General features: G+C 45.9%; 1 protein-coding gene across 1 annotated transcript; it reads left to right on the top strand.

Moving 5' to 3' along the window:
• The first annotated feature begins 14,069 nt into the window (after positions 1 to 14,069).
• Positions 14,070 to 46,292, top strand: GPR19 (G protein-coupled receptor 19). The gene is made up of 2 exons (XM_032803004.2): positions 14,070 to 14,373; positions 45,011 to 46,292. Exon 2 carries the CDS (start codon positions 45,033 to 45,035, stop codon positions 46,278 to 46,280), a length of 1,248 nt encoding a protein of 415 aa, XP_032658895.1. The 5' UTR covers positions 14,070 to 14,373; positions 45,011 to 45,032; the 3' UTR covers positions 46,281 to 46,292.
• The last annotated feature ends 25,797 nt before the right edge of the window (positions 46,293 to 72,089 follow it).

Here is a 72,089-nt window from a genome sequence, read left to right as displayed (position 1 = left end):
CAAATGCACTTTTTCCAAAATATGTCATTTAAATAATTTAGTTATATCTGGGTTGCTTCACAAAAAAATAGGGAGAATGAAAATATTCAGGGCTTGATTTATCCCTGCCCTATCCTAGTTTGAAACTGCTCCAACTCCATTTAAATCAATGAAGTTAGACAAGACTACAACTAGATGAACTGATCCTTAAGTGATTAGTTAAAGTATAAGGCAGAGTATCAGAAATGAGGGCAGTATAAGAAAATTACTCTGTATGTATTTACTATGGTAGTGTTTCAAGCTACACATCATACACATATAATGATAAGAGCTGCCCCAAAGAGTTTACAATCTAGTGTTGGGGAACAATTATTAAGGCCCTGAAATATCCACCCCTCAAAATGCAACATTTTCAAAATGCAAAATTGGTAATGAAGACTTTCTTGTGAGAGTCACAAACATAAGGGTGCACTTTGAGTGAAAAAGTCATTGAAAAGCTATGTTTAAAGGACAAAAGTATTGACGTTTTGAGGCTGTGACACTTTGGGCCCTCCAAGTAGATTAAGGGGAAGGATGATCTATATATACTTACCTATATTATTGAAATATACAAATGAAGAATTGCTAAATGGTAAAGTTCAGAGCTTTGTTAGTTACATTTTAATAATTTATAATTATGGATAGCAAATGAGTTTAGATGATGTAATACTGAGACCAAGGCCTTGCTGACCTAAGTGTGGTTTTGTCAATTCTTCTCTTATGTAGACCTGCTGATCAGTTTAAAATGATGTCATTGCTGAGAAGACAAGCTAACATGTTATGCTGGAAGATTTTAGGTAAAAGGCACACAATCTTGTAACAAACAACAACAACAAAAAGTCTCCTTTTTACTGAGAAAGCCCAGGAGCAGGTTCCATGTCATAGAACAGAATGGCATAGAAAGTGTCTAAACAGCAAAAAACATGGAAGTTTCCATATGTGTGATGTCTGGGTTACACGAGAAAATGCTTAATGTGTTTAAAGCTGATTGGAGAAAGGTTAAGAAATGTGTACTGAGGAAATGTATAAAAAGACTTATGTGAACAAGGCCCAATCAGCGAAACACTGGACTAGAAACTGAAGGAGTGGGATTGAAGGACCAGATCAGAGGTGGCAATGACCATCATGATGTACAGGAGAACTTCCTGGTTCCCTAGTATGCAGTAATTTGGGACCCCTAACTATTCAGTCTTATCTGTTTATTGTCTGACATAAATGGGTGTTTGGACACCATAGGTGATCATAATTCTGTCTGAAATGTTACGTGACAAAGTTCCCCCTCTACCTTGGTGTGTCCTGTGCTTATTGGCAGATTTGCTTGCCTCAAAGATTCACCATGTGGGTCAGGAAACAGCCCAGAGACCTTCCCCTCCGGTAGAACCCACAGTCCAGGTCAATTCCTCCTGTGTCTGAACAGGAGTAGGGAGGTTTGGGGGGGAAACCGGGCCCACCCTCTACTTCAGGTTCCAGCCCAGGGCCCTATGGACTGCAGCTATCTAGAGTGCCTCCTGGAACAGCTATGTGACAGCTACAACTCCCTGGGCTACTTCCCCATGGCCTCCTCCCAACACCTTCTTTATCCTCACCACAGGACCTTTCTCCTTGTGTCTGATAACGCTTATACTCCTCAGTCATCCAGCAATATGTGTTCTCACTCTCAGCTCCTAATGTCTCCTGCACCCAGCCCCTCACATACACACTACAAACTGACATGAGCTCCTTTTTAAACTCAGGTGCCCTGATTAGCCAGCCTGTCCTAACTGATTCTAGCAGTTTCTTCTTAATTGGCTCCAGGTGTCCTAATTAGCCTGCCTGCCTTAGTTGGTTCCAGTAAGTTCCGCTTGTTCTAGAACTGACCCTGTTACCTTACTCAGGGAACAAGGGACCTGTTTGTTCTGAAGCCTGAGATACCTACCTTTTGCTCTTTTGAGACTGTCCTCTGGCTGGTTGTCCCCCTGGCTGCTGCTGCTGGGAGGACCCTGCTGGTGTGACCTTCAAAGGAGAGTGTGAGGTCCTACTTTCTCCATCATTTTGCGGGTCTCCCTTGGTTGGGTTGCTGCTGCTTTTGCCACTGCTGGGGAGCTGTTACTGCTCCTGGAGCTGAGGAGGGAGTAGAGGAGGCCTTGTTTTGTGGAGAGGGTTTGTAACATCTTTGCTTCTGTGGTGGTAGGTGCCTTTGCTGTGGGGACCTGGGGGAGTGGCATAGAGCCCTCCCTCTAGTCCATCCGCTTCCCTACTGCCACTGCCCCCTCCATTCTTCCACTTGCCTTCTGGCTCTGTTCTCTGCTTCCAGGCCCAGCAGTTTGCTCTGCCCATCTAACCATCCAGAGAAAGTAGCGGCAGCGAGCAGGCATTTGCTTTTCAGACACTCATGGGTGCTCGTTTCCTTTCCCTTCCCTTCCCTTCCCTTGGCTTTGTCCTCCCTCCCCTGCTGCATTCAGCCAGTGGGCCCCCTTCTCCTCTGCCTCATCCACTGTCCAGTTCTTGCAGTTGCTTGCCCCTTTCTCTTTGTTGCCTGCCCCGCCCATCCCCCTTCTAGCTGCCCTGTTTGCTGTGGTTTGCCCTGTTTTGTTTTTTGGTCCCTGATTGGTTTGTTTGTCCCGCCCTTGTCCCATGGTGCAGGCATAATTGCCAGCCCCATTTCCCTCTCCTTGGTTTGGGTGTTTTTGAACCCACCCTGTTCTCTGTTCCATGCCTGAAGCACACCTGATTTGGCCTCCCCTGCATTCTGCCCCCTTGCTCCTTGCCCTCCCTCCCGGTCTGCCCTCATTGCCTGTATGCCCACGTTCCGCTGTTGGTGTTTAAGATTCCACCCCTTGCTTTTTTTTCATTGACTCCTTCACTGATGCACACTCCCTCGTGATGTCTTAGTTTTCCCTTCCTTTCCTTAATGCAGCTAGGGGAGCCGATTTTCTTCATCTTGTGCTGGGAGTTGTGTCCCTTGTCTTTCTCTGTCCTTTTCTGTGGGCGCCCCTCCATCCTGCTTTCAGCCTAGAGGGTGGGGTGTGGTAGCCGTTTTCCCCCCTCCCTTCCCTTTCTTTCCCTTCCCTTCTCCTTACCCTTTCTTTCCCTCTGTCTCCCTTTCCCCACCCTAGTGGCTGTCCCACTCCTTCCTTTCCTGTGGTGGGTGGTTTGGGGGGTGGAAGTTCCCTGGCCACCCCTATAGGTCCCTTTCAGTTTCTCTCCCTCTCACCCCCATGCCCTCCCTTGCGATGGCAGCCTTGAATGCTGCCGCCGGGTTATCAGTCAGCGCTGTTACTGAGGCACTGGCGACGGTGGGCATGGATAGGGACTCCTGAGACTGTTGCTGCTGCCGCAGCCTCTGCCGCCTCCACTTCTAAGATCACTCCCTCGGCCAGTGGGAAGGGACGGGGGATGAAAAAGGGCAAGGGCCCCACCCAGAAGACGAAACCTCCCATGGCGATGGATCTCACTCCTGCTGCGGCCCTGTCAACGGCTGCAGCCTCCCCTTCTCCCTTACCCATTGTTCCCTCCACCAGCCCTGGGGGTGCCGCTGCCTCAGACCTCAGAACATACACCCCTGTGGCTGCTGCACCTCTGCTCTCTGCCTCGCCGTCTGCTCCAGCCACCTCCTGGAATACCATTCGTGGCAGCCAGGGCCTCTTTCCCACTCTAACCAGGGAGCATGGGGTGCATTGTCTCCTGGTGTCGGCCTTGCCGCACGGAGAAACCTACGTGCGGGCGTTGGTGTGGGTGGTGGGGCCCACGGCCATGGTGATGGCCTCTAAGAAGTTTGGGAAGGTGGTGTTCTTCCTGGCATTGGAAGCCACTGCCCAAGAGGCGGTGGAGAGGGGCTTGGCTGTGGGGAGGGTTCACATCCCCCTTGAGCCTTTGGGGGACCTGGGCATAAGGGTGGTGTTCTCCTCTGTTCTTCCATTCCCCCCCAATGCCGCCCTTTTGCCGTTCCTCTCCACCCTGGGGAAGCCCCTGTCTGTCCTCAGCCCCCTTCCATTGGGCTGTAAGGACCCCGCCCTCTGCCACGTTTTGTTGTTCCACCAGCGGATGCAGGTTCAAGTGCCGCTGCTGGCACATGACAGTGTGGCTCTGGAGGGGTCCTTTCTGGTGTCCCATTGAGGGGCCCAGTACTGGGTTTACTCTTCGGGGAGCTGGGAGCTCATGCAAGGGAGGCACTGAGAGTGGGGAGTGCGGGCCCAGCATCCCCACCTTGTTGGCTATGGGGAAGGGACCCCCTGTAAAACTATGAAGAGGGCTGCTGGTGCTGGGCTTTCTGTTGACTCCCCTGCTCATGTTCATCGTTTGGAGTCAGCCGAGGTCACTGCAGTCACAGGGTACGTCTACACTAGAGGATTATTCCGATTGTACATAAACAGGTTTTGTAAAACAGATTGTATAAAGTCGAGTGCACGCGGCCACACAAAGCACAATAATTCGGTGGCGTGCGTCCATGTGCCGAGGCTAGCGTCAATTTCTGGAGCGTTGCACTGTGGGTAGCTATCCCATAGTTCCTGCAGTCTCCCCCGCCCATTGGAATTCTGGGTTGAGATCCCAGTGCATGATGGTGCAAAAACAGTGTTGCGGGCGATTCTGGGTAAATGTCGTCACTCATTCCTTCCTCCATGAAAGCAATGGCAGACAACCATTTCTCACCCTTTTTTCCTGGATTGCCCTGGCAGACGCCATAGCATGGCAGCCATGGAGCCCATTTTGCCTTTTGTCACTGTCACTATATGTGTACTGGATGCCGCTGACAGAGGCGGTACTGCAGTGCTACACAGCAGCATTCATTTGCCTTTGCAAGGTAGCAGAGATGGTTACCAGTCATTCTGTACTATTTGCTGCTGTCAAGGATGCTCCTGGCTGGCCTTCACTGAGGTTGGCTGGGGATGCAAAGACAAAAATGAGAATGACTCCCACTTGCTGGTGGATTCTCTGCAGCTTGAGGTCTTCAAACCACAATTTTGAGGACTTCAATATCTCAGTCATGGGTTAGGGGTTGTTATAAAAGTGGATGGGTAGGGTTCTGTGGCCTGCTTTGTGCAGGAGGTCAGACTAGATGATATGATTGGTCCACCTTCTGACCTACGGGTCCTATGAGTCAATCCCTCCTTTGGTTTATCTAAAATAGAGTCAGTACTCCTAGATATGGGTAAGTTATTAGGAACCATGTATCAGAGAACCAGAGAGCACAGCCCGCTCTGTCAGTCCCCAGAATGATGAGCTGCATGCCATTCTAGGGGATGTCCCTGCAACAACCCGTTTGCTTCCCTTCTCCCCAATCCTCCTGGCTACTGTGGCAGTGTCCCCCATTTGTTTGAGAAGTAATAAAGAATGCAGGAATAAAAACACTGACTTTTTAGTGAGATAAAATGAGGGAGCAGACTCAGCTGCATGAATATCCAGGCAGACATTAAATGGTGTGGGGAGAGGAGCCCGCATCCCTGTATGTCTAGTCCAGGCAGTACAGAATCTTTCTTTACAACATGAAAGAGGGAGCTGATGGAGGTATGCCCCCAGTGCTATGATGAGGACGGTTACCTAGTTTCTGTACCATCTGCCAGGAATGACCAGATCATTCCTAATTTTTCCGCAGGCCCAAGCTGACCTCACCTGAGCTGGCCAGCCAGGCAGCACTCACGATGAACAGGACAGTATCAGTCTATTTGTACTGCCACCATCTGCCACCAGGGAGGGGAAAGGAGTGTTGTTCAGTGCCGCAGCACAGCTTACAAGCACATGCAGTGAACATAGGTGACATTGAAAAAGTCAAGAAACGATTTTTTTCCTTTTCTTCCACGGTGGAGGAGGGGGTAAATTGACGAGATATACCCTGAACCACCTCAGACAATGTTTTGACCCTACAGGCATTGGGAGCTAAGCCAAGAGCAAATACTTTTGGAGACTGAGCATTATGGATAGCTGGATCCTCAGTCCCCTCTCCTCCCCATAGATGTCCATTTGTTCTTTGGCTTTCCGTTACACTTGTCAGACACACCTGCTGTGGACTCTGTATCAGCCTGGAGATTTTTTTTCAAATGCTTTGGCATTTCGTTTCTATAACAGAGCTCAATCACGATTTGTCTCCCACATGGCGATCAGATCTAGTATCTCATACGGTCCATGCTGGAGCTCTTTTTGGATTTGGGACTGCATCGCCACCCGTGCTGATCAGAGCTCCACGCTGGGCAAATAGGAAATGCAATTCAAAAGTTCGCGGGGCGTTTCCTGTCTACCTGGCCAGTGCATCCGAGTTCAGATTGCTTTCCAGAGTGGTCACAATGGTCCACTGTGGGATACCGCCCAGAGGCCAATACTGTCGATTTGCAGCCACACTAACCTTAATCCAACATGGCAATACTGATTTCAGTGCTACTCCTCTCGTCAGGGAGGAGTACAGAAACCAGTTTAAAGAGCCCTTTATAGCGATATTAAGGGCCTCGTTGTATGGACGGATGCAGGGTTAAATCGGTTTAATGCTGCTAAATTCGGTTTAAACGAGTAGTGTAGACCAGGCCATAGACATGGGTAATATCATCTCTCCTATGGAGTCCCTCCCTGAGGGGATTACGGAAAGTGTCCCTCCTGCCGCTTTGCCATCTCTGTCCCCGTAGGAGTCAAAGTGGCTACTGCCCCGCTGCTGTTGAGGGGGAACTCGTAGAGGCGGGTGGAGATTTTACCTCTATTTTTGATGAGCTCGAGGCCCTAGGTTTGACTTCAACCACTGAGCGGGTGGATGCCCCCCTGTTAGAGGGCTTTGGTAAGGGCAATTGCTATCTTCCCCCCCTTCCCCTTCTCTCACCGCCTTGGGTGGATGCCTCTGTTTTGGCCACTGCACCTCCTCAACCGCGATTGATAATCTGGCCAACACCACCATGCCCAGTGAGGTAACGGCTGACACCGGGCAGCCGGGCTCTGAGCCTACAGGTGCTCTACCCTATGAGTAGAGGCCGCAGCCCTTGCTCCCCACCCCACCCCCCAGTGCTGTAATCGTGGGAGCCTCGTTCAGTGGGGCACCTGAGCCTGGCGCTGTGGGGGCGCCTTGATCCCTTGCTGCCCCTTGGCCCACCGTGTTGGGTCAAGAGGCACTGTGTCCCAGTGGCTCTGCTGCTTGGGCCCCTGATTTTGTCCTTCTTCCCTCCCCTGACCCTGTTCCTGTCCTAGATTTGTGTCCTGTCCCTGTCCCTGACCCCTTTCCAGTCTCTGTTCCTGTCCCTAACCTTTATTCCTTCCCTCTTCCTGTTGCTGCCGCCCCCGGGGTTGCCTCATTTTCTTTTTATGAGGGCCCCTGGGAAGCAATTTTTGTTTTCCACTCTCCTGGCCCATTTGGGGCTGCAGTTCTCTCTCCATCACTGTCCCTAGGGCTAAGTACTGAATCGGGCGGTGCGGCGCTGGAGGGACAGGTGCCATGGCGGGGATCTGATCCCTGCTTGCCCATCTCGATAGGCCACAGGGCTGGCACGGGGGTCCAATCAGGGGATGTCCGGGGGTCTGTGACCCCGATCCCTGCCGCGCTGCGGAATGAGATTTGCTGTTTCTTGGAAGACACTCTTGGCTCCACGAACAGAGTGCGTCTCGCTCTTCAGTGCTGGGGCAATTTCCATCTTGTTCTCCAGACCATGAGGACCATTTTGGGGGAGGGCAAAGGGACTGGGAAGTGGGACACTGTGGCTTACCAGCAGACCCACAGCTTCCGTGAAGCCCTGATGGCTTTTGGGGTTAGTCACCGTTTGCTGCAGGGTCCAATGGGAATTGCTAGCACCCCTGTCCGCGAGGATCATCCCCAGCCCTCCTTATGTCGCTGTCCATCTTTGCCACTTTAAACACCCGGGGCTGTAGGCTGGGTCTCCGCAGGTGCTGGGTGCTCTCCTTCCTTCAGGAGGGGGGGTACTCGGTTATTTTCCTGCCGGAGACCCACATGGACCCAGCCACCGAAGTGAGCTGGCGGTTGGAGTGTGGGGGACAGGGTCTATTTTAACTACCTTTCGGCCCGTCAGGTCAGGGTGGTGACCCTGTTCGCCCTGCACCTAAAGTCCGAAGTGCTGGGGATTACCGAGGTCATGCCAGGTCGCCTGCTGCACCTCCAGGCTCGAGTGGAAAGGCTGAGACTTCATCTTGTCAACATCTGTGTGTCCACCTTCCTCGGTTCTTCAGTTCATCGCGAGTGCCTGGTCCTGGGTGGAGATTTCAACTGCACCCTCGAGGAGCGGGACCGCACAGGGACTGAATCAAGCCCGGCTGCCGCAGACGTTCTCAGGGAGATCGTAGTTCATCACTCCCTGGTGGACGTCTGGCACGACCACCACCCGAATGATGACTCTACGTTCACTTTTATCCAGGTAGAGGAACAATGATCAAGCCACTCCCAGTTGGATCACATTCAGTTTTCTTGCTGTCATCTTTCACAGGCCCACTCCTCCAGCGTTCGGCCGGCCCCATTCTCGGACCACCACTTGGTGGCCATGACAGCCTCTCTTTCTTCGGACAGGCTGGGTCCAGCCTATTGGCATTTCAATAACAGTCTGCTGGAGGATGAGGGCTTTGTGGCATCCTTCCAGGAGTTCTGGCTGGCTTGGCAGGAACAGAGGTGTGCCTTTCCCTCAGCGCAGCGGTGGTGGGATGTGGGGAAGGTGCGTGCCCAGTTCTTCTGCTGTAGCCAAACCCAGGGCGCCACCCAGCAGAGGAATGTGGTGATAGAGCAGTTGGAGCAGGAGGTCTTAGAGCTGTAGAGGCATCTGGCTGCCAGCCCCAAGGATCCATCCCTCTGTGAAGCGTACCGGGAGAAGCGAGAGGAGCTCCAGGCCCTTGATGATCTTCGGGCTTGGGGCACATTTGTTCAATCAATCATCCATCTCCTGCAGGAGATGGATTGCGGCTCCCGCTTCTTCTACACCCTGGAGAAGAAGAGCGGTGCAAAAAAGCACATCCTCCGCCTTTTGGCGGAGGACGGTGCCCCGCCTCACGGATCCAGTAGAGATGCACGAGAGGGCCAGGGCCTTCTACTCTGGCCTTTTCTCCCCAGATCCAACTGATGTCGATGCCTCCAGAGTGGTTTGGGATGGACTCCCAATGGTCGGCACGGGCGACCAAGACTGGCTGGAGCTGCCTCTCACTCTGGCTGAGTTCTCGGAAGCCCTCCATCTCATGCCCAGCAATAAATCTGCGGGCATGGACGGGCTGACCATGGAGTTCTACTGCGTTTTTCTGGGAAGTCCTTGGCCCAGACCTTGCCATCATCTGGGCCAAGTCTTTGAAGAGCGGGGTCCTCCCTCTGTCATGCAGGCGAGAAGTGCTCACCTTGCTGCCGAAGAAGGGAGACCACCACAATCTCTGGAATTGGCGTCCAGTCTCGCTCCTCAGCATGGACTATAATGTCATGGCGAAGGCCATCTCACTGCGGCTGCCATCTGTGCTGGTGGACATGGCCCATCCAGACCAGATCTACACCTTCCTGGGCCATACCATCTTAAATAATCTTTATCTGGTCCGGGATCTCTTGGAGCTTGGGTGTAGGGATGGTCTGTAGTTTGCCCTCCTGTCCCTGGATCAGGAGAAGGCATTCGACCGGATGGACCACAGGTATCTCCTGGGCACTCCGCGGGCATTTGGCTTTGGGCCCCGGTTTGTGGGGTTTCTCCAGGTGCTGTCTACCTCCACAGAGATTTTGGTCAGGCTCAACTAGACCCTGACCACACCTGTCAGCTTCGGGCGAGGGGTGCATCAAGGCTGCCCGCTGTTGGGTCAGTTGTACACTCTGGCCATTGAGCCCTTCCTTTGTCTCCTTTGCAAGAGGTTGATGGGTTTGGTGCTGCGTGAGCTGGAGATGAGGCTGGTCCTGGCAGCATACACCAACGACATGCTCCTCATGGTCCAGAGCCTGGACGACCTGGTGCGGGTGGAGGCTTGTCAAGCTGATTATTCCACGGCCTTCTCCGCCCGCATCAACTGGGTCAGGAGCTCTGGCCTGGTGGTCGGGGCCAGATGGCAAGTGAGCTCCCTCCCATCTGCGTTTCAGGCCATCCAGTGGAGCACAGGTCCGCTGCTCTATAATGGCGTTTACTTCTCTGCCACGCATCTGTTTCCACTGGAGAACTGGCATGGTTTAGTGGGCAGGGTGACTGGGCGGTTGCTAGGCTGGACAGAACTGCTTCTCCCTCCAGAGAAGAGTGCTGGTGCTTAACCAACTGGTCCTGTCCATGCTCTGGCACCGACTCAACACCCTGTGCTTGCCCCCGGTGTTCCTGGCCAATCTCCAGAGGCTGGTTCTGGAGTTTTTTTGGCCGGGACTGCACTGGGTCTCTGTAGGGGTTCTCCATTTCCCCTTGGATGAAGGAGGACAGGGCCTGATGTGTATGCGCATCCTCCAGGCCCTGCAGAGACTCCTTTATAGTGCAGGTGGCTCAGCATGGAGCATATTGGCACACGCCTTCCTCCACCACCTGCAAGGGCTCCAACATGACCGGCAGTTCTTTTTTCTCCATCTGAAAGGTCTTCCGCAACACCTCTGAGCTGCCAGTCTTCTACCAGGACCTCTTCTGGACCTGGAGGCTGGTTTCAGTGACCAGGTTCTTTGAGGCCACCAAGGGGGTAGATCTCCTCGCGGAGCCCCTGCTACACAATCTCCATCTTCATGTGCAGGTGGCGGAGTCCCCCTTGGTGTGCCGGAGATTGGTCCTGGCAGGAGTCAACAAGATTGGAGACCTCTTGGACTACAAACTGGGAGGTTGGGTGGATCCCCAGGCACTGGGTTAGTGCAGGGGGCTCTCCAACCTTATGACCCCTGGCGCATACTCCAGGAAGTGGAAGCAGCCCTTCATCCCGCAGCTTAGCTTTTTCTTGAGCAGGTCCTGTGAGAGAGTATGCCCCGCCCGCCTCTTACTCCAGGCCCTCTGGATCTTTCCATCAGCCCCCTGCCCTGTGAGCCTTCCCAGCCTCCCCCTCCTTGCACCTTGAGCCGGCTGCGTGCTATGCAGCCGATTCGCTTCCAAACCGCACCAAGGGACCATCTCTAACAGCTTGTGCTGCACATGCTTCATTACCCTACCTTCGTGTCCCACCCTGATACTAAGTGGAGGGTGGGGACCTTTTACCAGCAGTGGAGGGTGGGGAACCCCAGTGGGCCAGTTTATATTCCATCTTAGTTCCGCGGCCTGCAAGGGATATCAGCAGGTGGCTCCTCCACAGAGCCGTGAGCACGGGCGTGTACTTGGAGCGGTTTACCTCTGTCCCTGAAGCCTGTCCCTTTTGTGGCATAAGAGAGACCCTGGCGCACATGTACCTTCAGTGTGCCAGGCTGCAGCCCCTTTTCCGGCTCTTCCAGAACCTCTTATTGAGGTTCTGGTTTCACTTCTCCCCGCACTTGTTTATTTATGCACACCCAATTCGAGGCCCCACTAAGTCGCAGGACCACCTCATCAACCTCCTCCTAGCCATGGCCAAGGTGGCCATTCATAACACAGGGGAGGGGAGGTTGGCGGGGTATGGGGAGGCCTGCAACTGTGGGGCTGTTTTTCATTCTTTTGTCCATTCATGTATCTGGGCAGAGTGCCTCTGGGCAGCGTCCGCCAGCTCTCTCGATGCTTTCGAGGAGCAGTGGGTGCTGTCCGGGGCTCTCTGTTCGATGTCCCCTTCTGATTCCCTAGTTTTGGCCCTTTGACCCCCACACCTGTTCCTATTATTGCCTCTGTTGTCCCCCAAACTCAGTTGGGTTCTGGGTTTAGTAGCTCCTCCCTAGGCTGGGGGACAGGCTTTTTAGCACATCCCATTTCTCAATAAGAACATTCTCCTGTAACCATCTGGCATGACTCTGTCACAGTTAATAAAGGTAAAAATTGGTAAAGCCTAAATTAGATGGACTTGTGACTCAGTTCCCCACCTTACAGTCCCAACCCTAAATAGAAAATACACCAAAATGATATCAAGTAACAAGTCAAAGAAATAAGGAAAATATGAAGGGTTTTGTGTCTTTTTCTTTATATTTACTATGGTAGTCTGCTTAAAGTAGAGAGTGAAAAGGACATAACTTGCGGAACCATCAACAAGGCATATTGGGCAGCATGCACACCCCTGCTCTATTTGCCTGTAGGCATTACAAAATTTCAAACATGTGCCCTAATCCATTGTTTTGTGGCTGCTCTACCCACATTGGTTATAAGACATTTATTCTTGAAAATATTCCATTAGCCAATTATCTAAAGAGGATGGTGGAAAAAAGGAAACAGCCACAGGCTCCAGCAAATTATATTATTTCTGCAAATCACTCACAATTTAAACCACAAATGATTGCATTCATTAATACAGGCAATGCTGAAGATGCAGGTTAGATGGATTGGTCAGGTCCATGGACTGGAGGTGATGACTAGTCAAAACAATTATGCTATTGGGAATGAGAAATAGCCCCAAGAGACTGAATCCTGGGACCCTAATTGATGCTGTTAGTCTTTATTCAAAAGAAGTAATTGGGACTATTCATGAGTGAAATTCAGCTCTGGGCCAACACACTGCTTAAATCCTATTTTTGATATCTTAAGCAGGACTAAAGTTGTATATATGCCCTTACGCTGAGACTACAGGAATTACACAACATAAGAAAGGGCTACAGGAACCTCTAACTTGGGTGAAGGAAACTTCCAAACAGAATATACAGCTATTACAAAGCAGAGCAATGGGAAAGGACAGCTGAGCCAATTGATGATTATTTAGTGCTGAGGAGCTCCAGTCCGGGACCAGGATCCCAATGTGCTAGGCTCTGTACAAACACCAAGTAAAAAGACTGATGAGTAATAATAAATGAAGGAGTGAGGCTGAATGGGCAGAGCCAGTCACTGACTTGTCACTATTTAAAGGAATTTTATCATAATTAGTCATAGGGTTGTCCCAGTGCACTAGTGCAATCAGACCATTAGTCAATGCTCAAAGTAACAAAGATCCCCACACTGCACTTTCCTTTAGGGAGGAAAAGTTCCAGACCGGTCCCAAACTATGTTTTCATTCCTTGGAGTTACAGGTAGCACACGTCACACTGCCAGCACAACTGCTCATGGGGGCAACTCTTTGTGGCCATCTCCACATGGGGACTTAGGATGGGGGGCACCATTCGCCTTTGTCTTTCTAGGCATTCTAGGGGTCAGCGCAGTTACCCCTACGGAAGAAATGGAATCATACAGTGGGGGGACCAGGCTATGGGCTGCATCACGATTTCTCTCGTCTTTTATTGGGGCTGTAAGTAGCAATAGATAGGGCAATAAAAGGATCAGCTGGGGAAACTGTGCTCCGAGGAACCCAGCTGAACCTCGCCCCCCTTCCCGTCACTCATTCAGCCTCTGTGTCTTTCCCCTTTCAGTCGCCAGGATCCCATGGTGACCATCGCTGAAGAAAACCATCCTCTCCAACAACCCCCCAAGTACCATAGCAACCGGCGCGTCAGCGCTGCTAGTGAGCCCCAGTAGGAACACCGGCAGGTTTCCGTCCTGCGCTGCCCCCGGGCTGGCGGTGCTGGGGGCGGGCAGGGCAAGCGTCTTGCACAAGGAAAATCCGGGAGCACAAACCAAGGGGCAGGGGCTGGGTCCCTCAATCCCGGGAGAGCCGGGTTTGTTAGCGGCTTCTGCAGGGAAGCCCCCCAAGGCGACAGCGTTGCATGTGCACCTAGAGGCCCCTTTGCCTGAGGCCCGAGAGACACGGAGGCTAGTGACAAGCTAGTCACCCGCCTGACAGTTGAATAGAGGCAGGGAAATGGGGCAGGCACCAAGACTGAGCCAGGCGCGGCGCTGCTGTCCAAGGTACTGAAAGAGCCCGATTCCTGGGGTCGGGGCTAGATTTTTCCTCCCCGGAGCTAAGGGCAGGGTCTGGGGAAATGGGCGTCTGTGGCTGCAGGACTGGGGGGGAGCCGGTTACTGATTTCTCGGACTCGAGCTCCTGGTGATCTTGGAAAGCAGAGGTGGGGAGTAAAAAACCTTTGCCGGGGCAGGGGCATTCCCATTGCTTTGCAGAGCGGGGGCTAAGACAAAAAAAGGCAGCATCTGTTCTGCTGCTGCCTGTTAGCTTAAGGGAAGGGAGGGAGGGGAATCGAGGTTGTTAGATCCTGGAGGGGGAAAAAACCTCACATGATCCATTTCCCACGTGACGTATTCCGGGGCTTGGAGAGAAGTGGGTGCCAGCAGCCAGCCCTGCAAACGTCATCCGTTTCTCCATCAAAGGAAAGAAGCACACACAAATATCGTCCTCTCACCCAGATACGTTTATATGTCCGGGCAACAGAGCAGCTAGCAATATGCAGTGTGGCTTCCACTATGACTGGGGCCTTCCCAGAGGTGCTTTCCAGTGGGATTCCTAAGAGAAAAGGGAACAGACGCTTGCCTCTGGGATTGTGACTGGGAACAGGTATGTGCATTGGCGGATAGTGGGTGTTGAACGATGTCATGATTCAAGGGGGGTAGTTCCCTTCCTTCGGGATAGAAATGAGGTTATTCTTTCCCATTGCTTTGTGCCTGACAGTTTTGCCAACCCTTCTTTCAAACCTCCCGTGGTTGTTAAGAAGTGGATTGATTCCCCGGGCAGGAGCTAAACCGATTCTCCTGAAAGCAATCTACAGTTCCCTAGAATAAGGAGGAGGGTTTAAAAAAAAAATCATCAGAAGCTATGTGGGGCTCAGCACTTTTGAAAATCAGACCACTTATTTGTGTGCTTAAAGATGGCAGTTCTGCCTCTGCTTAAAATTCTGGTTAACGTCCTGCCTCCCGTTAAAATGCAGCCCAACAGCTGCTTTCCTTCTTTTGTTCCTGTTTTAAAACGTGCTTTTGTATTTCCGTGTTACTGTTCCGGTAGTCTCCTCTGCCTGAAAGGAACACATTGTTAGCTCTTTGCCTGTGATGGGACACTGGAGCTACTTGGGAACGCCTTGCAGAGCACGGAACCGCCTTTGCATATCTGCAGACAGTAGAGTCAGCAAGTTTTGTTGCCTGCAATTCAATAAATCAGAAACATGTTCCCTAAAAAGTAATGGCAGTATTTGGAATTCAGCCAGCTGGATTTCAGCACTGTGAAAAGGAGTGAGGGTTCCACAGTGCTGTGCAGGGGGAAATTGTGCTGGTGTGTGAAGCAAGGTTGGAACAGTACCACTTCTTTCTGGCCAAGATTTTTTTTAAATGAGTGCCCAAATTCATGCTCTTAAGGTCTAAATAAGTGTCCTGATTTTCAAAAGAGCTGAGCACTACACAGCTCCTACTGAGATGAATGAGACCTGCTGAGTGCATAACATTTTAAAAAATCATTTATTTAGGTGCCTAAACATGGATTTAAGAGCCCAGCTGTTGGTCCCCATTTTAAACATCTTGGCCTTTAAGACCTTGAGCAAGACTTATGTGCCTCAATTTCTCCACTTGAAAACAAGCACCCTACAGTGCCCATTCACCATCGTAAAGTAGGAATAGCTATTCCACAGAGGTGTGGAAGGGATGTAATAATTATTTGTAAAGTATTTTTAAGTTCTCTGATGCAAGGCCCCATAGAACTGCAAAAACTATTTTAATTTCTCAACTGTTAGAAAAGTAACTTCTAGTAAGAATTTATCAATCATTTCTAAAGTACATACAAGTTTGTAATTTTAAAAAAGCCATGGAATAACAATAGGAAAATCACCAGTCAACATTTTGGTAACAACGATGCAAAAATGTATGTTAAAGTTAAAGGGCAAAATTTGCTGCCAGTGTAAATGGTCAGAGCTCTATTGACCTCAAGGAATTTCATCCATTTACACCCTATAAGAAAATATCAGTATTTCACTCTTTCCAAGTGTACAGAATTAAATCATACAGGATGCATTTTAGAATGTGTAAATATTTGAGCTAGCCGCTGCCACAGAGCATCAGATCAGTGGGCTATCCAGTTCAGTTTCATGTCTCTAACCATGAACAGTACCAGATGCTTCAGAGGAAGATGCAAGAAACCTGCTATATGCAGCTACTGAAAATTTTCAAGACAGTTTTCTTTGAATCCCCAAAGAGACTTGGGCTTCAAAACCCTCCTCTAGAGAAAGCCTTCCTCTTTTTCACTAACTAATGCTCTCTTGAAAACAACAGGCCTGATTACAATCTCACTTACACCAATATAACACCATTGCCTTAAGTGAGTTTACTCCTGATTTACACCTGTCCAATTTATTGAATAAGTTAAGACTTGTCCAGTTTTAGATTCAAAGACTGATGGTTCTGTTTAGTAGTTTTAGGACTGCTTCATTGTACTGTAATATTGTTATTAGCCCTACAAGCCAGAAAAATGAAAGCAATTCCTGAAAATTAACTTTAAAAATGCAAATGCAATTCAGGAACCAGTGAAGAGACCAGATGAATAATTGCTTGGCATATTGTCCTTCCTACAAGTATAACACAAACACTTGACAGAATTAATAATATAGAGCCCTGACTCTCCTCCACTGCACAGCACAGAGGGGAGTCAAAAGCCAGGCTTGGAAACAGCCAGTTAATTCCCTAACACCATACCACCACTTCTCTGAAACTACTTATTCTCCAGAATCTCAGCTTTTATTTTAAACATAAATAAGTCCTTAAGTATTATCATTGCAAAGAAAACCCCAAAAATGTGACCCTTGTGTCACTAATGCATAGATGAGTCTATGCAGAGCATGGAATAATAGCCATGAGGGGTGTGAACTGCCCTGTTCATCTCAGAGAGGGGTTAATTCAGAGGTACACTGATGATTATTTAAGTGTCAACATAGTTAACCATTTCATTCTTCCTGTGAGAAAGGGGAATCACAGGTCTGCACAATTTACTGGACTGACATCTCACTTGGGTGCCATAAATGGATGGTGTCTGAGAGAAAGCACCTCTTATTCCCCCTCCTCCCCTAATCAAGAAGGGGTCCTGCCCAGAGAGCCTAACTGAACTAATGGACACGCTGAAGCCCCACCAAGGGGGAACCAAGTGGTATGCCAAATTCTATGTTAAACTAGAGCAGATCAATGGTCAAAACAGTTTGTCAGAAAAAGTGGTTTCAATTAACTATTTTTTTGTAAAATTATAATAACTTCAGTGAAAATCCCTGCAGAGAAAAAAATTCAAAACAAAAAAAATTCATTTTGGAAAGTTAGTGTTGAGAAAAACTTCACAATTTCATTTTGGATGTTATATATAGGCTTTTTTCCCCCATTTTTATTATTTTTACATTACTACATGACATATCAGTAGGCATATTATATAGTACCAATTTTATAATATGACCTAATAAATAGTTGAATATTCTGTTTTTATTTTTAAGTCATTAAGGGCAGTTGCTACTTAATACTGAGTGAAACATCTTATCTTTTTCCTGTATCAAAGTGTCTCCTGTTTGATTTGTAATGAGCGTCTAACACTTTAACATATTATGCACTACTAATGTTACCAACATGTCATGAAATAATGTAAAAAGATAAAAAATAAAATGAAGTAAAACTAAAATAAAATTCTAAATGAAATACTGAAATTTCAAAATTATCTAAACAAGTTTTTTCAAAACTGAATTTTTTTGTAAATTCCATATTGCAGAAAACTTTAAAAGATATTTCTTTTCATTCCAGTCTGGAACAAAGACAAATTTTGTTGACATTTCCCATGAAGAACAAATTCCAAGTTTCTACCAGCTCTATTTTGAACATTTGCACAGTCTACTCTGAGTGGCATCCTATTTTGGCAACTCCCATTGGTAAAATTTATTTTGTGTGTCCCTGGTCAAAAAGCTTGATTCTGTTCTGCTTTATATCACATAAATCTGGAGTAACTCCATTCAAGTCAATGAGTTACACTGATATGAGATTAGAAATGGCCTAGTGAGTTTTAGAAGCAATTTCCCCCTTTCATTTATTTTCCCCCCAGGAGCGGAAAATAGAATCCATAGTTTAACATGTATACATTTATTGGGCAAAAATCCAGCACTCGGCAATCTGCGTAGCTTCACCAGGGGCTGGGCTGATGCACAAGAAGCAGGGCAGAGAAACTGACTGTCTCCAGCAGGGCAGCCGCTCCACATAACCTACTCCTACATAGTGACTGCACTGGGCTCCATAGGAGCTTATGTAGCTCCCCATCCCGTGGAGGCTGGAGGATGAAGATCCTTACAGTACCAGTTCCTGCCCATGCCACAAAAAGGAGACCTCCTCCTCAAAAGAGCTGAGCTCTGTGCTGAGGGTGAGCAATCACACACAGCCCACCAATATCCACCCCCACCCTTGTTGGAGAGAACTGCACCTGTTCCACTGCATTTTGAACTCTCAGAGGTGTGTGTGTATGGGGGGGAGGGTGTATTTTGGTGCTAGGAGGTGTCATTGTTTCTTGGTGTGGTCTTTCTAGGGCTCTCAGCTTCTCCTAACTGACCCTCCTTAGTTTGTTCTCACTCAGATCAGTTACTGAGTCTATCAGCCCTTTAATTTTAGGGCTTGCAGTCTCTGGCTAGTTTTCTCAGAAGCAGCTTGAAGCAGAGCTATTACCCTTATACTGTCTTAGACTTTCTTACTTCTCCTTTCCTTCTCTGTGCTCTCCCCTTTAGAGCAGGTCTTGTTTTCACACTTGGTTGCAGCTGTGGGTGCCTGCCTGCATGCCTGGCAGCTGCATGGGGGTGTGATCAAGCTGCTTGCTCGTAAACAGGAAAGACTTTCCTCTCTCATCTCTCTGTGTTCAGTATGGGGTTTGTAAACCCCATTGCAGAGGCCCGATTTTTCTTTCTACTGAAGCCACTTTATAGCCGTCTGGCAGTGGAAGGGAGTCTGAAAGTGCATGTAAATATGAATTACAGACACTATAAGGCTCCTTTTCACTGGCAGGACAATAAAGCAGCCCCAATGTAAATCAGAATCAGACTCCATTCATGCATCTACAGCATGAAACAACAAATATCGTCAGCCCACAGCAGGATCTTTAACCACCCCCTACTCCCTTAACACAGGAAGTCCCTTCTGACAAGAGCTGGATGAATCATGGATTTTTTGGAGTGGGGGCCAAGCTGAAAAATCTGGGGGGAAAAATTACGGTTCAATTAAAACCAATTTTGAATCAACTGAAACAATTTTGGGGACTCAAAACTTTGTTTTTCATTTCAATGCAACTGTTTTAAGGCAGGGGTCAGCAACCTATGGCACAACTCGCTGGTGGTTTGGGGTTCCAGCTGCCGGCCCCTTAGCAGCCAGGTTTATGGCCACTGGCCCTGCTCAGCCCACTGCCAGCCTGGGATACCGGCCACCAGCCCCCTGCCAGCCTGGATCCTGTCCAGCCACCCTGCTCAGCCCGCTGCTGGCCTGGAGTCCTGGCCACTAGCCCCAGGCTCTTCTCCTGGCCTCTGCTTAGCACTCTGCAGCCATCCCCAGCTGTGGCCCACTAGCCCCAGCCTGGGGCAGTGAGGGGTGCAGATGGGGCAAAAGGGGGCACAGCTCAGCACCCCCACCTTAAAAATTGTTCCAACGCCACTGAGATATTTTTAAGTCCTGATTTGCTACTTATACCATGCCACATGGGACAGGGCACTGGTTTGATGTTGTGTGTGCTGTCTGTCGCAATGTTTTCCCCCACTGTGAGCTGAGCGGTACATTTGAGAAAATATCAGCTCCTAAGAAAGCAAAGTTAGATGTCCATTCATTTCAGACTTTTTGGACAGACACATTTGGATTTTTTCAAAAGAAGGACCGTGCTGTTTGTGCTTTCTGTTTTGAAAGTGTTGTTTGTCGCACATCAAGTGTCCGACGACATTTTGAAATGAAGCACAAGAAAACCTTTTTTGATGAAGCAGACAGGACTGAATCGATCAAAAAGGCAGTAGCAGAATATGAGAAGCAAAGCAGTGTTTTTAAATGCTTAAGTGTAAGTAAAAATCAAGCTACAGATGGAAGTTACAAGACTGCACAGTGCACTGCAAAAAACAGAAAGCCGTTTACAGATGGGGAATATATAAAAGAAGTTTTTCTCAAGAGTTCGGAGGCTTTGTTCAATGATTTGCCAACTAAAGATATGATCATATCTAGAATAAAGAAATGCCTATCTCCGCCAGAACAGTTGAGAGATGCACAAGCAAAGTGGCAGAAAACATTAAGGAAAAGTAGATGACTGCATTAAAAGACACAGCAGTGTTTAGCATTGCAGTTATGAGATCGTGGATGTAAATGACATTCCACGTTTGGCAGCTGTTGCAAAATATTGTGCTTCCAATGAAAACCAAGAGCAACTTTGTTGCCAAAACCCCCTGCATGGCACAATAAAGGGGGAAGATATAGTGGAAAGTTTTGTAAACCATTTTGAAGAACGAGGAGTTGACAAAATATTTTGTGTGACAACAGATAGTGCTCCTGTCATGGTCGGAAAACAAAAGGGATTTGCACAGTTACTTGAAGATCAAATTGTCCACCTGACAGTCAAATGTCACTGTATCATCCATCAAGAAAACCTGTATGCTAAAATTTCTAATTAGAGCTTAATAATGTAATGCGAATTGTGAATTTCCTTGTTGCTCGATCTGCTTTGACTCAGACAGTTTCAAGCATTGCTAGAGGAGATGGACAGTGCTTATAACGACATCCCACTTCACAGTAACATTCGGCGGCTAAGTCATGGCAAGGTTTTGGTGCACTTTGTAAACTGTTTTGATGCAATCAAGGCCTTTGTCAGAAAAAGCACAAAACTAGCCCAAACTGGATGATGACAAATGGCTGTGTAAGTTCATGTTTCTAATTGACATCACCGCTCACCTAAACAAACTCAACCTCTGTCTCCAGGGTGCAGGGCAAACAGTTCTGGATCTTTATGAAGCCTGGAAAGCATTCGTTGTAAAACTAGCAGTTATTTCTTGGACAACTCCGAACTGAAGCACCGAGAGAGATCAGGCCTCTGTCGAACCTCTGGACGTCCCTGCCATGAAATTAACTGTTAAGAAATGTTTTGCAACTTACATTGATCCACAATAACCTTTGAGAAAAAGTGTATTTCACACAAAAATCTGCCTCTTCTTCTCAATCCGAGTTAGGAACGATCGCTCAAAGCCTGGTGCACGAAGTAGCCAAATACAGCCAAACAATGAAAACCAGTCAGGAAAGCAAGCAAAGACACACTAAACGATAAATCTCATTAATTAATTTAAAATAAGCTTCTTAAACATTTTAATAACTATTAACTTACATACAAAATATTATGATAATAAGACCTACAGAAAGAGACCTTCTAAAAACATTAAAATGTATTACTGGCACATGAAACCTTAAATTACAGTGAATAAATGAAGACTCGGCACACCGCTTCTGAAAGGTTGCTGACCCTTGTTTTAAGGTGTTTTCTACCCTCTTTTGTGTGCTTGTTTTTTTTTAAAAAAAATTAGCCACTTTTAAAAACGAATGTCATTTTGAAATAAAAAGCCAAAATGAAACATTTCAACCTTTTCAAAACAATTTTTTCGGGGGGGGGGGGGTTTCTTGGCCAAAAGTATTCATTGAATTTGACTCCAATTTGCAAATAGTTTTGAAGCCTTGAAAAAATGTATTTTTCAGCAAAATTTCTATTTGCCAAAAAAATCCCCCAACTACACTTCTAATGTCAATCTATGATTCTGTTAAACAAAATGTTCAATAAATGTACTGAGATTGGCCACATTAAAAAAGAAGCTATCAGCTTTTTTCACAATTTGTAAATATGGACAACAAAAATCCATGTACTCAGCACATTTGATTAGTTTGAATTTAATTTTGTAAAGCTTTTGTAAAGTAAAGCTTCTTTTGAAAGAAATAAGTCATGTGGAGGTCTCATAAAGCCTGAAAATCATCTTATCATTTCTGGTGTTTGAAAAGCCAATATTTTGAAATTGTCCACTTTGGATATTTGAATATCATAGCACAGCCAGGCAAATACTCTTCACATTCTCAAATGCCAGGGTGTGAAGGGGGAAAAGGAAAAAAAGCCAACTATTCCACTCTCAAAAGATAGAACGCTTGGTGAAACGGGTCTTTGAATAGTACCACGAATGGACTGAAGGAGGAATCTTCATCAGTGACCAATATCAATAAGTAAATAAAATAAATGAGCCATAGACACTACCAAATTCTTGCAATAAGTATAATAATTATTATCACTTATATCGTGCTGTCACATCCAATCACTTTATGGCCAGGATTTTCAAAAGCGACAAGTGATTTTGCCCAAAATAAGGAATCTTAAAGGGGCCCGATTTTCAGAGAGTGGGTGCTCACTTTCTTGATAATCTTGAAAATTTGTACTTATACCTATAAAGCAAACAATGTAGCTGAGTGGAGCACCGCTGACCTGGAATACAGGAGAACTGGATTCTACTCCCACCTCCGTCACTGTCATGCTGGGTGACCTTTGCCCCCTCAAAGCATCTCCCTATGCTAGAGGTTTCTCGATCATGACACTGACCTTCTTTGTAAAGTGATCGATCTAGGAGGTTGGTATCATTGTAAGGTGGTCTGTCTCTTGAATACCTATGCGAGGGAGGTATTATTGTGGGAACACAGACAGAAAGATCCAAAGCTGCAGAGTAGTTAGGCCCAAAACCAGGGTTAGAACACAGGAGTATGAGGCTTTGAGTCCTCTGCTTGTACTACGTTGTCCTAGGGCGTAGCTGGCCTAAGGGACTCAAGTGTAAACATACATATAGTGGGAGTGGGATCCTCCTTTCAGATCCCAGACTAAACAGGAGCACTATTCTGTCTCTCTCTAAGGGCTATGGAGTGAGTGTATATGTCACTTACAGTTTAAGGCCCTTGTACGCTGCCAAAGCAGACACTCAGAGTTTTGCCCATTGATATGCTGGCATTATTTGTTCATTTGTGTTGGTTCACCCTCTTTTATTTTTATAGTCAAGTCTTTTAACAGGCTTCACATGACCTGCTCCACTGCCCAGCCCCATGAAAACACACACATTCACAGAAGGGGCATGTTCTTCTCTGCTGACAGTTGCCTATAAAGAAGAATTCTGTCACCTGGCTAAGACATTGCTCCTAGCGGCAAGATATGGCAGGAAGCAGTGCACCTCTTTGCAATGTGATTGGTTGTTCTCAGCATTTATATCCCATGAGTAATTGGGGTTAAAGAGATGAGACAAGATTAATGACGGAGAGAATCTTTAGCTCACCTTGGCCATTCCCGACTGCTCAGCAGAAAAATCCTGTTTAAGTTTATGCTACAGCTATAGCCCTGTGCAGCAAATATGCATAACGAAATTATTGGACACAAGGTACATGTCCTTCTTTTATTAGACTTAGCCCATATCTTCCACTCAAACTGTGATCGAAGTTTAAGCTGTATTATAATGCTTAGCCAATCGGTGGCATTGTGTGAAGAATACTGTCACGCATCTTCTTGAGCAACAGAGGCAGTCTGCATCTTTTGCCACAATAAAATTGTTATTGCTCGTGTCCATTTTGCCCTTGTCTCTGCGTGACTAACCTGATGTGGTATCAGAAGAAAACCAATAAAAATGGCAGTATTTCATCAAAGTGTTAATGTTTTGGGAGATTCCGCTTTGACAGACCATCAGACTAGCCTGATTGGACAGTGATTTGCATGTTTTTGTATCGCAACTAAACTCCATGAGGAGATGTGAGAGGTGCAGGTTAATTCTCTCTATCATGGGCAGGGAAGCTGAATAGATCTTTAAATCCTTTGCCTTTGGAGAAGGAGCCCCAGGAACAATTACACTGTGGTGCTGGCTAAGTTTGATGAGCATTCTATACCACAGCATAATGTGATTTATGAGTGAGCAATTTCTGCCATGCTCCACGGCTCAAGCACCTGTGCAGATCAGTTGTTTTGCCGTTGTGGGAGGAACTTAGGAGAGGGCAGAGAGCAGCAAGTGGCAGGTGGGCAGGGGTCTCGGGGAGGGAGTGGAGTGGAGGCAGGAAGAGGCGGAGTGAGGGTGGGGCCTCGGGGGAAAGGTCAGAATAGGGATGGGACCTCAGGGCGGAGCAGGTGGAGCACCACTGGGGACAAATAAAAGTCAGTACCTATGGATTTAAGCCTTCACAATGCAGTAGAAATGGCAAGACAAGGTGTTTGCAAACCAAGATAGAAACTAGTGGCCACCAGAAAGAAACCTAGCGGAAATGACTTAGAAAAAGAGTCACATTAGCAAAGAACAACTGTAATAAATCCTCAAGTCATTGTGGAGTTAGCCCTAGGCAAAGATGTGAGAAAGATCACAGTCCAAAAGGTGATTGCCCAACTAAGGAGCCAAATACCATAAATGCACAAAAACAGGACATTTTGCCGCTGTCCGCCACACAAAGGCAATACGGAAAGAGACCCTGAGAGTCAAGAGCCATTTTTTCTGGCATCAATCACATGTAATGACACAGAGCCAGCCTGGAGGATGGAACTGAATATTTGTGGAAAGACTGTTAATCTTAAAATAGATTGGAATGCAAATGTACATTGTAATAGGATTACAGGAATTGTAATCAACTTCAACCCCTCACACAGCTGAAACTAGCAGATACTGTCCTAGATAGCCCTGGAGGTATTTTGAGCTGCATTTCCACAGAAACAACATACAGAAGACAAAAGCTTTAATTTTAATGTGAATGTGTTAGAGGACTGGAGGCTGACAATCTCCTCAGTAGCAGTGTGGTTGCCATGATGGGTGAGAAAGGTGGAAGAAGTTGACGGAATCTTTGGTGATATCGGACATTTAAAAGGAGAAATAATCTTAAGAAAAAATGCTTAGACTTATAGTGTACATGTGCCACACAGAATTCCTATCTTGTTACTTCATAAAGTAGAAACTGAGTTAAAGAGAATGGAAAGGAATGGCATAATTGAGAAAATTTCTGCGCCAACTGCATGGTGGGTACCAATGGTTACTGCAATAAAGAAAAATGGGAAAATATGAATCTGTGCGAATCTTAAAAGACTTACTGAATCAGTACTCAGAGCAAAATATATCTTCTCAATACTAGAAGAACATATTTTCTAAAGTGGCTGGAGCTACTGTATTCTCCATGCTGGATGCCTCAGGTCATTTCTGGCAAATTCCCTTACCCAAAGAGAGTGCTAGATTGACTACATTCATTAAACCAGTTGGGAGAATTTACCTTTAAAGATTACATTTTGGGATTACCAGTGTTCCTGAAATTTTTCAAAGAAAGATGTCCGAGCTGTTAAATAACATAAATAGGATTGTTGCTTATATGGTGACATTTTAGTATAAGGGTAATCAATGGAAGAACATGACAAATTCTCAGTGAAGTTCTGGATTTAATCAGTGAGTCTGAGCTCGAGTTAAATAAAGAAAAGTGTGTTTTCTGCCTATACCAAACTGAATCTTTGGGACAAATAATAAAGAAGGATGGAATTAGTTCCAACCCTGAGAAAGTAAAAGCAATTACAGAACTGAATACTCCAACAAATGTAGCAGAACTAAGATGCATACTGGGGATGGTAAATTACCTTCACCAATACCTTACTACAGTGACTAAACCACTGAATGAACTATTAAGGTCCAATACATCCTGGCCAGGGGGGCCAGATCAGGGGAATGTCTTCAAAAAGGTAAGAGAAATTATCTCAGCTACTCCCATTTTAAAATTCTATGATGGAAACAAACTCACAATGGTCAGTGCTGAAGCCAGTAGCTATGGCCTTGGTGGTATCTTGTTGCAAGTACATGGATCTGAGTGGAAGACAGTTGCTCTCTGCTCTTGTACACTTACAGAAAAAAAAACCTGTGCAGAATGAAAAAGAGTGCCTGGCAAGTATATGGGCATGTGAGAACTTCCACAGATATCTGTGTGGGCTGGGTTCCTTTACACTGATAGCCAACCATAAATCTCTTCTAACTCTTATAGACAGAAAAGATTCTGAGATGCCAATGTCTTTTGATTAAGCTAATGCAGTTTAACTCAGCCATTGAATATATTCCTGGTACAAATCTGGTAATAGCAGACACACTGTCACAGAGCCCAGCATCACACTCAAACACCGATAGGCTAAACGAAGAGGCAAAGGTTTACATTAGGGCTGTCGACTAATCGCAGTTAACTCATGTGATCAACTCAAAAAAATTAATCATGATTAAATGCATGATTAAATATATTTTCAAATATATTAATTTCAGTTACAACACAGAATACAAAGTGTACAGTGCTCACTTTATATTATTTTTGTTACAAATATTTGCACTGTAAAAATGACCAACAAAAGAAATAGTATTTTTCAATTCACCTCATACAAGAACTGTAGTGCAATCTCTTTATCATGAAAGCGTGACTTACAAATGTAGATTTTTTTTGTTACATAACTGCTCTCAAATTCAAAACAATGTAAAACTTTAGAGCCTACAAATCCACTCAGTCCTACTTCTTGTTCAGCCAATCACTAAGAGAAACAAGTTTGTTTACATTCACAGGAGATAATGCTGCCCTCTTCTTATTTACAATGTTACCTGAAAGTGAGAACAGACATTTGCATGGTATTTTGGTATCTGGCATTGCAAGATATTTAAATGCCAGATATGCTAAATAGTCTTATGCTCCTTCATGCTTTGGCAACCATTCCAGAGAACATGCGTCCATGCCGATGACACTCATTAAAAAAAAATGCGCTATTACATTTGTGACTGAACTCCTTAGGGGCAGAATTGTATGTCTCCTGCTCTGTGTTTTACCTGCATTCTGCCATATATTTCATGTTATGGCAATCCCAGATGATGACCCAGCATTTTAAGAACACTTTCAGTGCAGATTTCACAAAACACAAAGAAGGTACCAACGTGGGATTTCTAAAAATAGCTATGGCACTTGACCCACAGTGTAAGAGAGGCACGAGGTGTGGAGCATGCTTTTAGAAGTCTTAAAAGAGCAACATTCCAATGTGGAAACTACAGAACACAAACTACCAAAACAGAAAATCAACCTTTTGTGCTGGTGGCATCTGACTCAGATGACGAAAATGAACATGCGTTGGTCTGCACTGCTTGGGATTGTATCGAGCAGGCCCCATCATCAGCATGGATGCATGTCCTCTGGAATGGTGGTTGAAGCATGAAGGGACAAATGAATCTTTAGCACATCTGGCACATAAATATCTTGGAATGCGGGCTACAACTCTGTCATGTGAATGCCTGTTCCCCCTTTCAGGTGACATTGTAAACAAGAAGAGGGCAGCATTATCTCCTGAAAATGTAAACAGACTTGTTTGTCTGAGTGACTGGCTGAATGAGAAGTAGTACTGAGTGGACTTGGAGGCTGTAAAGTTTTACATTGTTTTATTTTTGAATGCAGTTATTTTTGTACATAATTTTACATTTGTAAGTTCAGCTTTCATGATAAAGAGATTGCACTACAGTACTTGTATTAGGTGAACTGAAAAATACTATTTCTTTTATTTTTACAGTGCAAATATTTGTAATAAAAATAAATATAAAGTGAGAACTGAACATTTTGTATTCTGTGTTATAATTGAAATCAATATATTTGAAAGTGTGGAAGACATCCAAAAATATTTATATAAATGATACTCTATTATTGTTTAACAACACAATCACATGATTAATAGCACAATTTTTTTTAATTGCATGATTAATCACGATTAATTTTTTTAATCGCTTGACAGCCCTAGTTTACATGGATGGCTGTGGACGCTTACAGAGCAGTGTCAGGTAGGAGACTATAAATGCTACAAAAAGCAACCTTGGCATATAAGCAGAAGCTTTTGGTTACATTTAAGCAGGATGTCCCAAGTACCTAATATTCTATGCAGTGTTGTTGTAGCTGTGTCGGCCCCAGGATATTACAGACAAGGCGGGTGAGGTAATATCTTTTATTGGACCAACTTCTGTTGGTGAGAGACAAGTTTCTGAGCTTACACAGAGCTCTTCTTCAGGTCTGGGAAAGGGTCTGATGGTGTCACAGCTAAATACAAGGCTGAACAGCAGGGTTAGCATAAATAGTTAGCACAGATTCTAAGGGACAATTCAAGATGAAGTAGCCTGTTAACACCCTTATAATCGTAGGACTAAAAGGGGGAGTTGTGGGTTACATATTGTTGTAATAAGTCATAAATCACATTAAGACCATGATTTTTAGTGTCTAGCAAAGTTATGAATTTATGCTCCCAGCCTACCCCACTGACTAGGACATACCAACTAAAAGCAGCACCAGACCCCCTGCCAGAACAATGGATGCAAACTCTGCAGACATATCTCCACTGCTACAATGATCAATATCCCCACAACACCTACACATGCCCATCACAACATATAGTGTACCTCATCTAGTGCACTCAATGTCCCTATAACATCTATGTGGGTGAAACTTCACAATCACTACGCTCTCGAATGAACTCACGCAGGAAAATGATAAAAGACAAAAATACCACATCACCTGTGGGTGAACACTTTTTACAAAGTGATCACTCTATATCTGACCTATCAGTCCTCATCCTCAAAGGAAACCTGCACAACACTTTCAAAAGATGAGTCTGGGAGCTTAAATTTGTATTTTGCTAGAAACTAAAAATCACGGACTGAACAGAGACACGGGTTTTAAGGCTCATTACAACAATGTGTAACCCACTAACCCCCCTTTTTGTCTTCCAACTGGTCCCTTAGAACAGAGGCTTTCAGCCTTAACAAACTACTGTGCCCCTTTCAGAAGTTGGATTTTCTTGTGTACCCCCAAGTTCCACTTCGCTTAAAAACTACTTGTTTACAAAATCAGACATAAAAATACACACATGTCACAGCACACTGTTACTGAAAAATTGCAACCTCGCTCTGTTTTACCACATAATTATAAAATAAATCAACTGGAATATAAATATTGTACTTACATTTCAGTGTATAGTGTATAAAGCAATATAAACAGGTCACCGTCTATGAAATTTATTTTGTACTGACTTCACTAGTGCTATTTATCTAGCCTGTTGTAAGACTAGGTAAATATCTAGATGAGTTGATGTACCCCTGGAAGACCTCAGAGTAGCCCCAGGGATTCATATACCCCTGGTAGAGAACCACTGCCTTAGTATATGTGCTAACTACTTAACCCAAACTATCTGTTTGACATTGTATTTAGCTGTGACACTCTGAGTACTTTTCCAAGATCTGAGGAACAGCTCTGTGTAAGCTCAAAAGCAGTGGTTCCCAACACAGTGTCTGTGGGCATCCTGGCACCTGCCAGGGCATTTATGTGCGCCCACCTAGTGCCCAGCAGGGGAGAGAAGCTGCAGCCCAGCGCCTGCCAGGGACAGAGAACTCCGGGGCTGCAGGTGCTGGTGTTCGGTCCCTGGCAGGCACAGGGCTGCAGCTTCTGTGGGGCTGTAGACTGCAAGCACCAGTGTTCTTGGTTCCTGGCAGGCGCAAGGGCCGTGGCTTAAGCTGGAGAGAAGCTGCAGCCCCGTGCCTGCCAGGGACAGAGAACTCGGGTTGCAGGCTGCGGGCTGTGGGTGCCGGTGTTCTCTGTCCCTGGCAGGTGTGGGACCCGCCTAGTGCCCAGCAGGGGAGAGAAGCCGGGGCCCCGTGCTTGCTGGGGACAGAGAACTCTGGGGCTGCAGGTTCCGGGCACGGGTGTTCTTGGTCCCTGGCAGGTGCAGGGCTGCGGCTTAAGCCGGAGAGAAGCCATGACCCCTCGCCTACTGGGGACAGAGAATTCTGGGGCTGCAGGCTGCGGGCGCCAGTGTTCTCTGTCCTCTCGGCTTCTCTCCGCACTGCCCAGAACTGGTGCCAAAAAAAAAAAAAATACTCCGACTTTGGAGAATGGATGGAATGCTGCCCTGTAGCATGCTCTGCCCCAGGCACGTGCTTACTCCACTGGTGCCTGGAGCCAGCCCTGTATGTGAGTAATTGTTGGCGCCCGCCACACTCTTCTGAAAACATGAATGTGCTACTGGTGACAAAAAGGTTGGGGATCACTGCTCAAAAGCTAGTCTCAGTCTCCAGCAGAAGTTAGTCCATTAAATGATATTACTTCACCTGTCTCTCCCAAGTATCTAAAGAATACTATGGTCATGGCAAGAGACTACTTTGCTATATGAGGACAGTTACATGAGTTCAGTGGATTAAAGATTCAAGGTGATTGCACTGTCATCCCCAGCACTTTGAGAGGAGAAATTCTAGACCTAAGCCATGAAGGATATCAAGGACCAACTAAATGCCCTGAACAGGCCAATCAGTCAGTGTGACGGCCTGGAATCAGTAAGAACATGACAAAATAAAGTATCCTTCTGTGAATATTGCAAAGCTAACACACCAGCACAATGCAAAGAGCCTCTAAATGACAACACTTCTACCAGACAGATCCTGGAAGAGGCTAACAGCAGTTTTTTGTGAATTCAGAGGACATGACCTAGTTGCAGTGGATTATTTTTTATATTTTTTTAAATAATATATTTGAAAGATGCAATATGTCTCAGTATTATTGAGCAATTAAAGAACACATTTTGGTATTCCAGGGCAACTAGTAACAGACAATGCACAATTCACCGCAGCTGAATTTAAGTAATTCCAAGCAAATATTATTTTGAACACATCACTAGCTGCCTGTATTACCCACAAGCAAATGGAGAGACTGAGAGATCTGTACAGACAGCCAAGAAAATACTGAAGCAGGAAAATCCATTCCTAGTTCTTATGAGGTATCAACACCATTAATTGCTACCATTTATAGCTCAGCCCAGGAAGGCTACTCAGGACCCATTTCCAACCGTGTAAAAGAGTCCAGCTGCAAAGAGGCCCAGACATCAGAAGAATAGCCAAATAAGATCAAAAGGCAAAAAGAGCTTAAAAACACATTTGTAACTGACGTCTGGAACCTGGTGACCGTGTTTGTGTCAAACTGGATGGAGGAAAAGGCTGGAGCACTACAGCTGCTGTAAAGTAAAAAAAAAAAAAAATTCCTCACCCAGATCATACACTATTGAGACAAACTCGGGAGTTCAACAGTTTGTTTCAGAGACTGTATAATCAACTGAGCAAACTCTGCAAATTGCAGGTGAAGAACAAGGAGAAGAAGATTCACGTCTTCCAAACCTGCCAGACAAAGCCACTGCCAATAAAAGACTTGTCTAGTCACCAAGTGGCAGTATAGTTAAAAAACAACAGTGACATTTAAAGATGAATAATAGATGGAGGCATGTTGAGATTAAATGTTAATTTGAAGAAAAAGTTTTATAGTTTTAAAATTGTAAAAATGCAGAAAAGAAAATTAAAAAGGGGGGAGATGCAATGGACAGTTTAAACTGCAGTATAATGTTTAGTCACTGGTGGTGCTGAGTGAAGAAGACTGCAGCGCATCTTTACCCAGTGCTGAAGACCGTCTGCTTAGTTTATATATGGTTTCCCCTGCAGTCTAGGCCAAGGGTAGTCAATTATTTTTTGTCGAGGTCCAAATTTCTTGGTCAAGGTATAGTCAAGGTCTAGACTCTGGACAAAATAATTAAAAAACAACAACAATCATGATAATAATAAGTAAAAAACAGATTTTGGGGTCCGTTCAAAAGTCTCTGGTGGTCTGGATTTGGCCCGTGGTCCACCTGTTGACCGCCCCTGGTCTAGGCTGATGGCTCAAATGCAGGTGTAAAATGCACCCATTTGTATAATCTCTAGTGTTTTCTTCCAGCCCATCTCAGGAGTACATGGAAGTTGTTATCAGCTGCTGGCTGAGTATTTTCCTGTGTGAAATGGACTGGTAGTTACAATCCGTTTCCTGGTGAAAAAGTGTTCCCATCACAAACCATCTCTGCATTCAGTATTAACCCAGCTGCTTTTGTGGGCAGTCTCTGCAGAAGGGCTTAGGACATACGGACTCATATTGAGAGAGATTCCTTCAGGTGCAAAGTTGAGGCATATCAGCAGGGCAGTATGTGGAAGCTTCCTATGCTGCTGCCTTTGCTGTATCCGTACTGGGAATAGAGACATTATTTCTGTATCCACAGCTGCTCATCCAGTTCCTTTCATCACCACTAAATCCGCTATAAAAGAAAATGGCTATGTGCCTGGCGAGATCATACTAGGAACTTTTACCACTGCTAGCATGGTACATCGTGCATGGACAATAGACAGAGCAGACCTGCTGCTGGCATCAGTCAATCTTCATTGCATTGTTAGCTAAATTTGGTGCATATCTCAGCCAGCTTGGATGTGTCAGGGTTGGAAGCAATGGCACAGAGGCTGCTGCAAGTTTGATCCCTATGTTATTTGATTTGTTCTTTTAATTTGTAAGTGAAGTGTGTGGGGGGTTAATTTTCCACTTCCACTATAAAACATAGGGAGTGCCATGGGGTAGGTGCACTCCGTCCGATGTTCCGGGTCATGTATGATGAGAAGAAGGGGAAAAACTGTATAGCAGCCAGTTAAGTCCTGTGTTCATGACCCTGTCTATAAAACGTGGCAGTACAGCCTAATGGCTAGAGTCAGTAAGGGCGGCCCTTCATCTCAGGGCATCAGAGCCTAATGGCCAGAATCAATAAAGCAGCTCTTCCACTCAGGGCAGTGTGGTCTAATGGCCAGAGTCAATAAAGTGACCCTTTCTGTCAAGGTAGCGTTTCCTAATGCCCAGAGTCAAAAAATTTGCCACACTCTGTGGAATTGTGTGGCCTCTTGGCCCATTGGGTAGAGATGCACCACTCAGGGGTGTGTGGTGCCCAGAGTAGGGGGACTCGGGCCTTCCCTGCTCCTCTGAGACCCAGCCCAAGGCCCTGGCAGTGGTGGGGTGCTTACCACTGAGTCAGCAGGGATCCTCCCGAATATGCTGACTAGTTCCCTGATTCACTCACTGGAGAAAAGTCTAAGTCTCCTAGGCTGCTTTCTACCCCTTCTCCCTCAGTGAGGCTCCACGGTAACCCCATGTTTCTGCGACCTTCAAGTGGCATAGCTCCTGCTGGTGTGGTCCCTTCTCTGGGCTCATCAGGCAACCTGGAGTCTGTCTGGAGCTCTGTGTGCCATGACTCTGTAACCCAGGCCTGTAGCAACTCCCTGGAAAGAGCCTGCAGTCTGCATCCTCCTTCTTCAGCAACCTGCTCAGAGTGAGTTGGGCTGCTTCCTTTTATACTCTGCCACCAGGCTGAGCATGCACAACAGAGTCAAAGGGGCGGGGTTTCCTCAGCCTGCCAAGCACAGTTAACCCTTTTGGGACTGGTGTGGGGTAGGTATACCTTGTCACAGGGAGACAGACAGCATCTCACTTCAAAATTGGAGCTCTTCAGAGCTTTCTTGCATATCTGGGGAGATGTCAGGTGCAGGCTAGCCTTACTAGCAGTAGCAGAGCTGGACACTATGCATGCTCATTGGTACTGTACTAGCAGCAGGGACAGAAACCAGCATGATATTACGAAAGCAAGGATATTTTGAATTCCTGTGCCACACAGGATAGTCTGGGTTCCCTGGGTAACTTTTTGCCATGCAAAAAAAAGCTAAATAGAAATGTAGCATCAGCATGTGTCAAGTGACATTTGTATGCCCAGTAACTTGTACTGATTAATTGGCTATTCAGTATTACATAAAATTATTGTTACTCTGCTAAATGAACATCCAGTGCATTCTTTGTAATGGGAAGACAATGCTTTGCAGAATATACTTGCTATTGTACTCTCCTGATAATACTTTGGGGAAGGTAAAATAATACTTCGAATACAAACATCAATGTATTAACAAAACCTCAGTCAGTGCTCTGATTTCATTCAACTATCATATGCTGATCAGTCTCTTAATTGATTTGATTAGCATTTTAATTCTAAAAAAGAAAAAAGGAAAGAAAAATTAGTTATGCCTTTGCATAGGTCATAAAAGGACAATTTATAGCATGAATTAAAATAGGTTTCCTTATTGAATCAATACATGAAATTTTAGCTGCCTCAAATGTCAACAGAACTCAGAAAACCATGTTTCTAATCATGACAGTAAATGCATAATTGCACTGTAACCATGCTAGACATCCTTCTGGTGGAGTGATAACAGATTTCTTGGGGTGTCTCAGGTAGTTACTGGATTTGTAATCACCCCAAACACACCAAGAAATCTGTTATCTACAGCTGGGCACTCACAGACCACAGAATATGCTCCAGGGAGAAAGTCCAGGCTTCACACCTAAACAAACTTAAAACAACTTTCACCAAACAAGGACACCACACCATGGAACAGGCCACCCAAATGCCTTGAGAGAACCTACTTCAATACAGAAGGAAAAAAAAAACCTCTGACCTCACATCTCTAGTTGCCACAATGGAACCCATATGGGGTATCAGTAAACAGTTACAAGTCCTACTTGATGGAGATCACATCCTGAAAGAAATCTTTCCTGAACTCCTCATTTCTGATCTTCAAACAACATCCCAACCTCTCCAAGCTCATCTTCAGAAGTAAGCTCCCCACAGACCAGGACCCACCAACTCAAAGAGGCACCAGACCCTTCCAAAACAACAGATGTAAACCCTACAGACATAGCTCCACTGCTACAATGATCAATACCCCCCACCACACACTTTTCAAGATTCATGTGTCCTATACATGCTGATCACCATGTGTGGTGTACCTCATCCAGTGCACTAAATGTCCCAATAACAATTATGTGGGTGAAACCTGATCATCACTATGCTCGCGAATGAACTCACACAGGAAAATGATAAAACACTATATCACCTGTGGGCAACCACTTTTCATACATCACTCTATATCTGACCTCTGAAGATCTTGTCCTCAAAGGAAACCTGCACAACACCTTCAATAGACAAGCCCGGGGTCTTCAATTCATAATTCTGCTAGACACCAAAAATCATGGACTTAATAAAGACACTGGGTTTATGTCTTTGTGTCCAGCGTCCTGGGGAGCCCAACTGAGGTTACCCAATTAGGGTCAACTGAAAAGAATGGGGCAAACAATCCCCAAGGCTAGTGAATAGTCCAATACTTAGATTTACCAAGCCAGCACAAAACAGCTTCTACATTACCTTACTGGTTACCCAGATGCCAACAACACAGTTCTTTTAAAGCAACCCAACTTCAGGCCTCCACCCAAACACCCAAGTCAAATATGATGAGGAGTACTGAAAATCTTATTCATCATATAAGAAACTTCTGCCAATCCCAAAGGATCAGACACATTACCTCCCAAGTTAAGGAATATCTCAGATCTTACCCAAATACATGATTACAGCCAATTCTTATTAACTAAACTAAAATTTATTAAAAAAGAAAAGAGAGACAGTGTATTGGTTAAAAGATTAATATACATACAGACATTAGTACAGTTCTGAAATCAGATTAATAGTAGAAATGGTGAGCTTCGTAGTTGCGAAGAGTTCTTTCAGAATTAGTCCATAGGTTATAGTCCTATGTTCATATTCAAGGTGATCCAGATAGAACTGGAGATCTCTGTCTTACGACTTAAGCTTCCCCTGCACGAAGCATCAAGCAGATCTGAAATAACAAGGATTAGGACCTAAGACATCATTATATAGTTCCAGGCCTTCTCTTGCCAGCTCAAAGTCCTGAGGCAAACAATACATAATCATGGAGACTTTGAAGTAGCCCTATTTCCTATGCATCACCAGTAATTAGCTACACCAATTAACATAAGGCAATTTATCCATTAGGAGGTTTATCACAAACTTTAAAGAGACATATAGACAGTAACATAATTTCACCCAAGATTCATCTAAATGTTAACATTCCTTTTTGATCTCTGAATCAATAGATACAGTGACAGACAGGAACTGTCTGTTTACATGGCTAACATCTAACAAGATATAAGTACACACATACAATTATTGTTATCTCTAATTCTCTAACAATACAGGCTTTCATTTCAAAGTCCTAGGCTGGGGGTCGGCAACCTTTCAGAAGTGGTCTCCCAAGTCTTCATTTATTCACTCTAATTTAAGGTTTCGCGTGCCAGTAATACATTTTAATGTTTTTAGAAGGTCTCATACTGTAAGTCTATATTATATAACTAAACTATTGTTGTATGTAAAGTAAATAAGGTTTTTAAAATGTTTAAGAAGCTTCATTTAAAAATAAATTAAAATGCAGATCTTATCAGTTTAGTGTGATCCTTGCCCTTGCTTTTCCTTGCTGAGTTTTCCAATGTCTGGCACGTATTTGGATACTTCAAGCTGCACACAGGTTTCTGAGCGATCAGTTCCTAACCGGCTCTGAGAGGGACAGAGGACAGATTTCTTGTGTGAAAATACCTGTTCACACAGGTATGTGGATCCAAATGCTGAAAGCATTGCAAACACAATTTTCTTCAAACAGTTAAATTTCACTGGCAGGGACGTCCAGCAGGTCAGAATAGAGGCCCGATGATCTCCCTCAGTAGCTTCAAGTGTGCTCCGCAGATCCACAAACTTTGATATCCACAGTTCTGAGCTTTTTAACTGAATGAGCTGCATTTAGAAATCTTCAATGCCCATCCACTGAAATACAGACAAATCCAAGTCGCTTTAATTGAACTTTTCAGGTTTAACTAGAAACGAAAGCATTGGGCCAAATCACTGGAAATCTTGAAATCTGTCAGAAAATTCTGATTCCAGTTCTTGCATGTACTTTCCAATCTTATTGACACTGACGGTGCAAAGTGTCAATAGCTCTTTTATGTGTTGGAAGTAGCAGGAAGTCAAAGTTAGAATATCCCACAAAAAAACTGCTAGTTTTACAATGAATGCTTTCCAGGCTTCATAAAGATCCAGAACCGTTTGCCTTGCACCCTGGAGACAGAGATTGAGTTAGTTTAGGTGAGTGGTGATGTCAGTTAGAAACATGAGTTTATACAGCCATTTGTCATCATCCAGTCGGAGTAGTTTTGTGCTTTTTCTGACATAAAGGCCTTGATTGCATCAAACCAGTTTACAAAGTGCAGCAAAACCTTGCCACGACTTAGCCACCAAATGTTGCTGTGAAGTGGTATGTCATTATAAGCACTGTCCATCTCCTCTAGCAGCGCTTGAAACTGTCTGTGAGTCAAAGCAGATCGAGAAACAAGGAAATTCACAATTTGCACCACTGTATTCATCACATTATTAAGGTCTGAATTAGAAAGTTTAGCACACAGGTTTTCTTGATGGATGATACAGTGACATTTGACTGTCGGGCAGCCAATTTGATCTTCAAGTAACTGTACAAATCCCTTCTGTTTTCCAACCATGGCAGGAGCACCATCTGTTGTCACATAAAATATTTTGTCAACTCCTCGTTCTTCAAAATGGTTTACAAAACTTTCCACCATATCTTCCCCCTTTATTGTGCCATGCAGGGGTTTTTGGCAACAAAGTTCCTCTTGGATTTCATTGAAAGCACAATATCTTGCGACAGCTGCCAAACGTGGAATGTCGTTTATATCCACGCTCTCATCAACTGCAATGCTAAACACCGATGTGTCTTTTAATGCAGTCATCTACTTTTCCTTAATGTTTTCTGCCATTTTGCTTATGAATCTCTCAACTGTTCTAGCAGAGACAGGCAGTTCTTTATTCTAGATACAATCGTAATTTTATTTGGCAAATCATTGAACAAAACCTCTGAACTCTTGAGAAAAACTTCTTTTATATATTCCCCATCTGTAAACGGCTTTCAGTTTTTTGCAATGCACTGTGCAGTCTTGTAACTTTCATCTGTAGCTTGATTTTTACTTACACTTAAGCATTTAAAAACACTGCTTTGCTTCTCATATTCTGCTACTGCCTTTTTGATCGATTCAGCCTTGTCTGCTTCATCAAAAAAGGCTTTCTTGTGCTTCATTTCAAAATGTCGTCGAACACTTGATGTGCGACAAACAACACTTTCAAAACAAAAAGCACAAACAGCACGGTCCTTCTTTTGAAAAAATCCAAATGTGTCTGTCCAAAAAGTCTGAAATGAATGGATATCTAACTTTGCTTTCTTAGGAGCTGACATTTTGTCAAATGTACCGCTCAACTCACAGCGAGGGGAAAAATTGTGACAGACAGCACGCACAACGTCAAACCCGGTACAATGTTCCACGTGGCGTTGTAAAGCAGAAAATCAGGACTTAAAAATAGCCCAGTGGGGCTGGAACAATTTTTAAGGTGGGGGTGCTGAGCTGTGTCCCCTCTTGCCCCTGTCTGCACCCCACACTGCCCCAGATAGGGGCCAGTGGGTCACAGCTGGGGGCAGCTGCAGAGCGCCAGGCTGAGGCCAGGAGCAGAGCCCTGGGCTAGCAGCCAGGACCCCAGGCCAGCAGCGGGCTGAGCAGAGCCTCTGGACAGGACCCTGGCTGGCAAGGGGCTGGCAACCAGGACCCCAGGCCAGTAGCGGGCTGAGTGGGGCCTCTGGACAGGACCCTGGCTGGCAAGGGGCTGGCAACCAGGACCCCAGGCCAGTAGCGGGCTGAGTGGGGCCTCTGGACAGGACCCTGGCTGGCAAGGGGCTGGCAACCAGGACCCCAGGCCAGTAGCGGGCTGAGTGGGGCCTCTGGACAGGACCCTGGCTGGCAGGGGGCCCGCAGCCAGTACCCAAGATCAGCACCAGGCTGAGCAGGGCTGGTGGCCTGGACTCCAACTAGCAAGGACCCTGCAGCCAGAACCCCAGACCAGCAATGAACTGAGCGGGGCCAGCACCCGGGACCCCACGCTGGCAGTGGAGCCCCTGGGGATGGCGGCTGGGACCCCAGCTGGCATGGAGCCAGCTGGCAGGGGGCCAGTGGATGGGACCCCAGCTGATAGGGGACCAGGGGACAGAACCCCAAGCTGGCAGCTGAGTGCCACTGAAAATCAGCTCGCATGCCGCCTTTAGCACATGTGCCATAGGTTGCTGACCCCTCTTCTAGCCTATCTAACATGGAATGGCCCTAGTTATCATTCACATACTTTTCTAACATGTCTCTAAAGGTTGATTCTAGGTCATTTAGCCTGTGAGCTGCTTAACCCTTTCTACTGACACCTTCTTGGCACACTTTGTATAAGATTCATTGCTAGTATATAACAGATTTGCATGATCATATTTTAATCAGATAATGTCACAGACTTATTACAAAAATCTGTAATCCGCTAACCCCCTTTTTGTCCTATGTCTGCAAAGGTGTTAACTGGCCACTTCACCCTGAATGGTCTCTTACAATATGTGTTAACTACTTATGCTAAACAATCTGTTCCATCTTGTATTTAGCTGTGACACTCGGAGGACCTTTTCCAGACCTGAAAACGAGCTCTGTGTAGCTCAAAAACTTGTCTTTTCGCTAACAGAAGTCGGTCCAATAAAAGATATTAACTCACTCACCTTGTCTCTTTCATAGATTCATAGGTTGATCTATTCCAAGACCAAAAGGGACCACGGTGATCATCTTGTCTGACCTCCTGTATAACACAAGCCATAAAACTTCCCCAAAATAATTCCTAGAGCATATTTTTTTAGAAAAACATCCAATCTTGATTTGAAAATTGCAAGTAATGGAGAATCTACCAAGACACTTGATAAACTGTTCTAATAGTTAATTACTTTCACTGTTTAAAATGTACATATTATTTCCAATCTCGGTTTGTCTAGCTTCAACTTCCAGCCATCAGATCTTTGCTAGATTGAAGAGCCCATTATTAAGTATTTGTTCCCAATGTAGATACATATAGACTGCAATCCAGTCTCTCCTTAACCTTCTCTTTGTTAAGCAAAAGAGATTGAGCTTCTTGAGTCTATCACTAGAATACATGTTTTCTAATCATTTAATCATTCTCATGGCTCTTCTTTGAATCTTCTTCAATTTATCAACATCCTCCTTGAATTGTGGGCACCAGAACTGGACTGATTACTCCAGCAGTGATCACACCGGTGCCAAATACAGAGATAAATAATCATTCTACTTCTACTCAAGATTCCCCTGCTTATACATCCAGAGATTGTATTAACTCTTTTGGCCACAGTGTTGCACTGGCAGCTCATATTCAGCTGATTATCCACTATGACATCCAAATCTTTTCAGAGTCATAGATTACAGGATAGAGTCCACCGTCATGGAAGTATGGCCTATATTCTTCATTCCTACACATATATATTTACATTTAGCCTTATATAAAATGCATATTGTTTGATTGCACCCAACTTGCCAAGCAACCCAGACCTCACTATATCAGTGACTTCTCTTCTTCATTAATTACCACTCCCCATTTTTTATATCATCTGCAAACTTTATCAGTGATAATTTTATGTTTTCTTCTACATCATTAATAAAAATATTAAATAGCATAGGGCCAAGAATCAATACCTGCAGGATCCCACTAGAAACACCAGTTCAGTGATGATTCCCCATTCACAATTACATTGAGACCTATCTTTTAGCCAGCTTTTAATCCATTAAATGAATGCCAGCTTCTAGAACTGTAAGCTGCTATCCTACAGAGATACTACACTTTGGGGTGGGTGGGTGGGTGTGTCTTTGATTCAGAGAGATTATAATAATAGAGAGTTCTGAGATTAGAGCTAGAATGGATGGCGCAGTAGTTGAAGCATCAATTTTGGAATATCTAGACTCCCTTGAAGGTCAAGTTCACACTCTAACAAGATCAATTATGTTTCTATCTTAGGGTTGCTGTTTTTCAAGGTTCTCATGACCTTAATGCCTAAGCACTATACAAGATTTAAATAGAACATTGAATTAGCCTGTCATCCTGGTGATAAAGCTGGGTACCACGTTATTTACTACATAAGGGACTTTCATATAAGATCTTGACCTCTAATTTCAAGATCTCCACAAATGGATTGCTAGAGTCAGGATACTAAACCATATTTAGGTACCAAGATAAGTGACATGAATTTCAAAAGTGCTGAGCACCCAGCAGCTCTGATTGGCCACAGGTCTTATCTGTCCTCCATGAACTTGAGAGATCCCATTGAACTATTCAGGAGAGTACAGGCTTGTCTGGATATTCAACATTTCCCCCTCTCGCTATTAGTGTGTGCTTTATACCAGCTGCTTGCCATCCATCCCAGAAGTGGCTGCCTTTCACTGGTGATGGCTATAGATAGCTTTTGACATGATTTGGGATCCTTCAGTGTTAAATAAATATAAAATATTATTATTACCATTTCCATTAGAGCCACTTTTGGTTTTCCAATGCTAAAGCAACAGCCACAAATGCGTAGCCAGAAAACAGAGCTGTAAACAGGGGAGTTTGCGTTCTCTTGGAGGGGAAGGGAGGAGGCTATCCCCTGCTCCTTTGGGGGCAGAGTATGAGTTTGTGTGGGTGTTGTGTTTTTTCTGGGGTGGCAGGGGTTGGGGGAGGCATTTTTTTTGTTTGTTTTCCCATTCAATTTGTAGAGACTGGTAGGGGACAATGTGTTGCTAGAGAGGCAGAGCCCTGATTAGGGGATGGGACATCCCTGATTAGGGGTCCTATAAAGGCATCCAAACAGTTAGCCAGCAGCATAAGAGCCAGTAAACAGTTGTAAAATGGGGAGAGGGGGCTGGAGGGGAGTGTGTGTGGTGTTCCAGTTTTGTTTTGGTGTTTTTGGGGAAGGTCGGTTTTAGGTTGGTTTTTTTGCTTGGCCGGAAGATTATGACAGACACAGAGGCAACAGTGGTAGTGATCCAAGCAATGGAGACACAATGAAGATGACTGGATATGGAAGCTGTGTGATGTAAATTATCCTGGAGCATGTACCTGAAAAGAAGCGTTGATGGCATGAAGTGCCACCTGATGGAACTGATGTAAGAGAAGATCTGCAGTTTGGAGATGCAGGTGGAAACTATGGTTGAGTTTCAAAGGAGATTTGAGCAGATGATGGAGGGAAGGCAAAAGGATGCTGAAGGGGAAAAAGTTGAGACTCACGGATGCAAGCTGAACTGAAGAACTCAGAGGGGAGACTGCTGGGTGAGGAAAGTGGCCAGTAGAAGCATGTGACTACAAGAACCAGGCAGAGGAAAAGACCGGCTAGCGAAGGAGAAATAGAGCTCAGGAACAGGTTTGCTGAGTTGGAGAAAGAAGAAGGGGCACAGCAGGCAGTAACTGAAGGTGGGAGGGCAAGGAAGAAGAGAAGAGTGGCCAGTCCTATAAGAAAAGGGGAAGAGCCAATGGAGATACCCAGAGTTCAGAGCCCCGGGAGGATACAGAATGACTCGCAGAAGATTTCAAGGGAGTATAAATGACAAGAGGACTTGCAGGCAGAAAGAACAGGAGGAAGTCCAGAGAATCGCAGCAACACCAGGAAAAGGCCAGTCTACGTGACTGGGGACTCCCTATTAAGAACAGACAGGCCTGTCCCCAGAGCTCTTCCAGAGAACAGAAGGGTGTGCTGTCTGGCGAGAACTAAGATATGGTATGTGGTGTTGAGACTGAAGAAGAACCTAACGGAAGCAGGAAAGACTCCACTGATTCCCCCTCACATGGGAACAAATGACACAGCTAGATTCTCACAGGAATGTATCAAGGGAGACTATGCCAGGCTGGGGAAGTTGCTTAAAAAAATGAATACTCAAGTGATCTTTAGTGGGATTCTAGAGGAGGAGGGTGAAGGCGAGACAAGATTATGATGATCAACAGATGCCTCAGGCAATGGTACTAGAAGGAGTCCCATCTTGCAAGATGCCGAGAGTTCCCAAATTCTGCTAAAGTCAATGCAATTCTAGGGCACTCAACTCCTCACATGATCACTACTCTATTCACTTTCCAATCTTACACTTTCTTTTTTGACTGATGGGTTTGCTAGGGAATTCCAACCAGCCTTCATTAGAGGCATGAAGGCTATGACACAGCTGCATGGAAAGGATTGCTATGAAATTAGAGAAAATGAGGGTCTTTTCAGAGCTCCAGTAGGGAAACGGAGCCATGTGAGCATAGAAAAAGATAATAAGTCTTTGACATTGCTAAACTGAGCCATGCATCTGTCCTCATATTGCAGATTGTTCCAAAACAATCAATTCTGACCATTGGAAACCAGTGTGTCAATTTATAGTGTGGCCTCCAAAACACACAGAAAATAATTTGACATATCTCAAAGCCAGCCAAAACATTTCCACTTATTCCCAGAGCCAGACAAGAGCTTCTCTATGAAAAAGCTGTGGGCTGCCCAAGAAGTCTCAGCTTTTAAGTGGTGAATTGATTGCTGCATTCAACAGTTCACTGTAGCAGTTTATAACCCGGTCATGAACCTACAGGATTTATTTTTATAGTGCATCTAAAGTAGACACAAGTATATTCTCTCACTCATTCTCCCTTAGGCAGAGTCAGAGGACACAACTGAGCATAAATTGCTGGGGTGGACGGTGCTGCAGAACTGTCAGATGCTTGTTTTAATATTCAGAATTCTTATTCCAAGAATGTCAGTGCACATCTTCAGAATTTCACTCTACATCCATGTGTCACTGCACATGTATCCTCCTGTTACAGCCCCCAGCTTGAGAGTCTTACTCCTATAAAGACTCATGCTTTCAATTTGGCAGATCTATAGTGCTGGCCAAGATGTCAGCCCTTGCACGAAGACAGGGGTTGGCAACATGCCCATACACAGACACAAGTGTCTGTGGTAAAAATTTTGAGGTCTGTGGGGACACTTACCTCAGGCAACTTCCCACAAGTGGCTCCCTGTCCCTGCTGTTGCTGGCAGAGGCACGGCCAGGTGGCTCTACATGCTGCCTCCATCCCCTTTCCCTGACAACTGACTCCGTATCTCCCAGCCCATTAGCTGGGAACCATGGCCAATGGGAGCTGCAGGGATGGCACCTGTGGATGTGGCAGGTTGCAGAACTGCCTGACTGCCCCTGTGTGTAGGCGCCAGAGAGGGGGCATGCTGCTGCTTCCGGGAACTGCTTGAGGTAAGCACCGCCTGGAGCGTGCACCCCTGACCCCCTCCTGGGCCCCAACCCCCTGCCCCAGTCCCAGCCCCGATCTCCCTCCCACCCTCCAAACCCCTTGATCCCAGCCTGGAGCACCCTCCTGCACCCCAAACCCCTCATCCCTAGCCCCACCCAAAAGCCTGCATCCCCAACTGGAACCCTCACACACTCCTAATCCCCTGTTCCAGCCTGGAGCCCCCTCCCACACCCTGAACCCCTCATTTCTGGCCCTATCCCAGAACCTGCACTCCCAGCCCAGAGCCTGTACCCCCTCCCACACTCCAATTCCCCTGCCCCAGCCCGGAGCCCCCCCCACCCCCCACCAGTGTCCATCACTAAGTCTGGCAATTTTGTGAAGTGTCCATCGCGCAACATGGTGGTGCTGACCTTTGCACAAAGACCCCTCCAGAGCACACAATCCTCAGAAATTGACTATATTTCCTGTCTAATAAAAAAGCAATAGGCAGCGACAAAGTCAGGATAATCAGAGCATGAGACTAAACCTAACAGCTGGGTCCCCCTCACCTCCCAGCTTTTCACCAATTCTCTATCTTTCATTAGCAGACTTTCTTCTACTGTATTCTTCCCCATCCCTTATTTATAAAGTTATGTAGCTGGTACAAATATTTTTAATTCACATTTATCTTAGCGGTTAATCCTCAAATGAGGTGACTGGGGAAGGAGAAGCAGATAACTGAGGATGGGTGAAGCAGGTGAAGCTGGCAGCATTCTCCAGGGTGGTTTATTCCAGGATATGGTTTTCCAGTTGCTGAAGGAAATGTTGCACAGTGGCACTAGGTCTCACTCTGTCTCTCTGTCACCCCACCATTCAATAACCTCACTGATACTCTCAGTAACCTTCCACACTACCATTTACTCACCCCACTAATCCAACCCCCACCACCACAACTCACTCACCCAGTTACCACTACAACCAGTCACCCACCACACACACAACCCTATTTCCACCACTCACTCCTTTCAGTCACCCACACCCAGCTCCACAAAGTGACTTAGGCATTGCAATGCTCACCATCACACAATATATACACAAAAACACGCACATATACATATACATATATCCATCCAGGTTGTCAGGGAACTGTGGACTAGATTATAAACAGGTGTTTCTTGTATTCAGACATGAGTTGGCTATTTGTTTACTTTTCATGATAACAGCCCAAAGCAAAATTTATTATTTGTTAATCATATATTTTTCTCCCCCTTTTAACAATAATGTTCCTGCTTCTGTCTCCATTCAGAGCTCAAGAGGAAAACGTGACAATGATGTTTGCCTCTGGTATGGATAATAGCAAAGGTTCTTTTGTTATCCCAACGGTACTGCTACTACTCCAGAACGACAGCCACTCTGAAACCTCTATGTCTCTGGCACACCATGAGATGACAGATTTATCCAAGGAACACAAAGCAGAGAGGAACAGTACTGTCTTGCGGTATGAACTGAGACCAGGGGAAATAGTAGTAGCCAGCATGGTTTTTGGAGCATTATGGCTGCTCTCTGTCTTTGGAAATTCCCTCGTTTGCTTAGTGATCCACCGGAGCAGGAGGACTCAGTCTACCACCAACTACTTTGTGGTCTCCATGGCTTGTGCCGATCTCCTCATTAGCATGACGAGTGCTCCATTTGTGCTGCTCCAGTTTATGTCTGGCAGGTGGACACTTGGGAGCATTATGTGCAAGCTAGTGAGATATTTTCAGTATCTCACCCCAGGTGTCCAGATCTATGTGCTGCTGTCTATCTGTGTAGATAGGTTCTACACAATTGTCTATCCTTTGAGTTTCAAAGTGTCCAGAGAAAAAGCCAAGAAAATGATTGCAGCATCTTGGATCTTTGATGCCGCTTTTGTGTCCCCAGCTTTCTTTTTCTATGGCTCCAGTTGGGACAACCATTGCAACTTTTTTCTCCCTTATTCTTGGGATGGAGCTATCTATAGCATCATCCATCTTCTGGTGAGTTTTTTGATTCCATCCATTTTCATCATCCTATTTTACCAAAAGGTCATCAAATACATTTGGAGGATAGGAACCGATGGCAGAACAGTCAGGCGGACCATGAATATAGTCCCAAGGACAAAAGTGAAAACCATCAAGATGTTCCTGATGTTAAATTTAGTATTTCTGCTATCATGGCTCCCTTTTTACGTGGTGCAGCTGTGGCACCCACAGGAGACAGACTACAGAAAGAGTTCTTTGGTTTTCATGGCCATCACAGGGATATCCTTTAGTTCGTCAGCCTCTAAGCCCACCCTGTACTCAGTGTATAATGCGAACTTCAGGAAAGGGATGAAAGAAACATTTTGCATGTCCTCCATGAAATGCTACCGAAGCAATGCATACACCATCACTACCAGTTCAAGGATAGCCAAAAAAAATTATGTTGGAATCTCAGAAATCCCCGCACCAGCCAAAACTGTAACCAAAGACTCAATCTATGATTCATTTGACAGAGAAGCAAAGGAAAAAAAGCTTGCTTGGCCTATTAATTCAAACCCACCAAATACATTTGTCTAATTGATTTGAATAATTATTATGCTTGATCTCTTTTTTGAACAGACATATATTTAAATATTTTTGCATACAATTTAAAGAGATACAAAATATGCTTTATTTTATTAAATGCATTGATTTTCTTGTATACAGTATTTCTTTTAATTTTAATTACGTTCTGCTTTTTGGAACAATTATCCTACAACCATGAACAGTCTTTTCAAAAATCTCATACTATCTACATGTAAATAAAATAAAAACTGCTTTTTTGTAACGCATGTTGACCACTCTGTATAAATGTGTAAAGCCACCCAAGTCCATATAGACTACTTTTTGGTTACTATTCTAATGAGATGTTGTTGGAGTGTGTTTTTTCTCTTTGTGAAAATCTTGTGAGTGAGATCTTCAGAAGTGTTCAGCTTAGATTAAGTTTGCTCCCATGTAAATTAATGATAAAACCCACACTGACTTCAGGAGTAGAGTTAGCCCAGTGCTAAATGCTTTTGAATATCCTCCTGCCTGTATCTAACGGGCTCCTGTTGCTTTTCATGCCTAAGAAAATTTCTCTTTTGTCTTGGGAGCATTGGCTTCTTAATATTTCTATGAGACATTTCCCCCCACCGCACACTCACACACTGGTCTATGAAAGAAAGGCAAACCAAGGTCTGCATCCTTCAAACACTTACACAGGTGAGTAACTTTGCACATGTGACTTGTCTCACTGAGTTCAGTGGAACTGCTCACATGTGTAAAGTTACTCGTGGATCTAGGCTCAAGCACCATGTGGCCAAGGGGAACTACCATGTGGATCAAGGTTTTGAATAAGTAAAACCAAAACTAAAAACAGAAATTCCCTGTATATTAGTGTAATAAATTTGGGGGAGGAGGCGGGCCCTGAGTGTGGGTTTTTACTACATCTTTGTGCAGCACCTTACACAGTGGGGTCCAATCCCTAACTGGAGTCTCTAGGTCCTACCGTAGTGCAAATTATTATTAGAGAGATTAAATTGCCAGAGCCAAGCATCCCTGGTGTTCACTGGAGGTGTTTTAAAATCAAATTCCATCACCCAAATATGTTTTATAAGTGTGTGTTCTCCTAAAAGCTTTGTCCACACTGAGTGGGAAAGGAGTTGTTCTGATGCCTTACAAACCCTTTCCCTCTCTCTGTCAAGCCTTGACTCCCTGCTACCAAAGAAAGAGGAAGAGGGATGAATAACAGGTCAGGGCCAATGAGACTTTGAGGATCAGAGATGTTACTAGAGAATGATGCACCATGCTTCTGCCCATCCTGTTACACACACACACACACACACACACATGCTTTCTGAATAGTTTTCCCAGGATCATGAAGCCCAGGACTGAACTTGACTCCCCTGACATTTTAGTGCACATTTTAAATGGCCCCTGCATATTTGTCACTCACAGTGATGAAAAACAGGTGAGCGTGTTCTGCATCCTTCATCATATATAAGAGTATCAGCTTCCATAGCCATATTATAATAATACACACGTCTACAGTACCTTTCATCCAAGGATGCAAAAATGCTTTGAACAAGAGGCTTACAAACATTATCCGCCTTTTACAAGTCAGGGAAGCTAAGGCACAGAATACATTTGAAGCGAGTAATTGGCAAAACTGGAAATAGAACCCACATTTCTTTGCTCCCCATTCCCTGCTCTAAACACTAGACTTGCTGGCTCCCCAGCAAATATGACATTGTTGAGATACTTGAGCGATATAGGTTGCGTTGTCGACCCTATGTCCACTTCAGGAGTATTATAATGTTTGCAAAGGCATTCAGTGTAGCTTGTAGTACTTCAGGTATAACAACTCTGCATTGCATTTGCCCTCTGATGGACCTGGAGACTGTGGTTCTGGAAACTTTAGTCTGATGTGATTTGAAGGAGGTTAACATAGACTGCTATATTTGTTATCAATCCTTATTGCACCTGCCAACGTATAACAGATTTAAACTGCATTCCCCTCCTGGTCAGGACTACAGCCACTTGCTGATGAACAAGGAGGAAGGGTCATGGCCAGGCTTCCCATCCACTTCCAAGGATATAGTGCTTCAAGCAGCATAAGCACTCCACCATCTTGCACTCAGAGAGTAATGGTGGCTGCTTCCTGGGTGAAAGGACCGAGAAGGGACTACCACACCCACTACCCATGCCAATGCACCCACACAGGGGTTCTACTAACGTACCTAATAGACATCTTGGAAGAGACAAATTCGCATGTAGATGTTTTCACTGTCAATAAACATGGCTTCAGCTCATACCTCTGTACAAGCACAAAACAGAAGACTTTCAGATTTGTGTGACAGGGTGTATTAGCCCAGCACAGGTGCAGTAGGGGTAACCCTTCTTTCTTGGCTGAGGAGGCCATGCTCCCTCTGTTCTGCTGAGCATTCTCCAGCTGAAGACAGTATTATTCATAGATTCTAGGACTGGAAGGGACCTTGAGAGGTCATCGGGTCCAGTCCCTGCCCCCATGGCAGGACCAAATACTGTCTAGACCATCCCGGATAGATATTTATCTAACCTACTCTTAAATGTCTCCAGAGATGGAGATTCCACACCTATCCTGGAGATTCCAGGATATAAAAGGCAGCAGAGCAGCTCAGTCTGGGCTGACTGCTGGTGAGGAAGGAGGTGCACTGCTGATTCCTTGAGGAGGAACACCTGCACTCCAGGACACAGAGGCCAGCCAGATGAAGATGTACCCCAACACACAGGCTCGGGACACAGCAGAAAGCGATGAGACCATGCAGACCCAGAGACAAACTGCAGAGAATCAGGTAGGAACTGACCCAGGGAAACTTTGTGAGGAAGTGGTTGTAGAACCAGAGACAGGATCAGCGTGTTTCAGTAGGGTCCCCATCGAGCTAGTGGTGCACAACCCCGCCACCTACAGGACCCTGGGTTGGGACCTAGTGGAGAGGGCGGGCCTGGGTCCCCCTAACTGGCCACTGCACACCCCAGGGTGGTGGCCCAGCTCACCTACACTATTGACTCTGGCCACTAGGCTGTACCGCCCTGATAGCAAGGGAAAGGCTACTGACTCTGGCCACTAGGCCACATTGTCCTGCACCCAAGGGCCAGGCTACTGACTAAGGACACAGGGCCAAGCAGCCCCAAGTCCGAGAGCAGCCCTACAGACTAAACCACAGGGCTGTAATGCACCTATTTCCCTCCCGCAAAGGGCGAAGGGGTGTATCAGCTCCGTAATAACAAGTGGAGAATGCAGGCAATGATTGGGGCCTGCTAAAAGTCCCAAACCAGACAGATGGAGGCCAAGAAGGTTCTGAAATGGTTACTAGAGGACCAGCCTCAACAGCAGACACAGCTGCTCCAGCAGCTCATCTTCTGGCAACAGCTCCAGATGGAGCAGCAGCAGGAGCAGCAGCACTAGCTCATGCGAGAGTTGGCCACCCAACCACAGGTGCAGCAGGAACGTCTAGTCCAACAGTGGACAGTATGAGAGGGATTCTGGACGGTACATCTGACAAAAATGGGACCGTGATGACCCAGGGAGGTTCCTCATGAACATCAAGCAGGTCTCCATTGCTGCCCGATGGCCACCCAAGCACTGGGCCACGCTTCTGAACCTTACTTACCTGCCCAGCACAGACCACATACAGGAACCTTGACCCTCAGGAGGCACTAGAATACTCTAAGGCCAAGGCAGCTATCCTGGACCAAACAGGTGTCAACCCCAAAACATACTGCCAGTGACTCCACTGTGAACAATACCTGCCAGAGGCCAGACCCAGTGCTGTGGCACAATGAGTCCAGGGTTACTGTTGGCAGTGGCTTGAACCAGAACATCGGACTGGAGTCCAGGTGGCTGAAGCCGTGGCCCTGGAACAATTCATCCAGATCCTGCCTGCTGGGGAGGGAAGGAAAAGTGGGTACAATGGCAACTCCCGGCAACCCTCACCAAAGCGGTCTCCTTGACAGAGGACTAGATGGCCGCTGAAGGATCAAAGTGATCCGGCCATAAACTAGGGAGCCCAGGAAAGCGAGACCAACCAGCAGGCTGGGGGCCCTGCAAGACTGAAGGGGGGAGTCCCCGCCTCTTATCCAGTACGCCAGCACCCATAATGGCTCTCACTACAAGGGATCAAATCATGACTGGTGTTACGAATGTGTACAAGAGGGGCACGTCAGGAGAGAATGACCCTACATGGACTATAACTATGGGTAGGTATGGGTGGCTGGTCACCATGCCCAGAAGAGGGAACTGGGTAAAATCTTGATTCCCATTTGGGTGAACAGGACATCAACAATGGCCCTAGTTCACTCAGGATACAGTCAAACACTCATCCGGGCCAGCCTAGTTGAGATCACGGGTCTGACTGGAACACCCATATATCTGCAGTGCATCCATGGAGACACGAGACTGTACCCGACCACCAGGGTATGACTTGAGGCTGCCCACCAGGAAGGACTATGCTTGGTTGGGATGGCCCTAACACTAGCCTACCCGGTGATCCTGGGGCGTGATTGGCAGGGCTTCACTGATCTCCTTCAGGAGTGGAGTGCACACTCTCCAGGAATTAGGGGACATGCCTCACAAAGAAGGGGTTGCTGGGCCTTCCAAGGCTGGACGACCCCAAAGTCAGACCCTTGGGGAACCACAGGCAGGCCACAACCTGGCTGAAGCCCTGACCAGGGAAGGGCTAGGATGGCTGGACATTGACAGGGACTTCCTAGAAGAAGAAAGGGAAGACCCAACCCTCAGCCAGGCCTGGGAACAGGCAGCAGGCCCTACCCAGAAGGAAGACCAACCTCAGCACTTTCTCCAAGGACCCCAGTTTGAGTTCCGCAATGATCTTCTCTACCAGCTGGTCCAGGACCTGCAGATGAAGGAAGACCTGTGTCAACTGTGGGTACCACGGCAGTTCAGGAGAGGCTTGCTCCACCTGGCCCACTCAGTACCCTGGGCAGGGCACCTGGGGAGGGGTAAAATGCTGCAGAGGGTGACCCAAAGAATTTTTTGGCCCAGTATTCACCAAGAAGTGCAGTACTATTGTGCCTCTTGCCCCAAGTGCCAGAAAGCCAGCCCGAAGGGGAGCCCCCCTTGTGCCCTTATCCCTGGGTGGGATCTTCTTCAAGCACATTGGCCTGGATCTGATAGAGCCCCTGAAGAGGAGCAGCATGGGCCACAAGTGTATTTTCGTCACAGTCAGCTACATGTCACAGTACCCCGAAGCTGTGCCTTTGCGAACTGCCACTGCCTCTGCTATCACTAACGAACTCCTGCAGATCTTCACCAGAGTTGGACTACCACACAAGATACTGACAGACCAGGGAACTAATGTAACATTGAGGTTGATGGTTGAGCTGTGCCCCCTGCTAAATATCCAGGCCCACAAAACCTTGGTTTACCACCCCCAGATTGAAGGATTGATGGAGCAGTTCAATGGGACCCTGAAGTTGATGATGGAGGACAATCCCCGGGACTGGGATAAGTTGCTGCCCACACTACTCTTTGCCATACAATAGGTCCCACAGGCATCCACTGGTTTTTCTATATCCAAACTCTTCTATGAGAGTCAGCCTCAGGGAATCCTGGACCTCCTGAGGGAGACTTGGGAGGAACAGGAAACCCAGGTCAGAAGATCTGTCCAGTACATACTGCGGTTTTGAGAACAGCTCCATGAGCTGGGTACTTGGGCACCGGACAACTTGTTGTGGGCCCAATGCACCCAAGAGAACCAGCACAACAGTGGAACAGAGATGAGGACCTTTGAGCCAGAGACCAGGTCCTGTTGTTATTACCATCCTCGGAGTCCAAGCTGATGGCCAAGTGGCAGAGCCTCTTTGAGGTAACCAGATGGGTAGCGCCTGTCGGCTATGAGATACAGCTACCAGGACACCAGAGAGATACGTGGGTCTACCACACATACCTCCTCAAGGCCTGGAAGAAATGGGAAGACCTGGTGATTGCCCAGTACCCTCCAGAACCTGAGTTGGGGCCACTGGCTGACAAACACTCTGAGCCAAGGCCAGTGGCAATCAGCCAGGAGCTCAATCCCAAACAGCAGGATCAGGTCTGACAGCTAGTATCAGCCTTCCCCACTGTCTTGTCAGCCCGGCCAGGGAGAACGAATGTGACAAGCCATCACATCACCACCATCCCCGGTGAGAAGGTAAGAAATAACCAAGAAGATGTGGAGGGTTGTACAGAAGGAACTAGAAAGGATGCTAGCCCTGGGAGTGATCAAGGAGTCCAGGAGTGAGTGGCGGAGCCCTATAGACCTCATCCCCCACCCCAATGGAGCAGTCAGATTCTACGTTGACTTCAGGAACTTGAATGCCATCTCTCAGTTTACTGCAAGCACCATGCCCCAGGTGGACAAACTGCTCGAGTGGCTGGGTGATGCGGAATTTATCTCTACATTAGACCTGACCAAGGGATATTGGCAGAGCAGATCCCTTTGACACCAGCCTCCAAAGAGAAGACAGCCTTTCCTACACCGTTTGGCCTATATCAGTTCACCATGATGCCTTTTGGGTTGCATGGGGCCGCAGCTACCTTTCAACGGCTCACGAATCAAATACTGAGCCCCCATAATTTGTACGTCACCACGTACATCAATGATATTGTTGTCTATAGTGTGGGCTGGAAGGAACATCTCCAACGCTGCACCAGCATGCTGCGAGCCCTGGGAGATGCAGGCCTCACCACAAACCCAGCCAAATGTCACTTGGGTCAGCAGGACGTGACTTACCTGGGTTACATAGTGGGTAAGGGAAAGCTATGTCCCTTAATAGAAAAGGAGCGGGCCTTATGGGACTACCTCACCCCCACAACAAAGAGACATGTATGGCAATCCTTAGGGCTGGCCAGATATTACCGTTGTTTTGTATTCAACTTCGCCATGCTTGCTGCCCCACTGATGGACTTGACAAAAAACTTCCAACCATGGAAAATCCAGTGGTCAGAGGACTGTGAGGCTGTCTTCCAGGCCCTATGAGAGCAGCTGACTTGGGAGCCGGTGTTGTCTCAGTCTGGCTTCACAAAACCCTTCATTCTCCAAACGGATGCTTCAAAGGTAGGACTGGGAGTGGTGCTGTCTCAAGAACTAGAGGCGGAGGAGCACCCAATCCTGAACTTCAGTCGCAAGTTGTTCCCCCTGCTACTCCACCATAGAACGAGAACTTAACCCCCTTGCTGTTAAGTGGGCAGTCGATACCTTAAGGTATTACCTCTTAGGGAGCGTCTTTCTCTTGGTAACTAACCATGCACCCCTCCTATGGATCCATTGTATGAAGGAAACAAACACACAAATCATGCAGTGGTACCTCTCCAGGCAACCTCATGCCTTCCATGTGCTGTACCAGCCAGGGAAGGCCCATGTGAATGCAGATTTCTTCTTTGGGGCAGAGGAGAAGAAGAGGAAGGAAAACAGCCCCCAGACAGCATCTTAAGGGGGAGTGTGTGTGGCAGGATGTATTAGTCCCATACTGGTGCATCATGGGTTAACCCTTCTCTCTTGGCTGAGGAGGCCACACCCCCTCAGTTCTTCTGGGCATGCTCCAGCTGGAGACAGGATATAAAAAGCAGCAGAGCAGCTCAGTTTGGGCTGACCGCTGGTGAGGAAGGAGGTGCACTTGGGGGACGAATGCCTGCACTCCAGGACATGAAGCCCAGCCAGAAGGAGATGGACCCTGACACGCAGGCTCAGGACACAAAAGAGAGGGGAGAGACCATGGAGACCTGGAGATTGCAAACTGTAGAGAATCAGGTAGGAAGTGACCCAGGGAAACTTTATAAAGAAGTGGTTGTAAAACTGGAGACAGGCTCAGTGTGTTTCAGTAGGTTCCGCGCAGAGTAGGTGCTGGGTAACTCTGCCACAGATAGGGCCCTGGGCTGGGACCCAGTGAAGAGGGCAGGCCCGGGTCCCCCTATCCTGGCCGCCACCCACTCCGGGGTGGTGGCTCAGCTCACCTGCACTGTTGACTCTGATTGCTAAGCCACACTGCCCTGAGAGCAAGGGCCATATTGCTGACTTTGGCTGCCAGGTTGCGTTGCCCTGCATGCAAGGGCCAGACTACTGACTAGGGGCTGTGTGGCTCTGTGGCCTGAGACTGGGGGAAGCCCTATAGACTCAACCTCAGGGCTGTAACACACCTCTCCCCCGCCCCCAAAGGGTGACGGGGTGTATCAGCCCCACAACAGTTTGTCACAAAGGAACCAACCACTAGTTTGAAACAAGAGGGGGAGTGATCACTGACCCAGCCAAGGAAGAGGGAAAGCATTGCTTATCCAGGCTGAGGAGAGGAGCGGGAGCTGCCCTGTGCTTTTAGCAAAAGAAGAGAGCTACGGTTTTCCCATTTCCCCTTTCTTCTAAACCGAGGTTCCAACTAAAGGTCTGTCTATTTTAGTATCTTGTCTATGACAAGCAGGACGCTTCAGAGGAAGTTGTAAACAGCCAATCTCTTAAAATAATGCACATACATATGCATTTCCTGGAGCTGGCTACCTACAGAAACCACAAGAATTATGTCAACACTTTTAGGAATCAAGCCAAGTCAATGCAGCAAAAATATATGTGCAGCTTGGTCAAATCTCCATTGCCAGTTCCCAATCTGTAGTCCCAACTCCACAGTCCTCATTCAGCCAAAATGCCCACTGAAGAGTAGGGGTCTGTGTTGGATTAATACAACTGATACTGTACACACACATGCACAAACATATATATATATGTATACATGCACACACAAACCAGTGTCTCCTGCAGGAGCTCAGTGTTCGATTCTGAAAGCATAAGGACTGCTTATTCTTCTAATACCCAAGCATACAACCACAATTTTAGACATTTCCTTTTTCTGATTATACATAATTAACCACTTGGTGGCACTGTGAACACTGGGCAGATAAGTCCAGCTGTTAATAATGCTCGTCACATCTATGATGTAGGTTAAATGCCAGTGTCATAGCAACAAGGCAATAAGAGATATTTAAAAATCATGAGTATTCAAAGACAGCTGCAGTTGCAAAGGATAACTTGATTAATTTCTCACTGTGGTCAAAATACAGAACAATGTCTAAGTGAAATTCCAAAACAATGCCCATAGCAGCCTGAAGATTATTTCAATTTCTAATCGACAACAAACCAAATTGTAAATCCAGCATGCATGTTCCTTATTTGACAGCTCAGCCCAATCAAACTTTAAATTGACCTTAACAAAAGTATTGGGCAAATGCATCTCAGATCCATTCACTTTATATGGCAGGTTTCAGAGTAGCAGCTGTGTTAGTCTGCATCCACAAAAAGAATGAGGAGTACTTGTAGCACCTTAGAGACTAACAAATTTATTTGAGCATAAGCTTTCGTGGGCTACAGCCCATTTCATCAGATGCAATGAAGTGGGCTATAGCCCACGAAAGCTTATGCTCAAATAAATTTGCTAGTCTCTAAGGTGCCACAAGTACTCCTGTTCTTTTCACTTTATATGGCTTAGGCCTGGTCTACACTACGTGTTTATACTGATTTTAGCAGCGTTAAACCGATTTAACGCCACACCCGTCCAAACTACGAGGCCCTTTAAATCGATATAAAGGGCTCTTTAAATTCGTTTCTGTACTCCTCCTCAACGAGAGGAGTAGCGCTAAAATCGGTATTATTATATAGGATTAGGGTTAGTGTGGCTGCAAATCGATGGTATTGGCCTCCGGGCCATATCCCACAGTGCACCACTAACCGCTCTGGGCAGCTATCTGAACTCGGATGCACTGGCCAGGTAGACAGGAAAAGCCCCGCGAACTTTTGAATTGCATTTCCTGTTTGGCCAGCGTGGAGCTCTGATCAGCACAGGTGACCACGCAGAGCTCATCAGCACAGGTAGCAATGCAGTCTCCTGAGAATAGAAAAAGAGCTCCAGCATGGACCACACGGAGGTACCTGGATCGATCGCTGTATGGGGAGGGACCTGTGCTAACAAACCTTGCCAAAGCTAAATGAAAAAACATTTTAAAATTTCCAAGGCCATGTGGACAAAGTCACAAGCAGGGGACTCGGCAGCAGAGTGACAGTGGAAGGAGCTCAGAACAACCTACCAGAAACACAAAGACGCAAATGAAGTCTGGGCAGGGCCGGAAACACTGTGCGTCTCACGAGCTGCATGCAATTTAGAGTGCCTGTGCCACATACCCCACCCTGTCCTGGTATCCGTGGTGGGGTCGTAATCTCGACATGGGTGGGATTAGCGATGAGGGAGAGAGAGAAGAGGAGCGAGCGCAGAAGAGCACACAGCACCCGTTCAGCTCCAACAGCCAGAGCTTTTTGACCCAGACGGAACGTCAGCCCCAACAGCCAGGATCTTTTTCTGACCCAGACGGAATTACCGTCCCAGCCCTCCCAACCCACTAGCCCAGACAGTGAAGCCATGGAAGCGACCTCTGGTGAGTGTACCTTTGTAAATATAAAACATGGTTTAAAAGCAAGCTTTTTTTAATGATTGATTTGCCCTGAGGGCTTGGGATGCATTCGCGGGCAGTAAAGTCATGTCAGGCAGGCGGGGGCTGACCTTGTCAGTGAAGACTGAGGCCAAAAAAAGCTTGAGTTACTTCAGCTTTTTTCTACAATCCACGGCCACGTTCTCCAGGCTGCCCTCTACCCCCATTTCAGCTTAAGGGTTCACCATACCTTTCCCTGACCCTCTTATCTGTTGCTTAACATACCTGTAGAAACCTTCTTCGTTACCCGCTTCGACCACATAGCCACGATTCCTGGATTGTGCATACTCCAGACTACAGTTATGCTTTGGCCTTCCTGATTCCCCCCTGCAACCCGAGTCAATATCGTTTATACTCCCCTAGTCATCTCTCCAAAGTTTCCACTCTATTGTTGCAACGCACCTATGCTTGTCAGGCATTATTAAACAGCTACACACGGGAAGATCCTGTTAAGCCCAAGCGCGTCCTCTGCCAAATTGTGTTCTATTTGCGTTGGTCTGCAACATCTTTGAGGGATGTTTGTCCGTCTGAGGCGCGAGTCAGCCTAATAACGATGCCAGAGCTTCTTAAAAATACTGCCAGCCTCCCTGGACCAGCTCTTTCGCGCCCTCATGACTCTATTAAAAGCCTGCGCCAGACAGGGATATGCATGCCACTATCTCAATCTCAGATTCCTAAGGGAGTCAAAGTCTGCTTTTTCCTTAAATTGAGGGTCCCATAGTCTACCGCTGCAATCTTTTCTTTCTCTGCCTCTTTGCCTTCAACTTTTGTCAGGAATCCTAAAACTCGACCATCTTCACTGGCACTCGAGCTGGCCGCCCACAGATGCCACCTACCTGTACGTTGAACAGCTACCTGACCACACACTCTACTTCCCTCTAGTCTACGAGGCCAATTTTTTTCTCTGTTTAATGAGCTGCGGTCAAGAGAAGCATGGCTGCCGCCGCGAGTTTGGGTTATCCTTCCCATCTCAACTTGACCACAAGGAAGTTTCCAAACGACAGATTCTCATAAACTTCCTGGATTCGATCGCTGATGCAGTTGGTTATCACTCATGGCAGCTCTCTCCAAGGGGAGGGCTGGTCCCCACGAGATCTAGAACTTATCACCGGTCATAGGTCTCAACCATGACCCCAATCTGTTTTAGAATGTCTGCGCCTCTCCATGGTAATAGAGTCACATCCAGGGGACCCTGCGCACTACGGCGCAATTTTTTACTAGAAACAAAAATACTGCAGTGTGTAGTCGCGTCTCGAAGGTCGACGACGCTATCATGAACCTCCTGGCCAATCGAACCACCGATGGATAAGGTTACGCTTTTAAGACAAACATACCCCTTTCGATATGATCTCCTCCGATCAGTGCTTTAGCAGCGCAGATCCTGTGGACCATCTTGTGAAAAAGTGCCCGCTTGGGTGCTTTAAACAGGTAATTGCCTCGGCCACCATGAAATTCCAGGCCTCCTGTTTGTCCTTCAGCGCGTCTCAGGAAGCGTAACGACACAAGACTCTCATAGCTGTAAAGAGATTCAATAACTAGAGGCTCTGAGACTATCAACCTGGCTCTGCTATCAACCACACTGCAACTCTTCCACCTTTGTCCCCACACCTCGGTCCGTTTCCTGACAGCTTAATACCATCCATGAACAGTGCTCCAGTCCAATCCGTGACGGTCAGGCATGCTCTGGATACTGCCTCCCGCACTAAAGCCAGTCAGAGACTTTGGGGCAGCTCCTCCTTCCGAGCACGCACGCTCTGCAGGGCAAAGAAGCTCACACCGTTCTTCACCATGCGGCGTGAAGTCCCATTGCAGGGTCGCAAGCGTCCATTGGACTCTCACAGCATAGTAGCCCCTTCCGGCTACCGGCTGGGCTCTCTAGAGCGACGTAGCCCAGAGGGAGCCTGGCGAGCGAAAGCCAGGAGCAACCTGTAGCCCCACTTCGCATCAGACGGACCCTGTCTATTGCTGCATAGAGCCAGATACAAGCACAGAGCAGTAGGGTGTTAGATTCGGCCTTTGAATCTGAGGCTGACTATAGCACATCACAGCAGCCCCACCATACAACACAGGAAGCTTGTTAGGAACATGCGCGAGCAACGCTGATCCCTTAACGCCTTATTTGGGGGGCAGTGAGCACAGATCACCCACACTGCACTACCAGTCCTGTCGCCCCAGCCAGCACTAAACTGATAAGCGACTTCCCTCTCTTCCACCCCTCCTGGCTGGCTGTTATAGACTCTTGCGTTGGCGCTAGGACGGGTGCACGCACTCGGTCTGCGCATATGGTCGTCCACAGATGTTTGAGCTGCCACTCACGTCTGGCTTGGCAAGCCACTGACGTAGGCTACAGGCCATTGGTGCTAGGATAGATCTAAGAGGGTCGGTCAATTTAGCCACTTGCGAGTATCTCTAATGAAATCCTATAGGGGAATGATATGACCTGACCGTATTTCAGTGAGGAACATGGAAGATACGTCCTAGCCTTGTGAGGGCTGCTGCTATCTCGTTGCGTCACCAGTCTAAGAGTTTCACCAATATCACAATTCTAATAGTTCTCTTGTGTTTCAGGGCAGGGAAAGCAAGTCACAAAATTTCATGAAAGTGCTCTTACGCATGAGAAAGTTTCGCAGCCACTGGGAATCGTCCCACACTGCAAAACTTATGTGGTCCCACCAGTCTGTGCTTGTTTCCCGGCGCCAAAATCGGCGTTCAATGGCTAGAACCTGCCCATTACCAGCAGGAGCTCCAAAGCGCAGGGGCCCACAATTAGGGAGAATTCAGTGTCCATGTCTCATCACTCTCGTCACCGTGCTGCGTAGCGCCTCCTCCTTGCCTGCCTCTTTGCAGTTCATGGTTCACCATAGACTGCACGAGAATGCGCGAGGTGTTTACAACGTTCACGATCGCGGTGTTGATCTGAGCGGGGTCCATGCTTGCTGTGCTATGGCGTCTGCACAGTTCACCCAGGAAAAAAGGCGCGAAACGGTTGTCTGCTGCTTTCACTTAGGGAGGCGTGAGGCTGTACCCAGAACCACCCGTGACAATGATTTTTGCCCATCAGGCACTGGGCTCTCAACCCAGAATTCCAAGGGACGGGGGAGACTGCGGGAACTATGGGATAGCTACGAGATAGCTACCCACAGTGCAACACTCCAGAAATCGACACTAGCCTCGGACCATGGACGCACACCGCCGAATTAATGTGCCTAGTGTGGCCGCATGCAATCGATTTTGTACTATCTGTTTTATAAAACCGGTTTATGTTCAATCAGAATTATCCCGTAGTGTAGACATACCCTTATTCCTGGGATAAATTTGTCCCATTATATCTGGACTACAGGTACATTTCTTGCATATACTAGAAGGGCTGGGAAATGGCATCTCATATGAACCAGATGACAAGACCTGGTTACAAAAATGTGGAGGATAATGAAGACTCTTATTGTAGATTAAAGGTTGAGTAGAGTATGAGAAGTATTTGATTTTTCCTGATATAGATATCAGCAGTATTACTGAGAGCTTGACAGTGTATATGTGTTGAATAATAATTTTTAGAAAACTTATAATGTTGCTTCAAGGTACTGTATTGACACCTTTGGAGAATGAAGAGAACTATGCAAAGTCACTCATAGAACATGTAGACAGCAGCAACACAAACTCTCCTCCCCATCCCCCATAAGCATGCCTCAACTGTGAATTAAGGGAATTGTCTGGATTCATAAAAGGGTAATTCTGTCCCCATGCTGAATCCATCAGCAGAAGCTTCAGCCGGTGCCCTTTGTGATGCTGCTTGTTGCAATGTAGATGTTTGTCTGCTAGGTGCTGAAGAGAAATCACTAACTCTTTTCACACACCCCACTGATCAACTACTAGACAGCAGTGACTTTCAGTCATTACTGATTTGGTCCGCAATTGAACTGGTAAGAGGGTCAGGTCCTGAAGTCCCTTCTTGGAGGTTACTCAGGTAAAGCTCCATCAGACCTCACTGGAGGTTTTACCTGTGAACTGAGTACCACCTGCAGGAGGTCACCCTTACTTGCTAAGGATTTTGAAAGGGGCAGTGTTTTTCTATTATATAAGTTCCTCAGCAGTAAGTCCACTGAAGTCAATGGACTTTCAGTGATGTAAAACCAGAGTACATGAAATCAGAATCAGGCCCTAAGATTTTAGGCAGATACTGGAGGTTAAATCATGGCCACGCTGAAGTCAGTGGCAAAATTCCCATTGACTTCAGTGGGAACAGCATTCCACCCCAGATGAAGAGAACAAAACAGAACTAAAACGCAAAACACATTAGGGAAGTTATAATGTAATTAATAATGACCTTTGGCAGCAGATACACTAAACCACAGGTGACCCATTACTTGGATTCCATGGAAATGATCATGCCCGGGCTTCCAAATTCTAGACTAAGGCTCAAGGGCAGATGTTAGTCACACCAACTCCTCTGGAGTTTCTGGCCATGCATCACACCAGATTTATGCCAATGTGTCTCCAGAGAAATCAGTGCATCTGTAGCAGTGTAAAACTAGGATAATGGTGTAGAAAATGCTTCCACACCACAGATATAGGGGTCAACAAGTGATGTTTCCTTCCAATGAATTTTTAACTCCAAGATGTGGAAGATGGTGCCTGAGTTAAACCAAGTTAACTGATCGGTTTCTCTCGAAGAGAATGTAGATAGACATTTGTTTTCCTGTAGAAAAATGGGAGAGGTGGAAAGGAGAAGAATGACGAAGTGGGTTATTACAGGTACTGCAACCTAAATGTAAACTCACAGCAGGGATGGTGGCATCTTTGTTTTGTACAACACTACATGCCCCATTAATAGTAATAATTCATATGCTATCAACACAGACATATTATCCTGTAGCAATCATTGCAACAGAGCTTGGTAAAAACTGTTTGAAGCAAAGGCTAGTGGCGCTCCACAAAGACTCTCAGACAGGGTTCGAATATTTATGAACTATAGGTTCTATCAAAGCCCAAAGTAAAAGTGGCCAAAGGATTTCAGACTGGGGACTCACAAAATCATTGCTGATTGAGATTCTGGATTGCAACTGTCTCAGGGGCTGCTTTACAACTCTAGCTCATCGACTCATCTTACTACACCAGGCTACCGGAGACCTTATTTGTGTGCTTGTTGGAAGGCCTATCCTACGCTGCTTCTTGGGCCCTATTTAACTTCTCAGAGGTTTCAGGCTACAAAATGGGCATCCAGTCTCCATATGCAATGCTAGTGATGGCAGAGAAAAACACTACAGGCCTTTTGAAAAACTAGGGTTTGCGAAATATCTTAAGAGACTATTTTAGAGGGTATCATCTGCTTGGCAGACTGGGCAATTTTGGAAGAGCAGCGTTCAGACTAAGATGGCCCTTTTACTGCCAGATTATCTACAAAACCACCAGCATCTGTCTTCACTGCATTCCAGGATTTGGGAATCAGAATTCAGACTTCCCTTTGCCAACCAGCATCACGGCAGTTGTCCAGCAATTCTTCTCTGCACTAGTATGGGGAGCTCAAAGTGTAATGTAGAGAACAATACTGCTCCAACACACACCCCATGGCTTCATTTAGCTAGGAATTTTGGTTAGCTGGATTTTGGTGAATTGGGGATTTTCCAGTGTTATACATTAACCATCAAAAATTCTGTTCAAATAATAATTAAAAAAAAACGTGCCACCCAGGCCTTCCAGTTTCTCACTATGCTGCATTGCAGGGTCACTCAGATCTTAACAGAAGCTAGAGGACAGAACTCAGATCCTCCTACTCCAAAATCTCAGGTCTCTACCATAAGATTTCAAAGGACAATCTCTCTTGGATGCAAGCTCTTTGGGTCAAGGACTGTCTTTTTGTTCTGTGTTTGTAACGCACCCAGAACAATGGGGTCCTGACCCATGATGGGATTCTAGGCAATATTGCAATACAAAGAATAATAATAGCTCTTAGCAAGATAAGGCCGATGACATACATTTGAGAAGTTCTGCTTCCGTCCAGCAGGAAGTGGTGGTACACATGCATACCAGCCACAGATTACAGTATTTAAAGGGATCCCACCATAGCATGGGGAAATGCATCTCTTTGCAAGTATTTCTGCATGGGCACATACTTCGTATATTTCTCTTCCTCTTTCAATTGTTTTTTAATTCTATGAAAACAGAATTGTTTTTCTTAGGAACATTTTACATGTTTCATGCATACCTAGAAATCCATTGACTTCAGTGTTAAACATTTGTATGTGCAAGTGTAACCCATACACCTTCTGGGTGTGGTGTTCTGTCCCATCTAGTGGCACCAAGACCACTTAAAGAGAGAGAGATTAATGAGTCTGCTCTACAGCCTTAGCTAACAGCCAGTTGGCTTTTAGCTCATGCAGTAAAGGCTCATCCACTAAGCTCTAGAGGACCTGGTTCTCAGATGACTGGGGTCTGTCGGCATGACAAGTGGGGGCTCGTCCGGGATTTCAACTAGGAAGACTCTGAAACTCCGTACGCACTTCCTTGGCTTTTAGCTCATACTATAGAGGCTCATGCAGTAAACGCCACACTAAGAGGTCCCCAGTTCAATCCTGCCCACTGATGACCGGGGTCTGTCAGCGTTATACAGGGAAGATTCCTAGGAATTGAGGGTCTGATCCTATTTCCATTGACATCAATGGCAAAACTCACATTGAGTTCAATTGTAGCAGGCCTTCAAAATGAGGGAAGACAAATAAAATATACATATTGGCTCATAAAGAGAAGTTGTTCTAAGTAGGTTGTTTCTCCATGAGACATCAACATTTGTTTGTTTTCGTGTGTCAGACTTAATTACCCCAAAACCTGGAAATTCAGACTTAAGGGTTTCCATGGTGGCTACTCAGGTCTGTTCAATCCCACAGTGTATAGTATTGATTTGCTGGATTAAAATCCCTTGGCTTGTTCTTTCAAACAGTAGCTTGATTGAAGGTGTCAGTCTGAATGGAATCATTATGACTCTTCCATTGAGATCATACCATCTCCATCAATGGAAGGCCATGAGGCAGTATTACTCAACTCTCATTGGGTCTCGCTGCAGTGAAACTGTTAACAGTTCTTCCATTGAGGTCAAATGAATGGAAGTACATGAGACAACTCCATTATCTGCGGCACATTGATGAGACAGACTATAATGGCTGCTCTATCTGTCAACACATACCAAACAAATCTCTAATCTGTGGATCCCCAATGCTGAGACATTCCAGTGTATTGTGCTAATGCACAGAGAGTTGTGGATCTGTGTATGGAGAATAATTCTCAAAGCATTACAAATCTTGAAGGACAATAGTAACTGCACTAACCACAGGCAGGGACTGTTTTTTCCTAACTTGCTCTATTGCTTTGAATGATGTGGAAAATCCACCTCCAAGCACTAAAACCACAGGATGAACTAACAATCTCCTAGATATAATTTTAAAAATCAAAATGTTTTTCAAGCTACAGAAGCTCGCTAATGGGTCTGAAACCACAACATTCTTCATATTTAATTGTTTCTGTTATAAACTAAAATACAGTTGGATGTATTTCCTCCTCGCCCCCCAAATTGTAAAACTAAACTGAAAGGGCAAGGAAAATATCTGTTACCACTATTATTTCACAGTTTGGAATACCACATCACCATTTTGAAACTCAGGACAGGTCTAAACTTAAAACTTCTGCTGCTATAACAATGATGGTTAGGCACTGATTTTTATTTTTTTTTTTTACAGTACCATGCCACTAAAACCCCTAGCATAGCCTCAGTCTATACCAGCATAAAAGTGCTTTGGCTGGTATAGCTTATTTCACTGAAGAAATTGGTATAAGCTATACTTGCAAAAAATACTTTTTGGCTGGTGACACTAGGAAGGTTTGTCTGTATAGATACGCATCTACTGCTATACTGGCAAATCTTTTCTTAAAGGCCTTAAAGCAGGGGTCTCAAACACATGGCCCCTGGGGCTCTTGAGTATGGCCCGCCAAGCTCCCCATGTCCCCACCCCTACCCCTACCCCTAGCCCTACCCCTACCCCTACCCACACCCACGGGATTGCCCCGTGTGGCCTTGCGAGCCCTGCACTGCTCTCTGAAGCAGCTGGCAGCACGTCCCTTCAGGCCAGGGGGCGGGAGGGGGGAGGAGGCAGAGGGCTCCTGCATTACCTCTTTCCAGGCACCACCCCCTACAGCTCCCACTGGCCGGGAACAGGGAACCGCGACCAATGGGAGCTTTGTGGGAGGTACCTAGAGGAGTGGCAAGAGCAGTGCACGCACAGAACCCTGAGCCCGCCCCCTCCCCCAGGGGCTGCAGGGACACGGTTCCAGCTGCTTCCTGGAACGGAGCAGCACGGGGCTGAGGGCCAGGGCAGGCAGGCAGGCAGGGAGCCTGCCCTGGCCCCAGTGCGCACTGCTGCCACCCCGGAGACGCTCTAGGTAAGCAGCGCTGGGCTGGAGCCCACATCCTGCACCCCAGCTCCCTACCCTGAGCCCCCTGCCACATTCCACACCCCAACCCCCTGTCCCACCCCACACCCCTCCTGCACTCCAACTCCCTGCCCTGAGCCCCCTGCCACATCCTGCACCCCTCCTGCACTCTCTGCTCTGAGCCACCTGCCGCACCCCTCACCCTCTTGCATCCCACCCACCAACGCCCTGCCCTGAGCCCCCTGCAGCACGCTGCATATCACCTGCATCTCAACGTCCTGCCCTGAGCCCCCGCCACACCCTGCACCCTTTCTGCACCCCCTGGGGGCAGCATTGTGGTAGGGACTTTGGGGAAGGGGTTGGATTGGCGCAGGGAAGGGGTGGGAAGAGGTGGGGCCTAATGGAAGGGTGGAGTGGGGGCAGAGCCAGAGGCAGCAAGGGGGGAGGTCAATGATGCGGCCCTCTGTTCAATGCACTAGTCCTCATGTGGCCCTCATGGTCATTTAGATTTGAGACTCAAATTCCCAGTTGCTATTCAAACCCAAGTTAATAGTATCTAGTTTGCATATTAATTCAAGTTCAGCAGTTTCTCATTGGAGTCTTTTTTGAAGATTTGCTGTTGCAAAATTGCCACCTTAACGTCTGAGTGACCAGAGAGGTTGAAGTGTTCTCCTACTGGTTTTCGAATGTTATGATTCCTGATATTAGATTTGTGTCCATTTATTCTTTTGCATAGAGACTGTCTGGTTTGGCCAATGTACATGGCAGAGGGGCATTGCTGGCACATGATGGTGTATATCACATTAACTTGGGTTTTAATAGAGACTGGGAGTGGCTGGGTCATTACACATATCGAATCTATTTCCCCATGTTAAGCATCCTCACACCTTCTTGTCAATAATCAAGATGACCCATTTTAGATAATCACTTCAAAAGTTTTTTTTCTCCTGCTGCTAATACTTCATCTTAATTAATTAGCCTCTTACAATTAGTATGGCTACTTCCACCTTTTCATGTGCTCTGTGTGTATATATATTTCTTACTATGTGTTCCATTCTCTGCATCTGATGAAATGGGCTGTAGCCCATGAAAGCTCATGCTCAAATAAATGTGTTAGTGTCTAAGGTGCCCCAAGTACTCTTGTTCTTTTTGCAGATACAGACTAACACGGCTGCTACTCTGAAATCGTATATTTAGAGTTTACCTGAAAAGCTTCTAGTGAAAAGGATAAACTCATAACTAGAGACTGACAAAGGTGACTTCACATTACTGGGCAAGTCAAATTTTTCAGTATTTGTGTTTGTTTGTTCTACTTTTTATTTCAGTTGAACATTTATGAAAGATGATGGCTTGACAGCACCAGAGACTATTTCAACTGCAACTCTCACCCTGCCGCGGCTCAAACGTGGGCTACAAAGTGTGACAAAGACCCAAGAAGAGAGAGACAAACAAATCATTCAGCAGGAAGTGTAAAATGCTGCTGGATTCACTCCATTAATGTAAATAGCTCTTTCTGCAACCCCCATTTTTATGATTCTTTATTTCGATGTAAATAATTTTCAGCAATAAATGAGGGGGCACTAAATTCACTTGGGGTGGAAGGAACTTTGGGACTAAAATGAGCAATGTCCCGCAAAACAGGTAGCTTTGAGAGGTGTGATTTAGAGCATAAATTGGGTCCTACTCAGGTGACAGCAGTAAACACTGCCTCACAAAAATCTCTCAGCTCTGTTGTGAGGGAGCACCTGTAGGGGTGAAAGAACAGTTCAGTCTCTGTGATCCATTCATTCTTTGGTCTTAAATGAAAGGGCAAATTAGGAAGTGCCAATCACAAAGGTGTTTTTCTTTAAGTTGTGGACACCTGTTCACTAGGAACGCCTCCATTACCAATGAATTTCATATATGTCATTAGGCAGCCAACGTATTGGAACAACTTTTTGTCACTATTAGGGGAAATCGAAAATATTCCATCAAAACTGTTTGGGGACAGAAAATTGGGTTTTCAGTTAAACAACATTGCTTTGGGAAAAGTGTCCGCTTGCAACAGAAAATTTAGATTTTTCATAAAAAGAAGAAACACCCAAAACCAGGGAGAGCAGGTGAGCCTGGCCAATACAGAGTGGGAGCCAGAGTTAAGTGAACTCCAACTCCAATGGGCACTGCAGCAGCATTTCCAAACAGAAATATTTTGGTTTTGGTTAATTTTTTTTCATTTTGCAAATTTCTGCTGGGGGAGGCGGGAATACTTTTCAACCAGCTGTAGTCACTAGAAATCCAAAGTGGATTGTAACCAGTAACTGGAGCTAAAGGGTTCCATGTCTTCTGTTAGCAATATCCTGAGCCTTTCAGTCTCCTCTACTTGGCCAACTTAATTTTAGAATAAATTGGCCTTAATTCAGGACCTGATTTTTAGAGGCATTGGGCTCCTGCCATTGACTTCCAGCTGAAGTTGAGAATGATTGACTCTTCTGAATATCTTGCCCTTTATCTCTTAAACAATAAAAACTATATCTGCAGTATATAAAATCCAGGTCTATGTGTTTAATGGGAGGACTATTATCCTGTCAAGTCATTCTGTGAGTTAACGTCTTTATGAATTAGCTTTTTATAACCAACCAAATGCTGTGGAATAGACCATTATAAATTACATCATTGTCATTTAAATTGCCTTGCAGTAAACATAACTCATCACTTTCTGGTGAGTTGTCTAATTAAGAGTCAAGGACAGAGTTTTCACTAGCTTATAGCTATTGCATACCAAGTTTTGTTTTGTTTTCAAGTAACTGCACTCTGAGTCAAATTCAAAGATGATGTAAGCTGTTGTAACTCCATTAGTTTCAATGGTGTGGCAACTGCTTACACCGTCTCTGAATTTGCTCCTGTATTTGCAGCAAAAGAAATTACACCACCAATTAATTTAATTTTCCTTCGTCTTAGACATGGTTGGACACTTGCTTCATTAGTTTGTGAGGCACTGCTGTTCCTGTGGGTTTGCTGCATTGCTTCAACGGAAAGAAGGGGCTCATCAGGATTTCTCTTTTTCAGTCCTATGTATCTATGGGCAGCAATATACAGCATAGGCCAAATTCAGATCTGGCATAAGCAGGTGCAATTACACTAATTTCAAACAAGCTGCACTTGCTTATACCAGGTTTCAATTATGCCCAATATATTTGCTGTCTGCAGTGCTACATGTACGTTGATGAGTCCCCCACCCCACCATGCCCCGTCCCACCCAATCAGTCTGACTAGCATGGGAGGAGAAAGATTAAATGGTACCTGGATTCAGCAAGATTTCAACTTCTCATCTTCTGCCATGACGCTTCCTCCCATGTCACCTCTCTGTGCCTCCATTTCCCCATCTTTAGCATCGGAATGAGGCTATTTACTCTCCTTAGTAATGTGTTTTAAGATCCATGCATAAAAAGTTCTGTATAATACTTAGCCCTAAGTATTACTTTTATTCCAATTCCCCAATATCTTATATTAAAGGTCCATTTATAAATCATTTATAAAGGGTTAATAAATGATTAATTGATGTTTTAATAAATGGTCAGTCAATTTTTACAGAGGCCAACAGATCAATAGATGTTTGTAGCTATCTATAATATATAACTTTTCATGCCTTTAATATGCCTATGATATTCATTAATTATTAATATTTTATAAATGCACCCTCGATACAAAGTGTGAATGACTCAGGATTTCTTACTGACTCACCATAGTATCAGGCATCCCTTAAACATAGGGATTCTGCCTTAATCTGTCCTCTGCCCATCTGCAATAGCTGTTGCCACATTACAGAACTGGCTTTTCACTATCCATGCATGAAGATTTCATAAATTAAACGCTAACAAAAAAAAAATAAAGAGATGGGCTGTTACTGATGGGATACTCCTGGTGTGTGTCTTTTAGGCCTGGATCCACAAAGGTACTTGGGCACCTAAGTCCTGTTTGTAGGCATTATGGTGATTCACCAAACACCTCCTCAGCTGCCACCTAAATTCCTGCAACTGGACAATTTTGCTGTTCTGTAAGACCATCTCACTCCACCAGTGCCTAAGACACATCCTCTTCTGTTTTTGACTTACAGGATTAGGGACTAGCCTCTCCCCCAGTTTAAGACTGCTTCACGTCATTTTCAATGGTGCATTGGCAGGTGGATGGATCTAGACAAGTTTTCCACCTCTAAGTTCTACAATTTCACCTATCTTGTGCTTACTTTATCTCTTACCTATAAAACTTACTTACACCCTCGTTAACCTGGGATGAATCTTTCATCAAGTTCAAATCAAAGCTTAAAACTCATCTTTCTTTGCTCTTATCACTTAGGACATCAGGGCTGTATAGGAGGAGGGTAGAAGATAGTCGTAACAGACACATAAGCCAATTCATTACAGGGTTACCTCTACATTCTTTCAATACCAGTAAGAGATGACGAGTGGGGAGGTGAAGTCTTTTCTATATCTGTGCAATAACTTACTTTTAACTCTGGTATAAGAAAAAAGAGCACACTTTGGTGCAGTTTTAGCCCAATGGGAAGTTGATAACCACAAAAAGGGCTAGAAGTGGATCTATGGAGAGACCCTCCATCCTGCTATTGTAATCAACATCACAACGGTACAGCTGTGAGTTTTGTAGTAAACCACAGCACTCCAAGCACCAGGCTCTTGGGTTCCTGTGAGAAGTGGGTAATTGTAGCCCATTGTGGTGTTACGGGGCCCACTCTGTGCCTGAGCTGCAGTATATAGGATTTTTTACAGACCCTAACTATGGTGCTTTAGCAGCTCATGTTTTAGGCCAGGGGTAGGCAAGCTATGGCATGTATGCCGAAGGCGGCACGCGAGCTGATTTTCAGTGGCACTCACACTGCCTGGATCCTAGCCACTGGTCTGAGATCTCTGCATTTTAATTTAATTTTAAATGAAGTTTCTTAAACATTTTAAAAACTTTATTTACTTTCCGTACAACAGTAGTTTAGTTATATATTATAGACTTATAGAAAGAGACCTTCTAAAAACATTAAAATGTATTACCGGCACGCGAAACCTTAAATTAGAGTGAATAAATGAAGACTTGGCACACCACTTTTGAAAGGTTGCCGACTCCTGTTTTAGGCTCTGGAGATCCCTAGTTCAAACCTCAGTGTGTCAGACAAGATAGCAGCCATCAGATAAACACCAATGATACAAGATATAAACAGATTAAGAATAGTTCCAAAATCAACCAGAGGGGCTGTCCAGCACGGTATGTACCAAGCTAACTGTGCCCCCTGGGTTTCTCAGGCCCAGTACCTGGGGTAACCTTTCTAGTCCATCCTTCTCTCAGAAAGCATGGAAACCTGGCATGTACGTCCATCCTGCCATCTGCTGTCATGTCACCCACATGAGGCAGCTGCCTCATGCGCCCTGCTTGCTGTCGCTACTATTATATCTGGTCCCTGACAACAACAGCCTGCTTTTCAGGGCCAGCTTCCCAGCCTTCCCTTCACAGACAGCTCTTGCCTGCTGCTCACAGTCAGGGTATGTCTACACTATGGGAGTATTCCAATTTTACATAAACCGGTTTTGTAAAACAGACTGTATAAAGTCGAATGCATGCGGCCACACTAAGCACATTAATTCGGTGGTGTGTGTCCATGGTCTGAGGCTAACGTTGATTTTTGGAGCGTTGCACTGTGGGTAGCTATCCCTTAGCTATCCCAGAGTTTCTGCAGTCTCCTCTGCCCATTGGAATGCTGGGTTGAGACTCCAATGCATGATGGTGCAAAAACAGTGTCGCGGGTGATTCTAGGTAAATGTCGTCACTCATTTCTTCCTCCGTGAAAGCAACGGCAGACAATCTTTTCACACCCTTTTTCCCTGGATTGCCCTGGCAGACGCCATAGCATGGCAACCATGAAGTCCGTTCAGCTTTTTTTTTTCCTGTCACCTATGTGTACTGGGTGTTGCTAACAGAGGCGGTACTGCAGCGCTACACAGCAGCATTCATTTGCCTTTGGAAGATAGCAGAGATGGTTATCAGTTGTTCTGTACCGTCTGCCATGCCATTGTAAATTGGCGATGAGATGACGGTGATCAGTTGTTCTGTACCGTCTGTTGCTGTCATGGGTGCCCCGGGCTGAGGTCGGCCGGGGGCGCAAAGACAAAAATGGGAATGTCTCCCCGAGTCAATCCCTCCTTTATGGTTTATCTAAAAATAGAGGCAGTCCTGCCTAGAATATGGGGTAAGTGTACTAGAGAACCAGTGTACCAGAGAACCAGAGAGCACAGCCACTCCATGTCAGATCCCACAGAAATGATGAGCTACGTGCCATTCTAGGGGGTGCCCCTGCAACAACCCCACCCGTTGCTTCCCTGCTCCCCCAACCCTCCTGGGCTACCGTTGAAGTGTCCCCCCCATTTGTGTGACGAAGTAATAAAGAATGCAGGAATACGAAACACTGACTTTTTAGTGAGATAAAATGAGGGGGAGGCAGCCTCCAGCTGCTATGATAGTCCAGGTAGGACATTAAATGGTGCGGGGGAGAGGAGCCCAGCATCCCGCTGCTATGATAGTCCAGGCAGTTTACAATAATCTATTTCTTATGTGAAAGGCGAGGGGGCTGATTGGAGCTCGGTGCCCATCAGTTGGGCTGTGATGAAAGTACAGGGTGTGTGGTGTGTGTCCAGGTGCTTATGGTAGCGTTATGACTGTGGAGTGTTTGTGTCCGTATATATATATCTGGCGCCGTACTATAAAACCTCGTATCACACTAGAGGCCAGCAGAGGCACACTCTGCGCAGCTGTGATTTGTATGTCGTACTCCGTGCGATAGCGTACATGTACTAGTAACGATCTGCACTGGCGCCATGTGGGAAGGAGACAGGATACTGCTCTGTTCACCTTCCAGCGCGATGCAGTCTACTGCGAGCCGTCATGCGGTGCACGTAGGGGGTTGACAC

The sequence above is a fragment of the Chelonoidis abingdonii genome, chromosome 1, assembly GCF_003597395.2.
Source record: "Chelonoidis abingdonii isolate Lonesome George chromosome 1, CheloAbing_2.0, whole genome shotgun sequence".
In the NCBI taxonomy this organism is placed as follows: domain Eukaryota; kingdom Metazoa; phylum Chordata; order Testudines; family Testudinidae; genus Chelonoidis; species Chelonoidis abingdonii.
This window is presented reverse-complemented; position numbering and strand designations above follow the sequence as displayed.

Coding starts and splice junctions, on each gene's coding strand:
- GPR19 (XM_032803004.2), top strand. CDS start 45,033: ATGATGTTTGCCTCTGGTATGGATAATAGCAAAGGTTCTTTTGTTATC.